The 71,167-nt window shown below is 49.4% G+C and overlaps 1 long non-coding RNA gene across 1 annotated transcript; it reads right to left on the bottom strand.

Annotated features, from left to right (window-relative positions):
* Positions 1-44,247: 44,247 nt before the first annotated feature.
* LOC139675225 (uncharacterized) lies at positions 44,248-45,891 on the bottom strand. The gene is made up of 2 exons (XR_011698457.1): positions 45,758-45,891; positions 44,248-44,968 (listed from the first exon to the last, which is right to left on the bottom strand). It is a non-coding gene; the product is annotated as an uncharacterized lncRNA (long non-coding RNA).
* Positions 45,892-71,167: the final 25,276 nt, after the last annotated feature.

Below are 71,167 nucleotides of genomic sequence, written 5' to 3'. Positions count from 1 at the left end.
CAACTGCTGCATTCCCTCAGGAATTGGGAGGGTTGTCCCCCAGCTGGTTTATTCCTCCTGGAATTGTGCGGGTGTCCCGCAACTGCTACATTCCCTCAGGAATTGTGACGGGTGTCCCGCAATTGCTGCACTCCCCCCGGAAGTGTGCGGTGTATCCCCAGTTGCTTTATCCCCCCTGGAATTCTGTGGTGTGTCCCCTGATTGCTTTATTCCCCCCCCGGAATTGTGTAGGGTGTTCCGCAATTGCTGCATTCCCTTTGGAATTGTGCGGGGTGTCTCTGCTGCATTCCCCCTGGAATTCCATGGAGCATCCCCAGTTGCTTTATTCGCCGTGGAATTATGCGGGTTGTCCCACAATTGCTGCATTCCCCTTGAAATTGTGCGGGGCGTCCCCCGGTTGGTTTATTCCTCCTGGAACTGTGCGGGTTACCCCTCAATTGCTTTATTCCCCCTGGAATTCTGCAATGTGTCCCCCAATTGCTTTATTCCCCCAGGAATACTGCCGTGTGTCCCCCCAGTTGCTTTTTTCCTCCTGGAATTCTGTGGTGTGTCCCCCAATTGCTTTATTCCCCTTGGAATTGTGCAGCGTGTCCTGTACTTACTTTATTCTCCTTGAAATTGTGTGGTGTGTCCCCTAATTGCTTTATTCTCCCTGCAGTTGTGCCGTGTGTTCCCCCATTGCTGTGTAATCCCCCAGAATTGCTCCCTCCTGCCTTGGAATATTGTTGCACCCCTCTTGGAATTCCCTCTGCCCACCACTCAATTTTGGTTTTCTCCCTAAAATATTTTGGGGGTTTCCCCCCCTAGAATTTTGGGTGATTTTTTTTCCCTGGGATTCTGTGCGGTTCCTCCACACCTAAGAATTTTGGTTTCTGTCCCTCCTAGAATTTTGTGTTTTCTTCTCTCGAATTTTGAGAGTTTTTTCTCCTCTCAGATTTTGAGATTTCCTCTCACTCTCCCCCCCGCCCCCGAACATTGTGAAGTTTTCACTCTTGAATTTTTGTGTCTCTGCTCTACTTGAATTTTTGTAGGCTTTTTTCTCTCCTTGAAATTTGTGGTATTCTCTCTCCAACTCATTTTTTTGGGGATTTCTCTCAGCTGCCTCGAATTTTTTGGTATTTCCCTCACCAGTTTCGAATTTTTTGGTATTTTCCCACCTGTCTCTAATTTGTGTGACTTTCCCACTTCGAATTTTGGCTTTGCTTTTTTTTCCCCCATGCCTCAAATTTTTTATTTTCCCCTTTGCATCTTGAAGTTCTCCCCGAATTTGTAGTTCCCACTCCCCCAATTTTTGAGTTGTTTTCCCCCTCCCAGAAATTTTGTTTCTCCCCTCTCAGAAATTTCGTGTCTCCCCTCCCAGAAATTTCATGTCTTTCCTGTCTTCACCCCCTGGAATTTTGTCATGCCTCCTTAGAATTTTGTTCCCCCACCCCTCAAATACTTTATGCTTTTCCCTGCTCGAATTTCCTCTATCAGAATTTCTGTTTCTCTCTCCTAGAATTGCTTTTCCCCCCTTTCTGACCCCACATTTGCCCACTGTGCCCCCTCCAGCTGCCAGGCTCGGGCTGCATCGTGCCAGGTGCTCTGGCTCCAGGAACCTGGAGAGATGAAGCTGATTTTGTTTGTGGGTTCTGCTGAAGTAGAAATCTTTTGTTTAGGCTGGAGACTTTCTGTGGCTGAGTCTGGTGCTGCCCAGCTGGGAAGTTTCCCCTTGCAAGTGATTTTTTTACCCCCTCTGTTATGACAGACAGGGCATGCTGACAGTGAGTGAAAATTCCCTGTGATGTGGTTACAGTTTATTTTTGAGAATCTTTGCTTTTTGGGAGCCATTCCATTGTGCTGTAATTGTAATTAACAGGAGCCCACAGGGTGGTATTGAGGTATCCCTGCATTGTCCTGGTGGAGTAGCAGTGCCTCAAAAACGCTTCACGTGGCCACAGAAACACCCCAATGTCTCATTGTAACTCCAAATAACTGAATATATTCAATACCTCCTGTCCCCCCCCTTTTCCATTCTCTTTTACACTGTATTTGAAGGATTGGCAAGCAGGTGAGCTGGCAAAGGAATGGCCAGAGAGAGTTGTTTGCCTTGCAGCATTAGGTCAGTCTGTGGGGCTGTATTGGTGTTGTTTTGTGTGCTGGTTTTGCCTGGAAAGGGTTTGGAATGCTGTCTGTGAGGATGCTCTGCAGCAGAGGGCTGCTGGTCCTGGTGTTTTGAAGGCTCCCACTGCATGTCACTCCAGCTGTGTGCCAGCAGCTTCTCCCAGCCGTGCCTGGTGAGCTGCTCCCCTCTAATCCTCCCCATTCCCCCCTCGGTGCCAGGGCCCAGCAAGCACTGGTGGCTGGGAGAGGAGGGTCCCTGGATCCTCTGCCTCCCTCACCCTCTGGAAACTGGGAGAGAAGAAGCTGCAGAGGGAGCTTTGCTGTGTCTCCCTGCACAGGGATTTGTGAACAGAAAAGGAAGATGCCTCATAGGCACCATGTCATGTGGCTGTCGGGTGCCATCTGTGTTGCTTGGGCCACTTAAACTCCTGGTGGGAGGTCAATTGGCAGATGTCACAACAGGCAAGGGCTCTGTTTGGAGAAGTGTCTCCTGCAGTTTGTTCCTGCAAAGTGCTGGGGAGGTTGTTCAAGCTCTGCCTCCCATCCCACAGCCCTTGCAGTGTGTGAGCACATTCACCTGTCCCTGGGGGCCATTGGGTGTCCCCAGGGGGCCCTGTACGTGGCACAGGTCGCTGTGGCAGTGACATTCAGCAATGGACCTGCAGCCTCCACTTCCTGGGGTTTCTCTGGAGGTTCTCAGCCAAGCCTCAGGTTTATAAACTGTAGAAAGAGAGGTAGGAAAAGGTGGTGCCAGGAGGTGAACCCCCACTGTGAGCTTTGCTGCCAGCCAGCAATGGGCTCCTTCTGCCCTGGAATGGGAATCCTCAGAGGTGCAGATGCACCCCTGCCCATGGGCAGCGTCCTGCCTGCCCTGCTGGCCTTGCCAGCACCCTCTGGGCAGCTCAGAGGCATGGCTGGCTGGGAGGAGAGCAGGAAAACACCTTGGCATGTGCTGTGGCCTGAGGAATGTGTGGCTCCAGGTGGACTGGCACCTGCACAGCCTGTGATGGTGGGACAGATGTACCTGCTGTTCTTGCTGGGAGTGGGTTTGAGCTCTCCATGGGTATGTTTTCTGTGGAAGGTTAAGGTCACATACCCAAAACTTAAGCAGTTTTACTCTCCCATGTATTTTTAAAATATGATGCTGCTGTGGATATTGAGAGCCTGGGGATTTTCCCTGAGTCCTTACAATCTTAGATGGCTGCTGTAGCATTGATGTGCAGCCTCAGGGCTCAGCCTCACACTTGAAAAACTGTGATATGAATCCAGAGCATTATTGCTGGAGCTGTGATGGCCCCAGAAGTACCTGAGCTGCAGTTGGGTCGAACTCGAGAAGTGCTTTTAATTATATCTTTATTATGGACTGTACAACTGAGCCCCTTAAAGCTCTGCTCGGGGGGCAGGGCTTGGGGTGGGATGTGTGGGACTGACGTTGTTCCCTTTGCCTGCTCTCCTTTCTTCTGAGCTGCTCAGCCAAGCACTGCAGGGCTGGAGCAGGGAAGCCTAAGGGGTGGTTTAAGAAAATAAAGCCTGGTCCTGTGATCCCCCTGCTCTCTTAATTGCCTAGGTAATGAACTGGCCTTTGGAGGAGCAATTTAAGCTGGAAAAGTCTTGTGACTTCCCTTAGGTAGGAAGTTTTCCTGCTGTGTGCTTCCCTTGCAAAGTATTTTTCCCTGGCTCTCACCAGAGGAGCTGGTAGGAAGCTGTTGGGGGTCCCCGGGATTCATAGCCATCTCAGTGGCTGCCAGGGGGTCTCTGGGCTCCCTCAAAGGAAAGGGTGGGTGCAGAGCTGGGAATAAGGGTAAGATTTTGGGCTGGGCTTCCTGGTCTAGTGGAAGGTGTCTCTGTCCATGGTGAGGAGGGCTGGAACCAGAGGGTGTGTAAGGTCCTTTCCAACCCAAACCATCTGTGTGGGACACCTAAAGCCCCTGAGGGAGGAGCAGTGGGAGCAGGAGAGTTCAAACTGATGCTGCAGCAAGAAGGGAAAGCCTGGCAGGTCCTCATCATCTTTGTCCTTGTTTAAACTTGTGCAGGTGCCTCTTCCTTGGAGTCCCCAGTGTCTTTGGTGACACAGTGACAGCTGCACTTGGTCAGGGCCTCCTTCCTCCTGAAGGAGCAATTAGCTCTTGCAGGAGGCCATCCATAATTCACTGGGCGTGTTCTCACAGGGTGGTGCCTCCACACCGTTCAGGCAGGGATAAATAATTCAGCTATTTTATGAAACCTCTGTCAACAGGGAGCTGTGGCAGGTACTAAGTTAAGGAAAATTGTAGTATCCATTAAGGAATAAGCAAATGAAAAGCCAAGAAGTGTTTGCCAATTGCTAGAAAATGGGCTTTGTGCTGCTCTGATGAGAAAGCAGCTGATGTGGGGAGGAGACCAGGCTGAGCATGGCAATCAAGGAGGCTTTTGGGCCAAACTTGGATCCTTTTGCATCCCAGAATCATAAAACGGTTTGGGTTGGGAGGTACCTTAAAGCCCACCTCGTTCCACCCCCTGCCATGGGCAGGAACACCTTCCACTAGCCCAGGTTGCTCCAAGCCCTGTCCATTTAAAAAAAAAATCCCTCTGGGGCAAACCCACTTTTAAGTGATTCTTAAACGTGAAACAACCTCAGTTTATTCAAAAGAAACCCAAAGTGTTGGGGTTTGTTTTTGAGTTTTCTATATTTTTGGAGATCTGGAGATACCTCCTGGTAAGGTCTTTAGTCCTCCCATGAGTGAAAGACCAGCTTTTCAGGGATTTGCCACAAATGACAGAGAGATGGATAAAAGGCAATTTATTTAATGAATCAATCCCTCCTTCCCCCAGAGAGTGACTGATACACACTGGGGCTTGCAGGGAGCACTGTTACCAAAATCCCTCTCTTTCCCCTCCCTAAGACCTGCTCCCACTAACAGTGGTCATGCAGATGGGCCAGCCCTCACTGGCAACTCTTGAAGAGCCATGAAGCAGTTTGGTTTCCTGCTCCTGATTCTCCTGCATCAACACCTGGAGCAGGTTTGGGGTCGAGTTGTCTTGTTTGCCTCCTTTGCAGTCAGTGGACGAGGTGAAACTGCTCCCACTGGGAGTTTTCCCCTGTGGAGGGAAGGGGGGCTGGGAGATATCCTCTCAAAAATGTTAATTCCCACTTGGTGGTCCAGAGGTTTCTCAGGTCTACAAAGCCCCGGCAGGTTCAGGAGTTCACTGGCAAATCTGGTAGCAGTGAGGTGTCCCTTCAGCACCACGTGAAACACCTTCCAGGCTGAGGGTGGAGGGAAGCAGCTGGAGGGAGGAAACCCACCCCCCCGCCCCAAAGCCCTCCTGTCCCGGGGGTGGCACACAGGGCCGGGTAGCAGAGACCTGGGGGGCACCCGTGTGGGCACAGCCACGGGGCAGGGAGCATCCTCCTCCTCCTCTGCAGGGGAGCCTGTTCCTCGGAGGTGGGACCGGGCAGGGAGAGATTTTCTTCCCCTCAGCTAAAAGCCTTTTTGTGGCAGAATAGCCTGCGGTGCCTGGCAGAAGCTCCCTTCCTTTTTCTTGGGAGAAATAGCAGGAAAATTGTGCAAGCCTTGGTGCTTTCAGGTGACCCACTTGTCTCTCCTCACCTTTCCCCTCCCGGCCCCGGAGATGATGCTGGTGGCCGGAGAGAGGGAGCCCACGGAAGGCCACCTTCTCTTCTTCTTTAATCTATTTTATTTTTAACCCTGCCAGGTCCAAGACTGCCCCTCCTGCCGCTGGGCGGCCACCTCTGCAGTCCCTCCGCCCGGGCGGGATGCGGGATGCGGGAGGAGGGATGCGGGAGGAGGCGCCGCCGCACCCGCCGCTTGTCAGCCTAATTCGCTGTGACAGTTCTGCTGAGTTGCTGACCCGAGGGGCTGCGAGGGGCTATGGACGGGCAGACAAAGCCGGGCATAAGGGGCAGGAGGCCAGCCTGGGGCGGCCACACCCGGGGGCGGCTCGTCTTTGGCATTCCTTGGGTGACTCGAGTGGCAAGACGCGCCGTTTGGTGAAGTTCACACGGGAGTTGTGGTTTATAGGAGAGCAGCCCCTCCCGCCCCAGCGGTTCGGTCCTGTTTGGTGGCAGGGAGCTGCAGGGAAGACAGAGCCTTCCTCTGCTTTTAGCACGTTTGCTCTGGGCTAGATTCTGACAGCAAAGCCTTGTGTTTAGTGGTTGGCATCGAGATTTCCTTTTGCAGAGGCTAAACCCTGAAAGCAGAGCCCTGAGCAGAGGGCAGCACCCTGTGGCTGCTCTCCTGTCAGCCAGGTTTATTTTTATCTCACACCTCCAGCACAGCAGGCTGGGAGCAGCAGAGGAGCACTGAATAATTCATGGCTCCTGCATTTTGCTCCCAGCGATGGGAAAAGCTGGGAGGGCGCTGGCACAAACCTGCTCCATCCACACCACAGCAAGCCAGTGTCCGCTGGGGGTGTGGAGGGCTCTGGCATGGAAGGGAAGCCCTGGCAGTGGAAGGGGGTCCGTGTGCCTCTGCCGTGTGCGTGTTTTCCCGGCAGAGGAATGTTGTTGGATGGGAGGCTCCACTTTGGAGACTGAGCCCCTCCCTTTCTCCCACCTGCCCTGTGAACGTGGGTGCTGCTGGGTTGGGTTTTAGACCTGGTGGTCCTGGAAGGCTGAGGTGCATCTGGAACATCTGCCTTTTGCAGTGTCTGAGGTCCCTTGGGATCTGCTCCATGGGGATGGAGGAGCTGAGTTTCAGCAGCTGCTTTGGCAAAGCACAGGGTGAGCTGTGTCACAGAGCCTGCTTTTGCTTATGTGCAGGGGGCTGTTGCCTTCCAGTCACTGCTAAGTCTCTGCTTGTGGGTTTGCTCCCTGTGACAGCTTTTTGGGCCATTAAATTTCTTCCAGGTCCACTTGGTGTTCCCATGGCACTTGAGCCTGGCAGCTCCGTGGCACAGGTGGCACAGGAGCTGGGCAAGGTGAATCCAAAAGAGCTCATGCCCTCTCTGAGCAGTGACAGGCTGCTGTGGTGCTGCTGCTGGTGCCTTACACCATTTCTTCCCCATCCCAGTGGGAGCAGCTGGTTCAGCAGCAGCCACGTCCTCTGTCCTCGTGGTACTGGCAAGAGGCTTCTCAGCTTTCCAGCAACCTCCTCTGTCTCCTGGCCAGGCCTGTAATCATCTTCCTCTTTGGATATTATTCACCCTAAAATATCCTCAGGATTTGTTGTCTTGAAGAGTACACAGCAAGATTTCCAGGCACATCTTTTGGTTAAACTGAGTGACAGATTTCCTCATCCATATGGATTGTGCATCGACCACCATTAGCTCCCGGCTGTCTGTGTTTGTATCCATGTGTTTTCCATGTTGTTTTTCTCCCACTGTGAGCTTGGCTTGCCTTAATTTGATTGAAGAAACCCACTGTGTTGCTGAACTGTAACCAGACATCCTTGCCTGGGCTATATCCTTCAAAACGGCACGTTCCTTGTTCTGGAAGAGTCCAGAGCACACTTTGGTCCTGCAGCACTCCAGGCTTGGAGCAGAGTGGCTGGAAAACTGGAAAAGGACCTGGGGGTGCTGGTGACAGCAGCTGGACATGTTTTCAGGGGTGTCCAGGTGGGCAAGAAGGCCAAGGGCACCAGCCACAGTGTGGGCACAGCCCAGGGCAGAGCCCATCCCCTGTGCTGGACACTGGTGAGGCCTCACAACAGGAAAGACATGGAGGGGCTGGAGCATGTCCAGAGAAGGGAATGGAGCTGGGAACGGGCTGAGGGAGCTGGGGCAGCTCAGCTGGAGAGGAGGAGGCTTAGGGGAGACCTACTGGCTCTGCAGTCCCTTCTAGGAGGAGGGAGTTGGGGGCATCGGGCTCTGCTCCAGGGCACAGGGACAGGAGGAGAGGGAACAGCCTCAGGCTGGGCCAGGGAAGGTTTAGGTTTGATATTGGGGAAAAATTATTTGCCAGAAGGGTGGTCAGGCACTGGCACAGCTGTCCAGGACAGTGGTGGAGTCACTGTCTCTGGAAGTGTTCAAAAGATGTGTGGATGTGGCATGTGGGGACATGGTTAGTGGTGGACTTGGCTGTGCTTGGAAAGTGGTTGGACTGGATAGTCTTGGTGGTCTTTTCCAACTTCAACAACTCCATGATTTTATGATTGTGGTGTGGTGCCTACCTGCTCTGAGGATCCTTGGCTTTAACTGCTTCTTATTTGTAGGTTGTTAAAGAGCTTGGAGGAGGGGAGGGAGCAGGGAGATGGGGATGGTGGGGGCAAAAGGAGTGGAAAAGAAACCAAACCCCAAAAGCAAACAGTGGAGGGGACTGAGGACCGTGTGTGTCCCTGCAGCGCTGATGTCCCTTCCCTTCCCTCCATGCAGTAGCTCTGAAGAATCACAGTGCCAAAGAAGTGGAGAGTACTGGGGACTGTGGCAATGGACCAGCTCCAGGGCTGGCAGCAGTACTGGAGGGAGAGCTCCTCCTACAGGTGAGTGCTCCTCACTGGCACCTCTCCCTGGCAAACACCTTCAAGGGATTTTCCTCTTGCTCCTTTTCCAGATCCTTTGAGTTTTGCCCCAAAACCACCTTGTTCTGTTGCTGGTGGCAGGTGTCTTAGTGAAGATGTGACTCCATATGGTGCAGCTCACTGTGCTTCTCACTGAGCAGAGGGGTAAGACCTTCTCAGGTCCCTGGGGAAGAAGCTGTGTTGCTTCTCCCTTGTTTTTCCCATCATTCCCGGAGAAAATTGCCATCTGTAAATTGTCCACGTGTAGGCAATGTCTTGGTAGAAGCAGTGCTGGATTTCTGAGCATGGAAAATCCTCTTCTCTGTTTCTGCATCCTCGTGTGTGTGTGTGCCACAGGTGTTATGTGGGAGCCAAGGTGCTTGAGTGCTGTTTCAACATGGGCACACTGGTCCTGACCCAGTGCAAACACTGGTGAAAACAGGGAAGGAAATGTCACAGGAGGCTTTCCTGATTTGGGGGCACTTGGGACATAGGGAGGTGCTGGTGGGCATGTGCTCAGGGTCACAGTCATAGTACTGGGAGTTCTGTGGGAGCTGCTGGAGACAAGGCTGGTGTGCTGCTGCCATGGTTTATTCAGAGATGCCAGAAGTGACCTCCTGTCCCCAAACTGTGCCCAGGGAACAGGACAAGGTCAGGCTCTGGCAGCGCAGGGTCCTGCAAGGACACAGGTCTCCCCTCCCTGCCTGGCACTCTGGCACAGGCTCCAGCTCTGTGCCCTGCCTGGCTGAGCTCCAGCCTGGGATGAGCATGCTGGGCAGCCCCAACTCCTCTCCAAACGCTCACTCAGCAGGAAATGTAATTGCTGTCCTGGTGGAGAGCTGAGGATCTCTGTGTGGAGGGAGAGCAGTGCTAAAGCCAGGCTGGTTAATAAACAAAAATCGAAGTGTTTTCCCTCAGGATGTTCAAAACTGCTCAGCAGGGCTCACTGGGAGTTCATGTCCTGCTCATCAAGCCCTTTCAGTGCTGGTCCTGTCCTTTTAAAGGTACCAAACCAGGTGTTAAAGGCTCTGGGTGTGGGTTTGGCTCTCCCAGGGGACTGTCTGTGATTCTGGATGTGGCAGGGGCTCAAAATCTGCCTCTGTGCCCCAAGGAAATGCTTCTACATGCTAATAACCCTACTTCCATCCAATCCATCACCTCTGATGTCCAAATGTCCTTTGTCTCTTGGTCCACTCTGATTCTTCTCCTCTGAAGCTGCTCAAAGGGTTAAAGTGCATTTGGCAGCACTAATTAACCTCTGCAGCAGATTCCCACACACTGAGATCAACCCCAGTAAATAGAGCGTTTGTGCCCGGAATAAAGGGAAGGAGAGGGGGGAGAAACAGGACCTGGACAATGAAACAGGAGTTGGCAGCAACAATAGCTGGACTTGGCTGAGCCAGAGCCTAATTAATCCTGATGTCTGTGCATTATGAAGTGCAAGAAGCAGCCGGGGCTGGCTACTGTGGCTTCCCTGCCAGGTCAGTGGCACAGGATGCTTTTGGCTCTGAACAGCCATGGAGATTCTGGGCTCCCACTGCAGGACCCTGCGTGCCAGAGGGCTCCTGCTTTGTGCTGCCAGCGTGTGCCCACGGGCACCTGCTGCCCCTGGAGGGCTGCCCACCTGCTGCCAGCAGGGCAGGGGAAGCTCTTTGGCTCCTGGGGGGATAAACCAGTGCTTTACATGGGCTTTCATGGCCTTTGGCCTTAGGCAGCACCATGGGCTTGGAGGCTTCCAGTGGATGTCTATCAGGATTGTTTCAGAGCTGGGAAAACTGAGCCACAGGGTGATTTCCACCTCTTGGGTTCAGGGAAGGCTCCTGTGGGCCTGCTTTCAGCCCTGGCAGGGGCATGGCAAGGTCTTCAAAGCACTGGGCTCTGTGCCACAGAGACTTGCAAAGGTTGGTGCTTCCCTGGGTCGTGCCAGTGCCAGTGCCAGCAATGCTCCTCTGCCTGTCAGCTCCTGCCTGGTGCCAGAGTGCAGGGATGAAAAGCTGGGGGTCCTGGGACAGAGCTTCACTCCCAAACTGGCAGGGAAGCTCCTCTGCCCCTTGGAGTCTTGTCCAGATGTAAAGGACAAACCAGCATATGAGTTCCTTCTCCTAGTGTCCTGCCCTGCCAGCCTTGGGGCTGCTAGCTCAGGGAAAACACCCAAATTACTTCCCAAATTTATTAAACTGGCAAGAATGAGCCCCTGTTGAGGAAGACAGAGGCTCTATTCAGCTCAGCCCATTCCTGCCAGGAAACCCAGTGCTCCCTGGAACAGTGACTTTGCAATCCTGGAGCTTGAGTAGTGGATGGAAGGGCCAGTGAGCTGTGAAATATGTGAGTGTGTGACATTAAAAATGCATCAGCAGCCTCGGACTGAGGGCTACCTTGGCTCTGCTCTGTGGGGAGGGCTGGGGGCTCCAAGCCTGCAGGGGAGAGGCAGCTCTGGAGTTTGTTTTGTGCAAATAGAGCACAGCACTCAGCCCTTGGGTGTGGGGCTGAGCACGAACACGCTCGTGCTCCAAGGGAAGGGACCTTGGAGGGGTTGGTCTTAGAGGGATTCTCCAGCCTAAATGATCCTGTGATTTCTTTGCTGAAAGGAAAAGGTACTCTGAGGTCACCCAGTAGCTCTCTGGTTTTTCCCCAAGCTCAGGGACCAGACTCAGCTTGTCCTCCTTTCTGCTTAGAAAATAAAACTGGCGTTTCAGAAATCAGGTGGTTTAGCTTTTACCTTTTCCCTTTCTGCTGGCTGAGGCTCTCTCAGCACTGGGTTGGCCACATCAAGGAGGGAGAGGGCAGTGGACATCTTTCTTGGCCTTGCTCTTTGCATACCATGGTCCTTCTCCAGGACACTCCTCTGGCACCTGGGGAGGACAGGAGGGATGCAGACAAGGCCAGGAGCTGGGCATGGTTCTCCCAAACCTGTATCCCCATCCTCCTGGGCCAAGCAGTCAAAGCAGGGACTGCCCAGCCAATACTGGAACCACTGGGGTGGTTTGCTCTCCACTGAACATCCCCCAGCTTTTGCAGCCTCATGCTGTCCTAAGCCACACACATCTGCCAGGACCTTCCTGAGCCATGAGGAGGATGGGAACTATGACAGCAGAGCCATCTGGGTAGACACAGGCCAACATTAAATGCAGCCAACAAGGAGCCCTGAATTTCTAGATTGTCAGAAAGGCTCATTTCCACCAGAATGGACCAGTTCCTGATGGTGTTCCTGCAGGTAGTTCAGAGATCTTTGCTCTTCACACAGAGTGAGTGTAAATGTCCTCCTAAGAGGAGGCTGAGTGCTCCCACATGGAAGCAAAGTTTGCCATCAGTTTGGATTAGGACACGCTCAGGCAGCTGTAGGGAATTGCTGAGTGACCACAGGGAATCCCAGCAGGTGCTGTCTGTGGTGGCTCAACTCCCTGTTGGCAGAGCCTGGGGTGACCAGTGTCCTGCTGGGACAGAGTGATGGGAGCATGGAACATGCCTCTCCTCTCTCCCACAGGCACTCAATGGCTTCGTGCTGGTGGTGACATCAGAAAGGCTGATCTTCTACTCCTCGCACAAGATCCAGGACTGTCTGGGGTTCCATCAGGTTGGTGGCACTCCTGACCTGCTGTGCTGGGTTTGCAGAGCTGGTTTTTCCTTGGGATGGAGAACTCCCCCAACTTCCCTGCAGGGAGGAGGCTCTGCAGGGGTCTCAGGGGACTGTCTGGGGCTTTTCCTTGGTCTCATGAATTTGGACCCCTTATCGCCAGACGTGGTCACTGGTAAGTGACAAAGGACTTCATTAGCCCAGAGACACTTTCCACCAGCCACACTGATGAGCCATGAGGTTCATGGCCATCTGAAGATGTCTGGAGTTCCCTGCCCAGTTTGTCCTGGACACCCACTCCCTCGGTGACTGCTGGTAAAGTCCAAAAGGCCCCAATGCTTTCTAGTTACCTTGGGCACCCAGGTAACTGGGAAGTCACTTACCTGCAGTCCTCCAGCTGCTGAGGTTTGGTGCTGGCTTTCTCCAACATCTGGGGCAGATGAGGGCTGTCCACCTGGGCAAAGGGAGCAAGTCCCAGAGCATTATTCTCTTGGGAATAGTGGAGGGATGAGCTGTTCTGTTCCCAAACCATGGTTTCATCTCATCCCACAAGTCAGCTCCAGGATTTTGAAAGACATCATGTTGCAGGGATGAGAGTGTCACAGGGAAGTTGGATTGGCTCCTTAGGACTGGGGGGGAGGTCAGGCCCAACATGGGAAGTGGTCCTTAAGGCCTGAATGCCCCTTTCCCCTGAATGCCCCACTCAAAATTTGAGGGCCCCTCCCCCAAAATTCAAGTGCCGCTTTCCCGAACTTTTGAATCCCCCTCCCCAACATTCGAGTGCCCCTTTCCCCAACATTTGAGTGCCTCTCCCCAAAATTTCAATGCTCCTTTCCCCAAAAGTCGAGTGCCCCGTAATAATCTGTAATAATCTGTTATGGGTTAGGGTCACTCCAGAAATTAATTAACAAACTAATTTATAACCAAAAAACCTCTGAATTCAAAGGTAGCCTCTGTGTTGCCAAATACTATGCTGCTTCTCAGAGACCAAATAGCTTATTTGAAGCAGCGGAAGGAACTCCTGAGATCCCAAACAAAGAAAGAAAGGGAAAGCTCTTAACCCAGTGAAGCCCAGGAGGTGAATGAGCACGTTGAGTTGTGGCTGGGACTTATATACTCCTGGCCACACCCACTCCCCTTTCCACCATGCACTGGGGCAAGGAAGGAGCCAAATTCCAGTAGGTAGAAAGGCTCAGTAAAGAGCCACACCAACTTTGTTTCTCTGGCTTCAATTTGTCAGGGGTAAAGGGCCTGGCCCTTAACGAGGATGCTGATGGTTCCTTTACTTCAGCTGCTGCATCCACCAAAATGGAGCACTCGAGGTAAGAAGTTAAACTTTTTGTCTAAGGGATAGAGGTAGAATAAGCTCAACAACCTACAAAGCTACATAAAAAAGTAATTCATGGAAGAAGATGGTGGGAATTAATCATAAGAAAGGTAATTAAGAGTGAGTTTTATCTCTATGGCTTTGAAGGGGATACCTAAGGATTTCAGTGTGCATTGTGCAGATCTTTTTATTGAGTTATGAAAGTTAAATAGGTTTTCTTAAGTGTCTCACAGTTTTGGTGGTGTTTAGGAGTTACTAAACCTTTTCTCACACGTTCCTGAACTTTATTGTCATGTGATCAAGGGCACACTGTGTTGAGGAACAGCTGCCAGAACTCCAACTGAGACAATACGATAGTTTGAAGACAAAACAGATGATTAAGTTCTGAGCCCTGGGAGGGGCTCCAAGGGGCAGTTCTGAGAAATTCTGAGGGTGGGTAGCAGGGGAAAATGGTACCATGGGGTAGCTGTAGATGTTGCATATGTTAATTATTTCAAGCTACATAAACTGTAACAATTAACTGCTGCACTGGTGCATAGTTTTGGTATGCACCTGGAAGCTTCTAGTAAAAGGGCTACTTTATCTATCTCTTTATCTCCATTAGTATTATTTGGAGAGTCTTTTGCAGGAATTTAGGCATCAGGAGGTTTTGGTTTTTTTTTTTTTTTGTTTTCCTTCTGAGCATCATTTTACTGACGGGCTGGATACCTACTAGGACTTCATAAGAAGTAGGTCACTTTTATTTAAGAACAAAGACAGTTGGGTTTTTGTTCTGTGCCCACCCAGAACTCCTGCGTCTCTCAGAGCATCTGTCATGCCACTGCTTGGGAAATGTTTTTCCATGGGAGTGCAGTACTGGGAAGCAGGAAAAGGGACAGTACTGTGCCTTCCCCACCCTGAATGCCAATGCTTATTCTGTCCTGACCCAGGCCTGGGCAGTGCGGCAGAGCAGGGACAGGAGAGGAGGAATTCCTGGGGGGAGCTTTGGTGCACCTTCTCTTTTAGAGCAGAACTGAGCACGTGTGCCTGGGGGAATCACCAAATGCTCACAGGGACTGCCTGTAGTGCCAGGAACAGAAAGGACTAATTAAGATAACAAGGCAAGAACCCCAGATGATAATAAGGCTTTTAAGGGACTTTGAGCCTTGAATTCAATGGTTCTGGTTAAGTCTTGATGATCTTGGAGGCATCATCTGTCATTTACAGATTTGGAACCTGCAGTTCTGGTTTTGTCTCTATGGTCTGCAAAGTTTCACCTCTCAGTTCCGGGTAGGGACTCTGTGGTTCTGGTTATCTGTACTGTCTTGGATGTATTGGCTCTCAGCAGGGGGTTCAGGTGTTCTGATTCTGATTTAGTGTCTCTGTGGTAAGAAATATCAGCTCCCCCTTCTGGGCTGGGCCATTAGCAGCTCTGCATCAGTCTCTCTAGTCTTGGAGGTGCAGGCTGTCAGTTCTGGGCTCAGTCTCTACAACTCCACTTTAGTCTCTATGGTCTTGCATGGATCAGCTCAGTTACAGAATGGGACTCTGCTGTTACAGCATTGTCTCTGTGGTCCTGCAGTTCTTATCTCTCAATGCTGTCTTAGGAGTCTTGGAATCTGGTTTAGTCTCTGGTTTTGAATGTCATCCTTGTCATCTTCCCTACCCACACCTCGGGCTGCTCCAACCCCTTGTTATTGTCACTGCTCACACCTGGGGCTGCTCAGCATGTCAGGAGAGGGTGGGTGAAGCCACAGGCAAGGAGCTTGGTACACCTCAGGGATGGTAAGTAAAGGAATTGTTGGAGTTTGGCCTTTGTGCTGCTGAAGTCATTCATTGATTTCCTTTTTTTTTTTTTCTTGCAGTTAAATACAAGAGGAACCTGGAGACCAGAGGAACCTGTGAGCCAGCCCAGACACACTTCCTTTGTGTCCAAAATGGATTCACATCCCCAGCTCTCAGGAAGATAAGTGGAGGGCTGTGACCTGGAGAGGGGATGGGAGTTGGGTCCAAGTTTCTACCTTGCCAGTAGGTATTTTTCAAGTTGGTATAGTGAAGTGTATGTGCCATAACAGGTCCTTAGAACACATCAAGGGAACTTGTTTTGCTTTTTGTCATTGGAGCAGGGTGTGCAGGGCAGAGCAGTTCTGGTGTGTGTCACGTCCTTTGTCTTGTCCGTGTTTTGTGTCACTGGGGTTGATTCTTGTCAGTGAGAGGTTTGTCTCATAATGGTGTCACACGCTTGGTGTTCTCACAGGTAGGAGGTGTCTGTCTGTGCTCGGCCTGGAGCTGCTCTGCCCTGCTCTGTAGGTGGGTGGGGAGGTAGAATATTTCTCAGAGTGTGATGTTAACACGTGGATTACCTTAGCCTGTTGAGGCAATGGCTGTGCAGTCATGGCAGATGGGGCAGCTGTCCTGAACTTGTGTGCAGTCCTTAGAGCTGTGTTTTGTGGAGCTAATGGGACTTGCCTAGCAGAGCCTTGAAGATGGGTTGTCATCTGCCTTATTGCAGGCTGTGGTTGGAGTGTTCATTTCCTAAGTGGAAATGAGAACTTGTAAATTTTTAAGCTCTTAATGAGTGCCTGGATGACCTGACTAATCCGTTGCTTGTTTTTTTCTGCTGGCAACTAGACAAGAAGTACCCCTGAACAAGAGAAGCTGAAGCAGTCTAGGAAGAAGGTGGATCAGTCCTCAGTGTTGGGTGAAAGATGTCAGTTTTGTCTGTAGGAGTCCTTTATCTTGTGACTTTTTCTTCTCTAGTTTCTAGCTGGGATGCAATCTCTGGTGTGGGCTCCCAACAAAGAAGGGAAGACCAGCAGGGTGAGCTTTTACCCCCAGACCCAATTCAATGTTATTTTTAGGGTGTTGCCTTTTTGGTCAACCTATTGACATCTGTTCTAATTTTATTTCACAGGGAGTACAGAACCCTACAAACATCTGCTCAATGTGATGAAGGTCTGCCCAATTAGAGGTCGAGGTAAAGAAGCCTCAGGCACTTATGTGGCAACAATGCAATGCACTATGAGGTGGTAGGTCAGTCTGTGGCTCAGCGTCCATGTTTTCTTTGCAGCTGCAGTCTGTCCACTGGGAGGGGCACAGCCACACATCAGGGAGCGCTCCGATGGGGGTCGGTGGTCTATGTCTCCAGTGAGGAACCCTTAAGTATTAGAGAGCTCAGTAGCATCTGGAACAAGAAGAGCCTTTCAGGTGAGTTGGGAGGTAGCGAGGAAGAGCTGGAATGTGAATGTTCAGAAGTGTCATTGGACTTTGTCTCTCTCTTGCTGAGGTAATCCCCCGAGATGACAGCTGCAGTCTCCAACTCCAGTCAGAGCTGGTGACTGAAGGACCTCAGCATGCTTCAGAGATGGTAAGTTGTGGGATTGTTGGGATTTGGCCTCTGTACTGCTCAAGTCCTTCGCTGATTTCAGTTTTCTTTCTTGTAATTGAGTAAGATGGTAAGGGGGAGAGACCCCAGGAACCTCTGAGCCTGCCTAAATATGCTTCCTTTGTGTCAAAGATGGCTTTGCATCCCCAGCTCCGAGAAGATATAAGTGGAGGGCTCTGACCCAGTGAGGGGATGGGAGTCGGGTCCACGTTTGTGCCTTGCTGGGAGGTATTTTTCAAGGCAGTCCAGTGAAATGGGTATCCCAGAACAGGTCCTTAGGGCACATCAAGGGAACTTGTCTTGCTTTTTGTCATTGGAGTAGGATGTTGTAAGGGGAGAACTTTTAAATTAGATGGTCAGTGGGGCATAGAGGGGTGAGAAAGTATGCGCTGGGAAACGAGAAAGTACGTGCTGGGAAACTAGGCAGAGTAGTATACAGAGTAACTGTATAACACTCGATGTTCTCCAGTATCAAGGTCGTGTTCCTCAGACTTGGCTGCACGCATGGGAACACAATGGTGAAGATCAGTACAGGGGAGGTGAGGAAGGTGATGAGGAGAGGAAGATAATATGAGCAGGGGTTGTACAACCACTATCCAATAGGCAAGCATGTGCAGACTGTTGCCACTTACGTAACTAACAGGCAGTGTTTGGCTGCCTCTCAGGCATCACCTTATTCTGCATCCTGGCCCTACACAGTATAATGGATGGCTGATCAATAAGGACACCAGGAGTGGGGCAGCTGAGCAACACCCACCCTTCCACCAAGCCCGTGTTGGCTCTGTGGGGACGCCCGCTAAGCATGGGGGCTGTCCAGCTGCTGCCCATCCTGGGAGTCCTGGCCTGTCTGCTCCAGGAGCATCAGGGATAGGAAGCAACTGCTGCATCATCAACTATATTTCAACTGTATTGTTTTCTTTTTATCCTCTAATTAAGTTTAAAGTATTTTATTCTTTCTATTCTCTTTTGTATTGAGTATTAAGCATTTTATCCTTCTAATTCTTTTTGCTCGTTGTTATTGTAATAAATGCTGTTTGTGGTATCTTATGACTGTGATGAGCTTTATTCTGGACATGTATCCAAAATGAGCTGTTACATACACAGGATATGTGATGGAACAAAGCAGTATTGTGCAGTTGTGTCCCTATGTGAGTGATTATAAGGGGGTTTCTTCACTGGTAGGATGCCTCATCAGTGCAGTTGTTCCCAGTATGTTTGTGTAAGGGGGCTGTGCTGGTGGAGTATACAGCTGGTGCAGTTGTGCCCAGTATGTTTGTGTGTAAAGGGGCTGTGCTGGTGGAGTATACAGCTGGTGCAGTTGTTCCCAGCATATTTGTGTAAGGGGGCTGTGCTGGTGGAGTACACAGGTAGTGCAGTTGTGCCTGATATTGTGTAGGGAGCAGAGTGAAGCTGCGTCCCTGTTGGTGTTTTCGGTCTAGGGAGAGTCTGTGTTGTTGTGTTAAGGAGAGTTCAGTGTGTATGGTTGGTGGGACACTTGAGTTGTGTTGATCCTCTGTCCCTCCCTGTGAATTAGTAGAATGGGAGCAAAAGCCATGGAATACCTTGTGGGATAAATGGGAAGCATGTACAAAAATTTCCCCTGAACCCTGGGGACAGCAGACCCCAATGGAAGTATTGCAGTGTTGGGAACAATTTACACAAACCCCTCTGACTGCATTCGGTAGCCATCTGGAACATGCTGGACGTATGGGGGGTGTGTTGCTCACTGCAGATAAATTAACTGTAGAAAAATTGCAAAAAGAATTAAAAAAGAATAACAAGTTGCAGGAGCAACAACTTGGTGACCTTCCCAGTCCCTTACATACAGATAAAGCGGTGAACCATGAAAACAGGCAAGATAATAGTGAAAAACAGAGAAAAAGAATAAAAGAAGAACAAACTAAGCTGTTTAAGGATTTACTAAAAAAGGGAGTCCCCAAAAAAGATAACGATGGGCAACTGCTAGAAGCCTTATGGCCCAACAACACCAGATTAGAAGAGCTACAGAACAAAATCAAATATATCCCTGGGTTAAGATGCATGAAACAGTCGATCAATTTTTCAGCACAGACCCTGTATTCCCAGAGTTTGAGCTAGGAGAAGCCAGCTCACCCCTGTTAGAGAGAGATAGTACACAAAACATGATACAAACCCCAGGATGGCTCCCACTCACTCCTGAGCTGTTTGCAGTTACTATCCATGCTGACCCCAGGGGGCTGTTCCATCCTTGGGGTTCAGTGAGCCCAACATGCTTGGGAGCATCCTCAGCATTGAGGAACCTTGAGCAACACTGTCCTTGGTGTCAGCACACACCCTGCTAGAGAGACACCATAAACCTGAATAAGAATGTAGCCAAGCCCCAGTGTAGTTCCTGCTATTGCCATGTTCATAAAGATTAAAAACTCTTTACCACTTGCACAGTAAAGAACAAGCAAACTGTACTAACATGAGTTGGTACCAGAGTGGCCTTGGAGAGCAGGCAGTGAGGGGCCTACTCACAATAATGTGACAAACAGCAAAAGGCTGCCAAGGCTTTATAGAGCAATAATAGAAAAAATATATTTGAATACATAATAAAATTGATGTTCTCAAGAGAATAAATTTATAAATTGATAACACTCTGTAGTCATTTTGTACCACACAGTGGCTAAACTTTTAAGCAGTCATAAGGGATACCTGGTAGAGATCACGTTATCTCACAGGGGGGAGATGTGGCATACTGATTTCATTGGTTCTCTACTCAGATTTCAGTGGTCAATGTGGACAATGCTGCATTTGTGGGGTTGCAGATACCTATTTTAGTCTATGAATTTCTACACCACAGTTAAGGTTGCAGCAAAGGATCCCAAACTCACTAACCCAGAGCTAAAAAGGCCTCTGCTCCTGGGACTGGGGCAACAACAGAGACTATTACAAATAAGAACAAAAATGCATTTAAATTACTTTTCCTGTATGTATTACTTGTATTGCTAGTAGCTATAAATTAAATTCAAAACCAAAAATTTGTCTTATTAAGCTTTAGAGATATATTCAGCAAGCTTTTTTTAGGGTATCTCTCCCTCCCTTCCCTGCTGTTGCCACTTGGAAAAGTCAAAAAAAAGAGTGAGGGAGTGAAACAGTTTTGTTACAACGTTGCTAAGTTGCAAGCTAAATAGAAAAGAAGTTTTACTACCTGTCCTAACAAATACATCTGTTTTAATGATTAATATACATTGAACTAAGTTTTTGTCTGAGTTTTCTTGTTTCCACCTTTGAAGAAGATGACAAGCCCCTTCAGCAGACCAAGGCAGAGACAAGAACACAAAAGTGCCAGACTGGGAGAGAGATCAGCCTGCAGGTTGTACCAGAGTGATGCTTGTGGAAGTCTGAAGTTTGTTTATTAATGCTGTATTAAAAAACTGTACTTATTTGTAAGTCTAGTGTGAGAAGATCACTGCAAATTGAATTGAATCAAAAGTGAATATTAAATAACCTATTCTTTGTGTTTGCAAAATTTTATCTAGATCAGCCATCATCCTAAGCAGAGCCTTGGTTATAATAGCAAATATATCTCCAAACACTGAGAGAAAAATAAAAAAAGCTGTCATAGAAAGAATTATTGTAGAACAAAATCATCAGCCCTCTGAAACACACTGAAAAGTCTGAATAGCTTTAGACTGGCCTGTGGTGTTTACTTAAAGATCAAACTTTGAATTTAAATCCAAATTGGGATAAGAAATTAAAACATTTTAACAGCATGATTAGATTTGGTAACGATCATTGTATATGAACTAAAAAGACTCCAAAAGGATGGATGGCTAATCTGATTTGAATACTAGTAGTTATTATATTTTTTAGTTGTTTCTCATTGTCTTCTGAGTTTTTACTAACTTGATTGTTAAACTATTCTCTTTTAAGCAAGTCTGAATAAGACTGAATGTTTTCCTTTTTACAAATAGTTCATAAGAAAAATGATGTAACAATACAATTTAAAACTCAGTTTTTGTTATATTGATTGTTTTATTTATATTAATGTATCTGTTTTGTTCCAGTAGTTCTGTAGCACTGTGCAAACATCGTGGGAAGTCTCTGTGTCTTCTCTCCAATTGCTGCAACTTGCGAAAGGGATTTCTCTGGATCTGGTTTGAGTCAACACAAGATTTCCTACGATCATCAAATCAAATTTGTTTATCTCTACCACGTTTTGTCATCTACTGGCATTGAACAGTTTGCAAAGTATTAAGTTGCACAGAAGAAGAGTCCGGTATTAGAAAGCAAAAAAGTCCTTAGTTTGCAGCACAGCAGATGGAAAATTGAGTTTGTGAACCCTTCCATGGTCTCTGGCTCGCACCTCGTCTGGAGTCTTTGAGATAAACTGGTAACATTACGGGTTAAATAATTTGTTTGAGTTGTTTTAATGATTTAGTTACATGAATTTTAACTACATCCTAGATATTTTTCTTCATCTTTTTACAATTTTTGGATTTCTTACAGCAGAATGATTTTCTTAGAAAATGTACAGAATAGCTGATAACATATAGAGGTGTCATTAAATAATTTTTGTATGCCCATATACAGTTTGGCATTGATGGAGATGCTTTTACACATGGAGACAAGAGGTACCTGCACTGCCCCTCCATGAGAAGGATAGACTGCAGTCAGGGGCAGACTGTGGCAGGATAACCTGTCCCTGCCTGGGCCAGAAATCTGATCAGAGAATGCGAACTCTCTGTGGGAGCAATTGGTAAAACCAGGATGTTGTTTGGTGTTGCATCCAGAGACTCCCTGCCTTTGATAAGACTCCAATAAGCCCATGAGTTTGTGACTGGCAATCAGCCACTTCACATTATAAAAGCTGAGTCCCTCCTATACAGTAAAATACCAGATTTCTGAGATTTGTTGTTCCTTTACAAAATTGCCTGAGATTTGCACACTCCTTAAAAACTTGAAGCAAATAGTGAAGTATGAATAGTATTGCTAAAACACAAATAAGCAAAAGTTTTTCAAGAGACATCTATGTCATGAGTTCAAGCCTTGCCTATAGCTAAAGCAGAAAAACAACATCAGTTCCAATGAGTCCTTATATTCACATAAGAGAAAAGTAATTTGTAAAAATTGTTTAATAGTTTGGATTGTACTTTGCAGAAACTCCAGAAATTCCCTGTGCTTTCCAGACCCCAACGATTAGACACTGCTGTTCATCTGTTCCAGATTGGGAGCTAAGTTTCTGTTAAATAATGAAACGCTGCCCCCCTGCATCCTTACTGAAAAAGAGCCATCTCAAGTACTGTTGATTACCAACAAAACATTGAGAGAGGAGCCAGCACCTGAGAAAGACCTGGAAGCCAATGGTGACAACAAATGGAACCCCTTCAGTGACTGGAAATGGGGACAGCCCTGGTTACAAAAATGCTGTTAGGCGTGTTCTCAGTTGTTTGTGTACTAATATGTATTTTGTGTGTGCTTCCTTGTGTACTGTTATGGGTTCACCTAGGTGGGCCTAGATTTGGGCTCTGAAGTGTAGACTAGGCTGAAGCTGTCAGCTGACTTGAGCTGGGCTGAGCTAACAGCTGACCTCTTCTAGCCAGTAATTTTGTATTCCATACCACATTATGACATCATCTCCAGGGAAGTAGGAACCAGTGTGGGAGTGGTTAAGGCAGTCGCTTCTCAGCCCTCCTCTTGGGAGGACGCACGATGCTGTCCCAGTGGGGATGGAGAGGACCACGCCCACCACTGGCTCACAGGGTACCTCAGGAAAGTAAAATGTGTTGTTCTGGGTCTTTCCTTTCTGCTTGAGTTTGTCTCCCTGGGGAATAAGTCTTTTCTTAAGTAATGTGTAGTTAAGATAGTAGAATTTGTTCGTTACGAAGTTGAGGTGGGGAACTTGTTGTTGCAGACTTGTGTGAGTGTATATTTGTACTCTCTTCTAATTGTCTCTTTCTTTCTGTGAAAAATATATGTAGATTTAGTATGAATGCGTTTTGAAGTGGTTTTTTTTCTTTCCCCTCTCTTTTCCTCCCTTTCCATGGTGTTAGGAGGGAGGCTTTTCTCTCTGTGCTTGGGGGGGTTGGCAGTTGCTTATCTCAAACCAAGACATTCTAATGGTGCCGAAACCCGGGAGCGATGGAGGACCTTGGCGGGTGTCCCAGAATCTTGGCAGGCTTCCCGGGAGGATTGTTGTAGAAACATAGATTGATAAGTGCCTTGTTTAAGTACATCCAGAACAGAAAATGTAAACAACTCTCCCTTACTGTTGAATGCTCCTTTTCACTGTTTCACTGTCTTTGTGAGTTCAAACAGCTCGACTGGTGCCTGCAGTGAATGTAGCCACTGCAGAAAAGAGAGGCCCATGTAAGCTGTTCGTGTGTGGCAAGACATGGCTGTTTGATTTGAATCCCTGAGGACTCATCATGTGAATGCTGATGTGCCCAGGAGCCAAGCTGATGAGGAGCATCTCACCTGGACTGGCATGGGGAGGAGTTGTTCCTGGCTCAATGGGCCCATGGTGCCTCAGGCCACCTGTAGGTGGATAAAGTCGAGGGGTGGATTTAAACGTGAACACTATTCTTAAGGTTATCCACAGTTGTGAAGCGTGTTTGCCATTGTGAGACCCCAGTGAACGAGGAAAAGAGGAGCTGCGGAACCCCCTGCAGAGAACCCTACAGATGCGGCGCCCAGAACCAGCGCCCGCAGTGCTGAGCGACCCGCAGGAGCCAGAGCTGTCACTGGCGGGGCTGCCGCCAGAGCTGCGAGCAAGCCGGGGGAGGCTGTGAGCCGTGAGAGGCTGTGAGCCGTGAGAGGCTGTGAGCCGTGAGAGGCCGCGAGCCGTGAGAGGCTGCAAGCCAAGCCAGGGCTGCGAGTGAGCCAGGGCTGCGAGCCGCCGGGGCTGCTTCTGCCTCTGCTGCTTGCTTGTGCTGCTGTCGGGGCTGCTTCCGAGGCTGCCAAAGCTGTTAGGACTGCTGCTAAGGGGGATGGGTCACATGGTGAACTGTAGTACTTCTGTGTGACCGAGAAGAAAGACATGAAGAGAAGCCTGCGTAAGCTGTTGATGTGTGGTGGGACACTGCCGTTTGAATTGACTCTTTGAAAATCCGTCATGTGAGTGCTGATGTGCCCAAGAGCCGAGCCGATGAAGAACATCACACCCTGGACTGGCTGGGGGAGGGTTGTTCCTGGCTCAATGGGCCTATGATGCCTCAGACCACCTGTGGGTGGATGAGGCCAAGGGGTGGATCTGACTGTGAACACTATTTTAACCCCAGCGGGAAACTAGAGACTCCTGAAGGGAGGATGGTAACGCTACTGAAAGACATGAACCATCAGATAAGATGACCTGAGTTGACCTGCTTTTTTCCCATCTGAAATATCTACCCTATCCTAATGGACTCTTAGCCACATTATGGAGGGGTGGAAAACAGCCCTGGAAAAGCAAAGAGTGTTTAAGCATGAGAACCTAAGATATGAGTGACATAATATGGTATGGAATAAGGGGTGGAGAATGTTACGGGTTCACCTAGGTGGGCCTAGATTTGGGCTCAGAAGTGTGGACTAGGCTGAAGCTGTCAGCTGACTTGAGCTGGGCTGAGCTAACAGCTGACCTCTTCTAGCCAGTAATTTTGTATTCCATACCACATTATGACATCATCTCCAGGGAAGTAGGAACCAGTGTGGGAGTGGTTAAGGCAGTCGCTTCTCAGCCCTCCTCTTGGGAGGACACACGATGCTGTCCCAGTGGGGATGGAGAGGACCAGGCCCACCACTGGCTCGCAGGGTACCTCAGGAAAGTAAAATGTGTTGTTCTGGGTCTTTCCTTTCTGCTTGAGTTTGTCTCCCTGGGGAATAAGTCTTTTCTTAAGTAATGTGTAGTTAAGATAGTAGAATTTGTGTGGTCGTTATGAAGTTGAGGTGGGGAACTTGTTGTTGCAGACTTGTGTGAGTCTATATTTGTACTCTCTTCTAATTGTCTCTTTCTTTCTGTGAAAAATATATGTAGATTTAGTATGAATGCGTTTTGAAGTGTTTTTTTTTCTTTCCCCTCTCTTTTCCTCCCTTTCCGTGGTGTTAGGAGGGAGGCTTTTCTCTCTGTGCTTGGGGGGGTTGGCAGTTGCTTATCTCAAACCAAGACATGTACTAACCCATGTATGCCATATGTTGAACACTGCGATACGTGCACTGCAAGCTCGAGTAGTACAGAATCTCTCTCCTGCTACCATTGATCACATGGTGGCATTTACGAAGGGTACTTTTAATTTAGATGGTCAGTGGAGCACAGAGGGGTGAGAAGGTGGGTGCTGGGAGACACTGGAAGGTGGGTGCTGGGAGAAAGTGGAACGTGGGCGCTGGGAGACACTTGGAAGGGGGGCGCTAGGAGACACGGGAAGGGGGGCGCTGGGAGACACGAGAAAGTGGGCGCTGGGAAACACGAGAAAGTGGGCGCTGGGAAACTACACAGAGTAGTATACAGAGTAACTGTATAACACCAGATATTCTCCATTATCAAGGCAGTGTTCCTCTCTGACTGGCTGCACGCATCGGAGGACAATGGTGAAGGTCGGTGCAGGGGGGTGAGGAAGGTGATGATGAGAGGAAGATCATGTGGGCAGGGGTTGTACAACCACTACCCAACAGGTGCCATGCACAGACTGTTGCCACTTATGTAACTAACAGGCAGGGTTTGGCTGCCCCCTGGGCATCACCTTCTACTGCGTCCTGGCCCTACGCAGTATAATGGATGGCTAATCAATAAGGGCACCGGGAGTGGGGCAGCTGAGCCACACCCACCCTTCCACCAAGCCCGTGTTGGCTCTGTGGGGACGCCTGCTAAGCATGGGGGCCATCCAGCTGCTGCCCATCCTGGGAGTCCTGGCCTGTCTGCTCCAGCAGCATCAGGTATAGGAAGCAACTGCTGCACCATCAACTGTATTTCAACTATATTGTATCCTTTAATTAAGTTTAAAGTATTTTATTCTTTCTATTCTCCTTTGTATTGAGTATTAAGCATTTTATCCTTTTAATTCTTTTTGCTCGTTGTTATTGCAATAAATGCTGTTTGTGGTATCTCATGACTGTGATTAACTTTATTCTGGACATGTAACCCAAATGAACTGTTACAGATGTGCAGGGCAGAGCAGTTCCTCTCTGTGTCACGTCCTTTGTCATGTCTGTGTTTTGTGTCACTGGGGTCAATTCTTGTCGGTGACAGGTTTGTCTCATAATGGTGTCACACACTTGGTGTTCTCACAGGTAGGAGGTGTCTGTCTGTGCTCGGCCTGGAGCTGCTCTGCCCTGCTCTGTCAATGGGTGGGGAGGTAGAATATTTCTCAGAGTGTGATGTTAACACGTGGATTACCTTAGCCTGTTGAGGCAATGGCTGTACAGCCACACCAGATGGGGCAGCTGTCCCTTTTCCCTGGGAGGAATCTTGGTCCATCTTTAATTCTCTGCTGAAAACTGGCAATTTCCCAGACCCACTGGTGCCCAGGAATGCTTGAGCTTTGTGCCAAGATAAAGGGGCACTGAAAAACTGGGGGAGGAGCCCTCAAATTCTGGGGGAGCTGTGCTCAAAAATTGTGGAGGGGCATGGCACTCAAATTTTTGGGAAAGTGGCACTCAAATTTTGGGGAGGGGTCCCCAAATTTTGGGCAGGGCCACTCAAAAATTGGGGAAAGGGGCAGTCAAAAATTACGGGAGGGGCACTCCAATTTTGGGGAAAGGGGCACTCAAAATTTGAGGTAAAAATTCTGAGGAAAGGGGCACTCAAATTTTGAGGAAAAAGTCACTCAAATTTCTGGAAGGGGCACTCAAATTTTGGAGAAAAGGGCACCCAAATTTTTGGGAGAGGGGCACTGAAAATTTGAGGTAAAAATTGGAGAAAAGCTCACTCAAATATTTGTGAGGAGCACTCAATTTTAAGAAAAAGTGAACTCAAATTTTGGGAAGGGGCACTCAAATATTGGGAAAGGGGCACTGAAAATTTGAGGTAAAAATTGGAGAAAAGCTCATTCAATTATTTGTGAGGAGCACTCAAATTTTAAGAAAAAGTGAACTCAAATTTTTGGGAAAGAGGCACTCAAGTTTTGGGGAAAAGGGCACTGAAATTTTGGAAGGGGACACTCAAATTTTATTTTAAAGAGGCTCTCAAATTTTGGGGTAAAAAGGGTTACTCAAATTTGGGGAAAAAAGGGGCACTCAAATTTTAGGAAAAGGGGCACTCAAATTTCTGGAATGGGCACTTAAATTTTGGTGAAAGGGGAACTCAAATTTTGGGGAAAGGGGACTCAAGGAGGAGGACTCAAGTTTTAGGGAGGGGCAATCAAATTTTGGGCAGGGGAACTCAAATTATGGGGAAGGGACACCCAAAAAATGGGGAAAAGGGGTACTCAAAATTTGGGGGAGGGGAACTCACATATTGGGGAAAGGAGCACTCAAAAATTGGAGAAAGGGGAAGTCCAATTTTGGGGAAAGGGACCTTCAAAATTTGTGGGAGGGGCACTCAAATTTTGGGAAAGGGCATTGAAAAATTGCAGAAATTCCCCAAATACCTTAATTACCGGTATTAGCATAATTACCCTTATTACTGTAATTGCCCCTTTTACTATAACTACTTATTACTGTAATTACTCATCACCTTAATTACACTAATTACCGTAATTACCCTTGCTACCATAATTACCCTTATTACCGTAATTATTGTTTTTACCGTAATTCCTTGTTATCAAATTTACTGTAATTACCCCATTACCGTAATTACCCCAATTACTGTAAATAGCACATCACAGTAATTACTTTGATTACCGTAATTACCCATACACCGTTATGACTTGATTTACCATAGCTACCCCATTACCATAATTACACCTATTACCGTAGTTACCTCTATTACCATAATTACTTCCATTACCATAATTACCCCTATTACCAAAAAGGTGCCAGGACACAAAGGAATTGCTTCATTTAAAGTGTTAATCGAGCCACATCATTGGCACCTGAGAGCCCAAGGCTGCCACCTTTTCTCTTGGCACAAAGCTCAATCATACCTTGGCACCAGTGGGTCTAGGAAATTGCCATTTTTCAGCCAAGAATTGAAGTTGGATGGAGGCACTGGCTGTGCCTGGCACTGACACAAGTGCCAGGGAGCCAGGGCAGGGGGGCACTGTCACTGTCACAGGGGCCAGGCAGCCAGGGCAGCTTTCCCATCTCTTTAGGCAGCTCTGAAGTGGTTCAAGAACACTCTGTCCAGGTGCAGGTTTGGGTCCAGCTGCAGATGTGCTCTGGCATCTCTTTCTCAGCTCTGACTCTGCAGGGAAAAGGGAAGGGAGTCCATTAGAAACTAACCCAGATGGCAAAAAATGCCAGCTGTGGAAAGGCCCAGCCCAAGGAGAGCCTGGGAATACAAGGACATGGCTCAACAAAGGACCAAAAGCTCTGGAGTAGGAATTTTCCAACCCACATCACCACTGAGGCTTAAGGTGCTGCTTTGAGTGCTTCAGAGCTCTGTCCTGGTGCCACCTGCCCCACACTGGGACACAGAGAAGCAGCTGAGTTCCTGGGCAGTGTAGAATGGGGCTGGGATCCAGGGAAATCAGTTCTCCAGACACCTGCAGCCTGGAGGACTGCATGGAATTCGGTAGCAGACAGACTCAGGGTGCCCCTGTTGTGCTGCAGGATGTGCAGGGACCGATGGCTCCCCCTCCAAAATGTCACACAGCTCTGCAGGCTGAGTGCCGAGGGCAAGTTCCACAGGAACTGCAGGCACAGTGCCCCCAGACATTCCCAAGGGCAAATTAAGCCTGGCATTACAGGCACAGTGCCCCAAATACCTCCCCCTGGTGAAAGAAACGGGGCGGTGAAGGCACAGCACCCCAAAACAGCGCCATCTGGCGAGTAAATGCAGGAACTGCAGCTCGCGTGACTGAAAACAGCGCCATCTCGCGAGTAAATGCAGGAACCGCAACTTGAGTGACAACAGCTCTGGAACTGCAGTTGGAGTGAATAAAAGCTTCTTTTTTTAATTATTTTTGTTTCAGGAATGTCAGAGTCTTCACCGTCCCAAGGCAAACTCTGTGTCCCTGAGGTTATTATTGGTTATTTCCCCTTTCACCCTACGTGTGCAGCTCTGGTGCAGATCTCTGCACATCCATCCACCTGCAGCAATTGGTGGGGAGAAGTTCCAGTGGAATCTTCCTACTGAGCACACAGAGGAGCCACTGATCTCTTTTGTATTAGAAAAACCTCATTTACAGCTTTGGAAAAGTGAACTGGCACAGGTAATCCACAGAGAACTCTTTGTGATTATTGCTATTATGATACTGTGAGGATGTGCTTTTGCTTGGTCTGAACCTTCGCTCCTACAAGTGTTGGAATATTTGCAGCAGTTGTGTTTCCATACAGGGTAGCTGATATGAACCCCTTTCCTGGTTAGAATTGGGAAGATGCAGACTTGAATAAAGCCAACTGTGCTCTGAAATATGTTGTGGATGGTTGTACTGAAGGATTTATTTTTGCTATAAATATTTCACTACAGTAAAACAGTCAGGCCCAAGGAAGGCCTTGGTTATTGTTGCATGCTCTGCATGGATTTCTGTTTCCTCTCAGCTTTGCTTTCTGGTTCCCCAAGGCAGCTGAAAGTGGGCTCTGAAAGCCTGAGGAACCAGGTGCCTTCACTTTAGCATTTCCCCAGCTGGAACAGTGGCACAGCCTGAGGTTTACAGAGGAAGGAGGAACAGCAGAGGAAGGAGCAGCTCCTGACACTGGGGTAGGTGTTGCTGCTGGTTTTTGTCTTTAAAGATGTGCTTGTGTAGCGTGTGGGGAAGCCCAGCAAAGTTAGGAGGAAAGGTGTATTGCCCATGTGCTTGCAGTTTCTCTGGAAGGTCAGACCAGCTTTTTCAACAAGTCTCACACTCTCACTTACCTGCCCATGTTGTAAACTTTGTGACATTTGGTGCTGAGGCACTTGGAACAGATTTTACTGTGGAATTCAGGGAAATCTGGAGGGTTTCCTGGTGTGGCTGAGAAAACAACTTCCACCTGCATGAGAAATTGTCCTGGGTTGAGCTGGCAAAATGCCAGCTGTCCAAGACAGAGTGAAAAGGGTTCCTCCTCCCCTCAACCAGCTAGGGGGAAAAGAAGAGGGAGAGAGGAAAAAAAAACTTCCAAAGTCAAGTTTATGCTGAAACTAACTACATGTATTTATACAGAGAAGAGAAAATTAAGAGGATACTACAATATAACACACACACAAGTTATGTATAACAAGAAATAACTTCCCACTTCCCAGTAATACAAAGCCCATTACTCTAAATTCATAAGCACTCCAAAAGACACTCAGCAAGAAAGAGAAAGTATAACAACAAAATATTTCTACTTCCCTGAATGCAAACAAAATGCAAGCACAGGCAACAGGAGCAGGGCCTAGCATAGTAGAGGAGCTGCTAGATGTCCTCCTCTTAGTGCAGCCATGATGGAACTAACTAAGCCACTCCCACACACTGGATTTTACACCCTTTGAGATGATGTAGTATGGTATGGAATACAATATTATTGGCTGGAAGAAGTCAGCTGTTAGCTAGCTCAGTTCAGCTCAAGTCAGCTGACAATTCCCAGGCCTAGCTGAACTTTTAAAACCTAAATTTAGGCCCATCTGGCCAAACCCATAACAGAAATGTAGTGAACTAAAAAAGCCCCTGATATTCAACAGAAAGAAGAGACTGACAGTTCTGTCCTGAAGGTCTTCCTAAGGCTCCTTAATAATTTGCCTGGTTTCAAACAATGCCAAGTGCTTGGCAGGTGGTGAGGAATGACATGACATCCAAACATCAACCTTGGTGCACAGGAATGGCAAGAGGTGTCCTGAGTGTCCCCTGAGCTGGTGAGGGCACAGCAGGTCAGTGTGAAACTGGTTGTGAGGCCTGGCAGGAGCTTTGAGGGTTTGCCAGGGAAGCTGCAGGAGTGGTGGCACTGCCTGCAAGACAGGGCAGGAATGCAGAGCAGGCTCTGAAGACCTGGCAGGAGTGGTGGCACTGCCTGCAGGACAGGGCAGGAATGCAGAGCAGGCTTTGGACAGACCTGGCAGGCAATGTTTGTTCTGAAAGAGCTGTCGCTGGTTTGGTCATGTTTGCTGGGAGAGGGTTTGGATCCAGGCTGTGTAAGCTGGAAAATGAGAGGGAGAAATTGGGGGTCATAAAAGGGATTTATGAGAGTGACAAAAACTGTGGAATGTTTCAGTTTGGTTTTTGGTTTGTTTTGTCCATGAGGAAGAACTGCTTGGCTTCTGGAGAGAAACCAGCGTGTGCTTTGTGGGTGCTGCTGAGCACACTCTGACAACAATAACAGCCCCACATCATCCCCATGTGTTTGCCAATCTCAGGGGGCTTTTGCCACTGTGTCCCTGATTTAAAGCCACCAGAGACACTGAGAGAGGCAGAGCAGGGACCCTGCTGGTGGCAGCTCCCCTGCAGCCTGGGGCCCTCAGGCAGCGCCCCCTGCAGGGATGCCAACCCCTCTGTGGGGTGTGAGAGCCTTCCTGTGGCAATGGGGCAGAGCTGGCAGCACTCCTGGGGCCTGCAGGGACTGGGAGGAGTTGGCCACAGGTGTTTGTTCTTGTGCTCTATAAGGAATTATTGCAGTGCATTGAAGTGTCTCTTGCCCTGAGTGTGGTTTAGTGACTGAACCCCCTGACAGCTCCATGTGGACATGTCAGAAAGGGGCAGGAACACACATTGCACCAACAGTCTGACTGTGGGGGAGAGAATTCCCAAAGGGCACAGACAATCTGAGTGTCACTCCTCATAGTAAACTTTGTGTTAAGACTTCTCAGGTGTTACAAATCTCCTGAAGTTAAAGTGTGATGCTCAAGTTGCACTACAGTGAGAGGTGTAGGAGGAGTTAAAAGCTCAGCAAGTGGAATATCTGTTGCTGAATTCACAGCTAATACACTGCCCTGCAGAGGGAGGTGGGGAAAGGGGATTTGTGAAGCCAAAGATTTCCTGGGTGATGTTTTTCTGTAAGTCAACATGAAATCAAAATACTTGGTCAGGACACACCAAATCTGCTATTCAGGGTGAAGATGTGATGCTTTTGGTCTGTGTGCTGGTTTGGGCTGGGAAAGAGTTCATTTCCCTCATAGCAGCTGGCACAGGGATGTGCTTTGGATTTGTGCTGGACCCTGTTGGTAAATCAGGGGGGTTTTGTTACTGCTGAGCAGTGCTGATTCTTTCCCCCATCCCACGAGGGCAAAGAATGAGTGGCTGGGGGAGGTTTAGTTGCTGGCTGGGGTTAAACCATGACATATGTTTAAGGTCTATCTCTTTGTGCACTTCTGGGAGGTTTATTTATGATGTTGTGCTTTTTGAAGAGCTCTCTGTCCTCACTGCAGCAATAATGCCACGTTCACCTGATAAAGTGCTCTGACAAAGCCCCTTTGCTCTCTCTGTGCACCATTCGAAGGCTCCTGGGCCTCCTCCCTCCTTCCCAGCCCCTCAGTGGGTCCAGAGGGGCCCTGAGCAGGGACAGAGGGCAGGTGGCACCATGGAAAGCTCCTGTGCAGTTTGGAGGCCTCAGCAACAGGGTGGGAAATGAAAAATTATAATGATCTCTAGAGCACAAAACTACCTGAAATGTCAGTGAAGATGAGCAGTATTTTCCTGACAGGTTGGCCTCATTTCTAATCCCTTTTCCTCAATGCTGGTTCAGCAAATGCCCCCTTTGGAACCTGGTCAGGGTCATCACTGAATCCAGCTCCATTTATTCATTTCACATAATTACCACTGTGGATTGTGATGAGTTCAGAGTTCAAAGCTGCTTCTATTCTCTCTGATTTGCCTTCAGCATCACTGAGGGATGTTTTGGCAAGGATTGAGGTTTTCTAGCAGGGTCACTGATGGTGTCAAGCTGCACTTGGCAACACAGTAAAGTACTCTTTGGGTTTTGTGTTTCTTCTTTGCAAATATTTTGGGATTGGTGGTCCCCACACTGTGCTGGCACAATGGAGGAACCAGGAAAGCAGGAGCAGAGCCCAGCTGAGCACTCTCAGTGCTGGTGAGACCCTGAGTCTCTCTGGGTGTCAGTAACTTGGTTGATGTGTTGCCTCCTGCTGCTGCTTTGGCTGAGTAATGCACTGTGGGCATCCTGGAGATGTGGTTAGTGAAGTATTTGTGTATCTGTGAAAGTCCCCCTGGGCACAGCACAGGCTGTCCAGAGCAGAAACAGCATCAGTGGCTGCAGGGAGGGCACCAAGTCCCCCTGAGCACAGCACAGGGTGGGTACCGAGGCTCCCTGGGCACAGCACAGGGTGGGCACAGAGTCCCCCTGAGCACAGCATAGGGTGGGTACCAAGTCCCCCTGAGCACAGCAGAGTCTGCCCAGAGCACACACAGCATCAGTGACTGCAAGGAGGGCACCGAGTCCCCCTGAGCACAGCACAGGGTGGGCACTGAGTCTCCCTGGGCACAGCACAGGGTGGACACCGAGTTCCCCTGGGCACAGCAGGGTCTGCCCAGAGCAGACACAGTATCAGTGACTGCAGGGAGGGCACAGAGTCCCTCTGAGCACAGCACAGGGTGGGCACAGAGTCCCCCTGGGCACAGCAGATTCTGCCCAGAGCAGACACAGCATCAGTGGCTGCAGTGGCTCTTATTCTTTCTGTTCAACAATTCAATCTTTGGAGCTTTAATATTTTTAGAGAGACATCCATGTCCAGAGGATGTCTTGGGGTGTTTGTTCTGTCAGGTTGGCTTTGATATTCCTATTAAATATATATATATATATATGGCTCATTGATGATAAAATCTTCTGCAGAGAGAAGGACTTGTCTCCAGCTTAAAATCTGTATATAAAATTGAGTAGAAAAAAGTGAAGAGGCAAGTTTTGAAGCAAGGGAGAGAAAAGAAAAATGACTGTGAACTTGTTCTACTGACACTATTTGGATTTATTGGGAAGAGGCCAAATCCTTTGCTAGTGAGCTAATTAGAATTGTTCATTATGTTGAGGGGTTTTGTGGGAAATCTGAAGAAATAACTTGAGGAAGGAAACTCCCTTTGAAAGCTGCAATTAGAAATGTTTGTCTTCTTTGGCTGAGTGGGATGACTTTGGGTCTTGTATTTTACCAGAGCAGATTATGCTTTGGCTTGTGAAAAGGAAACATCAAAGCACTGGTTTGAATTTGTGAATAATTAACATTTTCTTGTGAATAGGGGAGGAGTGCAGGGAAAAGGGAATGGGCAGGTTCCCCTCCAGCTCCTGGGCACTCTGGTGCCAGGTTTGGAGCCAATCCAAGCGGTGCTGGGACTGCAGCAGTTTGGGTGGGCACAGTTACCTGTCCCCAAACAAATGCCAGGCTGCTGCATCAGCCCCTTCACTCCTCACTGTGGGACATGAGGCTGCAGAGCCCTCCTGTGCCTGAGGGACTGGTCCTGGCCAGAGAACTCCCTGCCCCATGGCCCGGGCTGGGCACAGCTCTGGGGCAGTGGCAGCAGCAGGGAATGGGCAGTGCTCGTGTCCTCTGGGGGTACAGCATTCCCTGAGCACCAGAACCAGTGCAGGAATTGCTGAATTGTTGGAGTTCTTTGGCAGTGGCTCAGGTCTTCAGCAGAGCAGTGAATTTGGGCACAGGTGGCAATCCCTCCTTGGGCCCTTTGTGCCCATTGCAGGAGTTCAGAGCCAGGCCCAGGGGCTGCCCCTACCCAGCACTGGGGATGTTCCATTCCTGGGGGCAGGATTGTCCCTGGGAAAGGTTTGGTTGGATGAGGAGCTGTGGGATGGGTGCTTGGAGACAGGGCTTCCATTTTCAGCCCTGCCACTGAATTCCAGTGTGATTCTGAACCAGTTCTGTGTGAGCTTTACCAATAAATTCCTGATCAGCCAAAGCAGGAAACTGCAAATGGTCATTCAGAAAATTGGGAAGATGAGGGTAATTACTGAGATAAGACAAGGCCAGGCCTTACATTGTTCCACTGGATCATGATGGATGTTGGGAGGAGATGAAAGCTCAGCACTGGGATTTCCATCTCTCACAGATTCTTTTCTAGAAATACTCTGTAAGACCATTTCAAAAACCCTGCACTTACCAAGTCCCACATAATGAGGTAATAATTAGTGCTGTATCAGGTGTGAAAAAGAGCAGCTCAATCCTTCAATTCCAGGAGAAACAGGTTATATCCACAGAAACCCGAGGGTGTATTGAAGTCAGTAACACTCACAGTCAGCAGAGCTTTGCCATGGCAGCTCCTGCCACTCCCTTTGCACACTCACTGACCAAGGGACACAGCTGTGCCATGGCAGCTCCTGCCACTCCCTTTGCACACTCACTGACCAAGGGGCACAGCTGTGCCATGGCAGCTCCTGGCACTTCCTTTGCACACTCACTGACCAAGGGGCACAGCTGTGTCACGGCAGCTCCTGCCACTCCCTTTGCACACTCACTGACCAAGGTGTTGCCGACCATGCTCTAGTGAGATCGCACACACCAATATGATGTTCAAGCAGATCCCAAGGTTATTCAAAAACACAGGTATATATCACCTGAAGTGACCCCGCCCCAGGTAGAATTGTTATAGATACCGAGGCGTTGGCTAGATAAATCAACGTTTATTTTATTTTATAAGGAAAAAAAAGGTTAATAGCATTTATTAAATAAAAAAGGTAGTGATTTTATTAAGTGATTTCAGCATCCAGCTCTGTAGGCCTTAGCCTCAGTGATTGCAGCGTCCAGCTCTGTAGGCCTTAGCCTCAGTGATTACAGCTCTTTGTGAAGGCAAGGAGAGGAGCAACACAGTGCTTGCAGGATAGCAGAGCACCAGGTGACCCAGGAGACCAGCTCCCAAAGGTTCACATTTGGCTCTCGTCCAGGGCTCTGCTTATATTCACTTTTTCTGGCGTAGGCCACGCCCCCTTTGCGCAGGCGCAGTTTCCATGTGTTACGTAACAGTTTCGCAATCGCTTCTCGTTTGCGCAGGCTCAGTTCTGTGCGTTGTAACAGTTGCAGTCCTCAACCAGGTCCGGCCGTGTTTCGCAATACCTTTTGCCTCATGGTGCCCAGGAGTGGGGGGGTTTCCATGTGGCTGTACAGTCCGGGGTACTTGGCAAGGGACAAACTGCAGGCTTTGGCATGATGTCCTGTTCGGTCGTACACAGCAGGAAGGGTTGCAATGCTGTACGTTCAGACAGGGGTCGGCTCGTGCCGAGCCGGCGCCCGCTGGCATGCTTGGTCGCAGGCTCCCCACGCTGGTTCAGCTTTTAGCATGGGCGGCGGGACTTCCCCGGTGGGGCTGCTTTTGTCCGGCTGCGTGGCTAGCTGGAGAAGCTCTCCAGGGTGGCGGCTATCTCTGCTGGTCCATCTCCACTGTGCTCCTGCCTTGGCATGGGGTAGCTGGGGCCAGGTGTGGGGGCTGCACAGCCTTCCTTTGGGGGGGGGACTGGCGGGGAGCTTGGCAGGGCTTGCGCTGTGGGTGACCGTGGTACTGGGACTTTTGGGGGTGCTCTGTGGGACCTGGTTTCCAGCGACACGGCTGGCAGGCACCTTGGCAGAATATGGAGACAGCCAGGGCTTTCTAGCACGGCTGGCGTGGGAGTCGGGATTGACCGGGGCCGTAGGGGAAAAGAGAAAAACTGGTGGCTCTGAGTTTTGGGTGTTTTGGGAGTGAAACCGGGCATGTATGGCCAGGAAAGGCTTGTACCGGGAAAGATGGAGAGGCTGAGAGGAAGTGGGGGTTTTTCCCGGGTGCTGGCTTAGGAGGGGAACGGGATGAACCGGGGGGGTTTGCAGGGCACGGGTCTTCCCCGGAGATTCAGTGGGGGGGGTTTTGGCTAGCAGGGTCTCGGTGTGACAATGTGGCTGAGGAGAAGAAGGGAATTCTTAGGGCTAGAAACGGTAAAAAAAAAGGCAGGGAGGTATTTTTCTTAGCAGGGCGAAACTGTTTGGGGCTAGAAAAACCTGTAGGGCAAGGAGGGGGGAAGTCACCGGGCTGAGAGGTATCGAAACTGGGGAATCTTTCCTTTTCTCTAGAGTGAGTACTCTACATTCCTTGTTAAGCACCGAGCCATTCTCCGATAAGGCATTGTTCTTTCTGCTGGGAAGCTGTCTTTCTGGTTTTTACAATCCTCCAAATTTTCAGGCATATTTAATTTTACATTTAAAACAAAATTAAAAATACTATTTGATTTGGTTTCTAGCAAATTAATTAATTCATCTATTACAGAATGGTCTGACTCCAATTGGTTGAGGCTGGAAACATGTCCTTTTAAGGTGAAAATGAAACTTGTAAGGTGGTCATTCAGACCCACCAAAATCAGGGCTGCAACACCAAGGGGCACAGCTGTGCCATGGCAGCTCCTGCCACTCCCTTTGCACACTCACAATGCCCAGCCCCACACTCTGCCAGGGCAAAGGGACCACAGCTGCAGGTCCCCACTGTGCCCCTGCAGAGAGCTTGGGCTGCCCCAGCCCATGTTTATTGTTCACCCCTCCCTTGCAGCCTGGTAAAATTCCCTCCAGTATGTTGCAGGGGGGGCAGGGGTTTGGTGGGTCTGGCCCTGCTGTGTCCAAGGGGCTCCTCTGGGCAGGCACAGGGAGGGAACTCTCACTCCAGGCTGGGCAATGCTGATCACCCCTCCTGGATTTGAGGTTCTGGTTCATTTTGGCATCATCTTACACATTCCTGCCTTAAAGGTCAAACTGCTTCTTGCCAGGGACAGCTGACAAAGGAGAATAGCAGTGCTTGAGGAAAACGCCCTCCCTAATGGGTTCATCTCCCTTTTCTCACCCTTCTGCATGGGAAAGGGATTGGGGATGTTCCCTATGAGCATTTCTGAGGCTGTGGAAGGCTCAGCCTGAGCTGCCCCCCACAACAGGCTGTAAAATTGATGGGTGTCAGATCTGAGCAATATTGGGGGCCAAGGCAGGGGCCAAGTTTTCCAGCCCCTCAGGGTTGCTCCATCAGTGCCCTTGGCCATAGAGCTGAATCTGCACAGGTGCCCTCAGACAGAGCAGTTCTAAAGGACCTCACTGGCAAAGGAGCCCAAAGGAAAGTACATTGTATTTTTGTAGTATGTGTTTGGGGAGCTGAATAATAGAAAAAGGGATTTTAAAGTATTTTTTAAAACCCTGAACCAACTCAGTGTGTTCCTTGCATGCCCACAGTGGCACTGCAGGTTTAGCTGGGGGTTGGCACATAAAATTAATAAGGATACAAAGGCTGAGAACAGGGTTGAGTGGGATAAGGAACAGAAAAACCAAAGGGCCCAGAACTCTCACTGAGGAACATCCCCAGGAACACAACAATCCAACTTGAAAACTTTTCTTAGCATAAAACGACCTTCTCATAACTGGCTCTGCAGACCATGGGCTGAAACTGAAAACCTTTATTCAAACAAACCCCTTTTCTGGGCAGGGAACTTTAATGAACAGGTAACTTTAATTCAGGGTCTCTGTGTTCCTGCAACTTTTATCTGATGCTGAATGTGCAATCAAGGGAGATTGTGGCAGACCTTTATTTGAGGGTGGGTTCAATCCTAAAAACCTTTATTCAAGCTCTCTCTGCAAATGAGTAACTTGAATCAATGCAGGGTTTGTGTGTCTTTTATCTGAGGGTGCCCCAGTGGGCACATTCTCCCATGTTCACACACTCACACACACTGACATGTCTCACACTCTGCTGAAATAGTGCAGAAAGAACTCGGGTTCAAAATATTTTCCCCAACAAAATTCAAACTCAAACAAGTTATCTGTTAATTCTAAGAACTGATTTATTCTTTATTAATCAACTAATTGCTAAAGAGTGCAGAGGGAGAGAGAGAGGAAAATAAGAACAGTTGGGAAAACGTTAAGATTGCTTTTTAGAAGCAAAGAAAAAGAGAAATTATCATCATTATCACCTCTAAATAAGCAATTTTAACCACCTGTTTGTTTGGTCCTTGAATGCTGCTCTGAGGAAAACCTGTAAAAACACAAACACATTCCTTTCCCAAGTTCAGTTGAAAAGATTCAAACACAGACTTTGTTCACAAGTGTTCCTGTGGCCCAGAAGTAGCCTCAGACTCCCCTTCCCCTTGGTTTTTGCTGGACTGGTGTCACCTGGTGTTTGCTGATCTTGGGCCCACAGAGAGCTCAGCAGGGCTCTGAGTGATTTTAAAGCAGATTTCAAACAGAAACTGTTTAAACTCATGGCCAGGCTCTGTCAGAATGCTCATGTTTGCCTGTGCCTGTTGGAAAGCTCTGACTAATTGCCCAAACCAGTTAATGTACAGACCTGCTCCTAAGCAAAGGTGCTGCATTTCAAAGTGGAATTGAAGCCTAATTTCAAAGGAGTGAGCCTGGGGTGGCCCAGCAGCTCCTGCAGGTGCCTCTGAGCTTTAGAAGGGCAAATGGGGGTGGGCCAAGTCACCCTCCCATAAGTGGGCAGGACTGACAGTCTGAAGGGAATTGCTGCCCTTGTCTAAGGCCATTCCAATGGATCTGGAGGGGAATGAATTCCCCCTCCAAGTTCTGTTCTGTGCAGTCTCTACCAGTCTGTGTTTCACATTGCTCAGGGAAGGGCCAGGGCCAAACCTTGGGGAGCAGCAGGAACAGACTTTACTCAGACTATTGAAACAACTTTGGGAATCTCATCCAAAAGGATTTTTCAGAGGAAATCCTAATTGCCTTTGGGTTTACATAATGACAGTCCAAACTGTGTCTCCTGAGGCCACTTTCTGGCCTTGCACAGATCAGAACACACTTTGGTTTTTGCTTTAATCCTTCTCCTTCCTGGCAAAGAAATGAGAGAGATTGTGAGTGGAGCTAAGTGAAGGCCAATTGCAAAGTTCCTGTCTATCACTTGGGAAATAATGAGGGGGAACAGAGCCCAACAGGCAGGATGGAGCTGATGAGGATGCCTTGTGATGTTGAAGGAATTATCTATAGAAACCAAGTGAGTGTTGATGGTGTAATTAAGGAATTATCTATAGAAGCCAAGTGAGTGTTGAGGGTGTAACTTGGAGATTCACTATGGACACTTTCCCCCAAAGTGGAAGAGGCATTTTCTAATATTACTGAAGAATATTAGTGTTGCTATTCCTGCTGTTACCATTTTAACTTTCACCCCAGGGCTCAGGTCAGCAACAACAGGTTATCAGGTTTGCTGAGTGTTTCCTTTGCTGCTCAGGGATGCTCAAGTCCTATTTCTGATCAAACTAATTTCAGTGGGAACTGTGAAGCCTAAAAATAATTAGATCAGTTTTCCTAAAGACATCTTTTCCTGGTGAATGCCAAGTGCAATCCCAGCAGGGCAGGGGCAGCAAAGCACTGTCTGTGCTTTCTCTCAGGGCACCTCACTGAGCCTCAGCTTTAGCAGGAAAGGGGTTCCAATACCCTGTGTGTGCTTTCTCCCTTATTGGATTCCCACTTCAGCAATGAGGTGAAATAATTGTTTAAAATTACTGAAAATGTATCTTGGTCACAGCCTCAAAACTGAGACTCAGGATCATTCTATTTGGCTTCTCATGAATGTAACTGAAGTTGTTGTGTAGCAGAGGATGTATTGGTGTATTAATTTTATCCAGTTTCAAGTTTGTGGTATCTCAGAGAGCAGGAACTGTGGGCACTTGATTGCTCCTCTTCCCACTCACTGGGCTCAATATCCAGGACTGATTTTGTACTAAGCATGCGCATGAGCAGAGATCACCAGGACAGGATTCCAGCTCCCAAATGCTGCCCTGCAAGTGATCTGGGAGCTCTGGGAACACCAAGGGTTAGAGAACACCAGCTGGCACTTGCAATGCAGGCACAGGGGATGCTGCTCCAGGGCAGGGCAAGAAACCCCTGCCTGTCCACAGGTGGGATTCACCTTCCTGCAGCACTTGGGAATGAGGAGCAGTGGAAAGGGACACCGTCTAAAGTTAAAAAGAGATAAAACTAACCGGTGTCAGGTGAGCTGCACCAGAGGCAGCCTGGAAAAGGCAGAGGATGAAAATAGTGGAAGTTACATGTGCCAAGACTGGCAAAATCAAAGAGCAGAAATCCAAGCAAGGAAAAGAAAACGTAAAACATAAACCAGGAAGTTAGATTATTTGATTTGTTCTGTAGTAATGAAATAGGTATTTTGTCTTCCAAGAGACCTTTGTTTATCCCTGAGCTTATGTGTCCTCATCCTGCAATGTTTGGAAGGTTTGGGGCCCAATCAGAACCCAGTTTGAGCTGACAGGAGCAGCATCCTGGCTTGGATGAGCTGCTGGAGCTGGGAAGTGTCACAGCCCTCACTCTGGAGGGGCCACAGCACTCTGTGACTCACAGCCTCTTCTGTCACACTGAAAGCCTTCCTTAAATCACAGCTGTCTGTTCTTGTGAGCTCAGGTTATTGCAGTGCCTGGTGAAAGAGTCCCCCAATGTTCCTGTTCTCCTGCTCCTTATTCCCCAGAACTGCAGTGCTTGGGATGGCAGTAATTGCCTAAAGGTGGGGACAATCTGATTGCTAAGTGTGGCCATGCAGGGGTTACTCAGGATATCTACTGCAATGGTTGTCAGACTTAGGCATGGAGGAAGCTCTAAAAATTTAACAAATTTTCAATAACCAATTGACCTTTACTTGGACAAAGAGGTTTTTGTTACTCATTCCCCTGCTGAAATGTGACTTCCCCTTAACCAGAGCAGTCCATAGAATGAGCAGCAGAGAGAGCAACCAAACATGTGCTCTGTTTTTTTGTCCCTCACTAACTATAGTTTTGGCTCACAAAAATAGAAGGACTGGTAAGATATATTTTCTTAGAGAATACAGCCATTTCCTAACCATAAATTCTGCAAACTCACGAGTTTGGAGCCTTAACTTGCCTCTGATTTCATGTTCAGCACCCTGAAAGCTTCTCATGAGTTGTGTCACTTCATTTCACAGCCTCAGCTCCCCCGATTATGCTATTTATTGCAGAAAGAACTAAATGCAATTTGGTTTGTCATTATCTATTTGGTAAAAATGTGTCCCATGCTGCTGTCAGGAGGAGACAGGACAGAAGTCTCCAGCACAAAGGGCAGGACAAGTTAGACTGAGGGTGTTGGAATGAGATCAGAGTGAGAAAAAACAGAAGAGAACACAAGCAGGAGAGCATGTGGATCAATACAGGGATTTTTGGAATGGAAAGCTGAATATGCAAACAGGGGGCACTGGGTTTCATTTATCACTTTCACCTCTTTCTGCTTTGAAATCTAGTTAGTAGCACAATAGTGGCTTAGAGATTTAAGGAAGAAAACATCCTCAGGCATTCTTAATCTTACTTATATATAATTGCATAGAAGTAAAGGAAAACCACCTGTTTATTTTTGTTTTGAAGCCTGCAGATATTGGGGGTATTTGGCAGGATGCATATTGGTGTCAGTTGATGTGGGATTTTTGGTGGCAGTTGATGTGGAGGGTTTTTAAACCTAAAATGAGTATTGAATGTTTATGCTCAGGAACACAGGGTGAGTTCTCCCCCTCCCTCCAGCTGCCCCTGTGGTTCTGCTGAACAACCAGTGCCAGGCCCCCCTTGGGCACCCACATCTTCCTCCTGGCTCCTGGCAAAGCCCCCTGTGCCTGAGAACAAAGCCCCTGACCCCGAGTCCCTGTGCAGGATGTGACTGACAGGCCCAGGTGGCACTCCTGGGGTACCATCCTGTGTACTGGGGTCTGTCCCAGCCCTTGAGTGCTCCGGTTTTATTCTTTCCAAATATACACTTACCCTGAAGAGCGAGGCAGCCCCTTGGAATGTGAATGCAGCAATTCTGGGGGAGACCACAGGGGAGGCATGGCCTGGGAGAGCCCTACGGGGGTGGGCACGGCCCAAGGGGAGCCCCATACGGGGCACACATATCCTTGGGCAGCAGGTTCTCCCTGGCAGCAGCAGGCAGAGCTCCCTCGCCCTGAGCTGCGGGACACGGTGAGGAACACCCTGGCCCATTCCCTGCTGGGCACTGCTCAGCGCTGGCACCTTCCAGCCCTTTCGTTGGGATCACCCCGAGCCACCCCGGGAGTGTTCCCGGTGCCTCCACTGTGCCCGCAGCGCTGACTGGCACCGCACGAGGCAGCCCAGCAAACCTGTATATTTGGGGAAAATATTTCATTATTAGGATCAGTCTAGGCTGCATTGCATGGCTTCGATTCAGGGGAGGCTGGGAATTGGTCAGTTCCCACCTGCAATCTGTTGGTGTCTGTGGTACAGTGAGATCCAAGGACCTGGGCCAGCACAACAAACCTGCCCGTTTTGGGCAGAGGATTCCCCAAACACACCTCACCTGTGCTTAACCAACAAACCTTTTTCAGATGTGAGCTTGAGCGGCAGGAGTCAAACAGGGTCTGCAGTGAGAAACCAGTGGAGTAACATCTGCACCTGTTTAGGGAGACAAAACGAGGCCCATCCAGGCAGTTGCAGACCTGGAACAGAAAGCCCAAACCCTGCAGTTTGGGGGTCTGGAACAGACCCCCAGCCCTGTCCGTACAGGGGGGGGGCACGGGGGGGGAGGAAGGGGGGGAAAGGGGGGGGGGTACAGGAGAAGGGAAGGGGGGAAAAGGGGGGAGAAGGTTCCAAACTTTTATACGGGGGGGCAGAAGGGGCGGGGTACGGGGGGCATACGGGGGGGGGGAAAGGGGGGAGAAGGCTCCAAACTTTTATACGGGGTGGGGGAAGGGGGGGGAAAGGACGGGGGGGTACAGGGGGAAGGGGGGGGAAGGGGGAAAGGGAGGGGGTACGGGGGGGGAAGGGGGGGAAAGGAGAGTACGGGGGGGGGAAGGGGGGGAGAAGGTTCCAAACTTTTATACGGGGGGGGAAAGGGGGGGCAGTACGGGGTGGGGGGGAAGGGGGGGGAGAAGGTTCCAAACTTTTATACGGGGGGGAAAGGGGGGGGAAGGGGGTGAGAAGGTTCCAAACTTTTATATGGGGGGGGAAAGAGGGGGGGTACGGGTGGGGGGGAAGGGGGGGAAAGGGGGGGGTACAGGGGAAGGGAAGGGGGGATACGGGGGGTGGAAGAAGAGGGAAAAGAGAGGGGAAGGGGAGGGGAAGGGGGTGGAAAGGGAGGGGGTACGGGGGGTGGAAGGGGGGGAAAGGGGGGGAGAAGGTTCCAAACTTTTATATGGTGGGGGGAAAATGGGGGGGTACGGGAGGGGGAAGGGGGGGGAAGGTGGGGGGGAAGGGGAGGGGAAGCGGGGGAAAGGGAGGGGGTACGGGGGAGGAAGGGGGGGGGAAAGGGGGGGAGAAGGTTCCAAACTTTTATATGGGGGGGAAAAGGGGGGTGCGGGGGGGGGGAAGGGGGGGAGAAGGTTGCAAACTTTTATATGGGGGGGAAAGGGAGGGGGGAGAAGGTTCCAAACTTTTATACGGGGTGAAAGGGGGAGGGGTACAAGGCAGGGGGAGGGGGGGTTGGGGGGGGAGAAGGTTCCAAACTTTTATACGGTGGGAGAAAAGGGGGGGGTACGGGGGGGGAAGGGGGGGGAATGGGGCGAAGGGATGTTATAGGCAGCTAGGCGTTGGCTAGAATATCAGCATTTATTTTATTTAATAAGGATAGAATAAGTAATATTATTTATTAAAAAAAAAGAACAAACAGAAATTGATTTTAATAAGTGATATCAGTGTCCAGCTCAGTTAGCCCCAGCCTCAGTGATTTCAGCTCTTTGAGAAGGCAAGAGAGGAGCAATACAGTGCTTGTAGCGTGGCAGAGCACTGGAGGACCCAGTAGACCAGCTCCCAAAAGGTTCGTCCTGGACCTGGACCAAAACCTCGTTTATATTCACTTTTCTGGCGTAGGCCACGCCCCCTTGCGCAGACGCAGTTCATGCATTTCGCAAGAGTTGTGCAACCTATTGCTCTTTTGCGCATGCCCAGTTCCTGTATTTCGTAAGAGGTACGCAAACTGTGTCCCTTCCGCACATGCTCAGTTCTGTGGTGCAACATTCTGCGTTGTGTAAGCTTGAGGTATTGCGTAATAGTTGCTGTTCAGCGGCCGCTGGGCTGGTCTCGTGACCCTCCATGCGGCAAGCTGAAGATGGCGGTAATGGAGTTTCCAAGATGACTGGGCTACTCCAAGTAGGGGTCTGGTCACAGCACTGCGGTGGTGGTTCACCCTGATGCGGCCGCGGGGCTGAGGTGGCTCTGGGAGCGACGTGGGTGGTGGCAGCAGACGTCTTGATGCAGCGTGGAGGGATCTGCAGACACGGCGGCCACTCCAGGCGATGGCTGACCTGTTTCATATGCTGAACCAGAGGCGGGGTTGGCAGGAGACCGGAATTTTATTTCTTAAAAAAACCCAGTGAACTGGAGTGTGGATAACCGGGATGGGGAGAGTGGACGCGGCGCCAGTTCCAAGGGAGAAGGGCGGTTGGGGGGGAGACCCGAGATGGACCGAGGTGGGGAGGGCGGTGGGGACCGGGAGCTCAACAGAAGTTTTCTGGCTTGTGGAGCTTTGGTGCAGCACGGAGCTGCGCCGGGGCTGTGCAGGGCCGGGGAGGAACAGCACGGCTTGGCAGCCATGGGCAGAGCCGGGCAGGCACAAGCCGGTGGCTGACACGAGCAGCCTTGGGGCTGGGGTCGGCAGCGGCGCCGGCTGGGTGAAGAAACCGGGATGGACTGGGGGAGAAAGGGGAGGACGGGGACCAGCAGGGCTAGCAAAACCGGGCTGGGGTTACAGGATTTGGTTCCCAGCGAGGCAGCTGGCGAGCGTCTGTCAGACAAGACTCCGGCACTGTGGTGGGAACGGGGTTATGAGGTGTGGAAGGGTGCTTTAGCTGGCGTGGGGCTGCACAGATCTGGTGCGGGGACCGTTTGGGGAGACGGTGGGCAGCATGGGTTTGGAGAAGGGCTTTGCCAGATTTGGGGAGACCAGCGGGACTGAGTCAGAGCACAGGGTCAGGGAGATTGTCCGGGTGCTGGCTTGGGAAGAGGGGGAAAGGGCACTATAGCGAAACTCGCGTCGGAGGGTGGGGGAGGCTCGATAAGGGAAAAACTGGGGGGGAGAAGGGGGTAGGTGCCAGGCTAAGAAGTACCGAAACCAGGATGGACCGAGGCGGAAGGGGGGCACAGGAATGCAGACTCCAGGGATCTGAGCCAGAGGTAGGCTTCTCCCATCCCCCTGCGGTGGGGCTCTGGCAAGTTGTGGTTTCGGTTCTTCTGTTCCTTAATCAAGGTTTCTTATCTTTGGGGCTCCTGCGCTGGGTTTCAACAGATTTTTAAACATATATATACTTCTACATTCAAATAAAAATCATCAAATACAATTTCAATTTGAGTTTAGCAAATTAATAAATTTCATCTATCACAGGGGGATACGGGGGGAGGGGAAGGGGGGGAGAAGGTTCCAGACTTTTATATGGGGGGGGAAAGGGGGGGTACGGGCGGGGGGAGAAGGGAGAGAAGGGGGGGAGAAGGGAGGGAGAAGGGAGAGAAGGGGGGGAGAAGGTTCTAAACTTTTATACGGGGGGGAAAGCGGGGGTACGGGGTGGGGGGAAGCGGGGGAGAAGGTTCCAAACTTTTATACGGTGGTGGAAAAGGGGAGAGAAGGGGGGGAAAGAGGGGGTATGGGGGGAGGGGAAAGGGGGGAGAAGGTTCCAAACTTTTATAAGGGTGCGGGAAGAGGGCCAGAAGTTTCCAAACTTTTATACGGCGGGGCAAAAGGGGGGGGAAGGGGGGGTATGGGGGAAGGGAGAGAGGGAGGATACGGGGGGGAGAGAGGGGGATTTTGGGGGGGGGGGAGAGAGGGGGATTTTGGGGGAGGGGAGAGAGGGGGGTTATGGAGGGGGAGAGGGGGAGGTATGGGTGGGTATGGTGGGTGGAGAGAGGGGGGTATGGGGGAGAGAGAGGGGGGTATAGGGGGGAGAGAGGGAGGGGTATGGGGGGAGGAGGGGTGGGGTATGGGGGGGAGAGGGGGTGTGGCGGGGGGAGAGAGGGGTGTATGGGGGGGAGAGGGGGTGTGGGGGGGGAGAGAGGGCGGTATGGGGGGGGAGGAGAGGGGGGATATGGGGGGAGGGGGGTTATGGGGGGGAGGCGAGGGTATGGGGGCAGGCGGGGGTATGGGGGGGAGGCGGGGTTATGGGGAGGGGGAGAGGGGGGATATGGGGGGGAAGGGGGGGTAAGGGGGGGAGTAAGGTTCCAAAGTTTATTCGAGCAGGGGAAAGGGGGGAAGGGGGGAGAAAGGGAGGAAAAGGGGGGAGGGTGAGAAAGGGGGAGAGTAAGTTTCCAAACTTTATTCGGGGGGCGGGGAAGGGGGGAGGGGGAAGGCACATGGGGTCACGTGACGCTATGTTTCATTGCAACGCACCTCCCCTCCCCTCCGCCCCCCTCCGGTCCGGGGGAGGAGGAGGTCCCAGGGAGGGGGCCAGGGCAGGTCCCGTCCGGAGGACGGAGCCCGGAAAACGAGGGGACAGGTGGCGACGGAGGGGGAAGTCCCCCCCTCCACCCCACCCTCTCCGGGCCCCCTCCTCCGGAGGGGACCTACCACACCCCTACCCTGGACCTCCCCGTCTGGAGGCGGCCCTCCGTCCCTCCCACCCCCCTGAGCCCGCTCCCACGGAGGGGACCCTCATCCCGTCCCCACCCGCCCCCGGCCCGCTCCCTCCCGCGGAGCCCCCTGTGTGATGTCGGGACGGGCCGGAGCCCCGGCGGTGTCGGGCGGTGCTTGGCAACTGTAAGGGGGGACCCGCCGAGCGGGATCGACCCCGTGGGGAGTGCTCTAGGGTGCGATGGGGGGCGGGTCCGGCCCTCGGGGCTTTATTAAACCGGCGCCCCCAGCCCGCGACTGCGGGGACACAGAGACGGGGACAGGGGACACAGGGGATGGGGAGACAAGGGTGTAGGCGGGACAGGGGTGTAGGCGGGAGCGATGTATAGGGCAGAGAATGGTATAGGGGAGAAAAGGCTATAGGGGACAGAAGGGTGTAGGGGTCGGAGTGGTACAGTGGAGACAAGGGTACTGAAGAGAAGAGTATAGAAGAGAGAAGGCTACGAGGCACAGAAGTGTAGAGGGCAGAGAAGGCTATAGGAGAAGGGATATAGGAGAGATAAGGGTATAGGGCAGAGAAAGCTATAGGGGAGAGCCATGTATAGGGCAGAGAAGGGTACAGGGCAGAGAGGGCTATAGGAGAGAGAAGGCTATGGGGCAGACAGAGGTATAGGGCAGACAGAGCTATGGGGAACAGAAGGGTACGGAGGGTTCGCGGTGTGCAGGGGAGCTGGGCGGGTGTAGGGGGAGGCCGAGTGAGGAGGGGCACTGGGGTGAAGGAAGGAAGGGCAGAGGGGAATACAGGGGAGGTTGGGTTGGTGAGTGGGGAAGGAGCGAGGGGGAAGCAGAGGCAGAATGGGGGGTTGGGGTGCGTAGGGGGGACAGGGAGGGGAGAGAAGGAGAGGCTGGGGGGAAAGGAGAGGGGGTAGCGGAGTGAAGGAAGGAGAAATAAAGGGCATAGAGAAGGGGAACCCGAAGAGTCCGAACTGCTGCTGCCGCCCCGGTCGCTCACTGAGCCATCAAACGGCTTCAGCGGCGCTTCCCGGGACCTAAATCATCCTCGGCCCCGCCTCCCGCAGCCGCCCCGGGGCCCCGCTCACCTGGGCGGCCCCGCCTCGCTCACCTGCGTGGCCCCGCCCGCCCCGCGGCCGCTCCTCCCGCGGGCGGCACCTTCGTGCGGGGCCGGGGCGGGGCCGGGGGGCGGGCCGAGGTCGGGGTGGGGACCCGGGCGGGACTGCTTCTGCCCCCCGCGGGTGAGGTGGGGATTGGGGCCGGCCCGGCCCTGCCGCTCCGGCTGCGGGGTCGGGGACAAGCAGGGGCTCGCTGACCAAATGAGCCTGGTTGGAGCACCAAAACACGGGATCTGGGGGTTACTTCAAGCCCCCCAAAACGCAGAATGTTCTCTCACTGGGAGTCCAAATGTCTGATTGACCCTGGTTCCAAGTCCCCAAAACACATGACTTCATTAATCTCCATTTCTCTACTTGACCAAATTGGTTTTGAGCACCCAAAATGCAGCATTTGGTCTTTCTTTGGGAGCCCCAAAACTGACCAAGGCAGTCTGGTTCGGAGCCCCCCAAAGGCAGCGCTGGGTCTGGATTTGAAGGGCTCGGGGGGAGTTCGGAGCCCCCCAAAGGCAGCGCTGGGGGTGTCTCTGGGAGCTCAGAATTGCAGGGCTCGGGGGGAGTTCGGAGCCCCCCAAAGGTAGCGCTGGGGGTGTCTCTGGGAGCCCCAAACCCGCCCCGGGCGGGGCTGACCCCGGGGCAGCTCCGCTCCAGCCACTCGCCCCAGCCTGTCAGGGGACGGGAAGGGGAACGGGAGACCAAACACAGCCCGCGGGGTGGGACCGGAACGGTTCAATGATGGCCACCTGGAGGAGTGTGACAATGTGATGTTAATGCCAACACGCAATGCTGACGGCAGAGACAGGAGCAGCGATCGCTGCCCGAGCCCCGCGCTCGGAGCCCCCGCCCCGCTCGTCCCCGCCCCGCCCGGCCCCGCACATTCTTTTCCCCCGTTAAGCGCTATCCTTAAACTCAGCCTTAATTGGTGATGTGCACTCCAAAGCAGGATGAAGGCAGGACTCCTGAGGGTGAGGGATGACTGGGTCTTCAGGCCTGGCTGCCCCAAACCCATGGCACTTGCATAGAAAAATCTGGGTTTCCATTTATTGAGCACTTTTTAGTTTCCTTTGAAGTTATTTTAAGCATGTGGCATGTGACCTTTCAAACTCAGTATCATGATGCCATAAGGATGTGCTTTGCCTCTTTGCTCTGGAAAAAAAACCAAAACCTGGAGCCACATGCACAAGAGGCCCCAAACCTGAAGAAAGTACTAATATTGGTGCCTGGGTTCTGTGTGGTGACTGATGACAAATCCATCACTGCAGAATTAAAAATGCCCAGGCAAACAGACCAGGCAGGCCCAGAGTGTTGTCCACCAGTGCAGTGGGTGGAGAGAGAAAAACCCCAACCTAACAGTGTGTGCTGGTGCTTTTGTGAGTCCATGACTGAGTTATGCCTGTTCCTGCTCTTCAGTGGGACCAGGCAAGGCCAAAGCAAACCTCAGTCAAAAGGTAAAAGGATTAAATAAATCAGTGCAGAGTCACTTGTGCTGCTTCAGGACAGTGTTTGTAATAAACTGGATCAATAAAGGCTTTCACAATTTTGGGAGCTGTTGGCTGTGGGGAGCTGCACTGGCTGGACTGAGCTGGACTGGGCTGCTCTGGGGAGCTGCAGTGGGCTGCACTGGGCTGGACTGGGCTCCCCTGGGGAGCTGCACTGGGCTGCACTGGGCTGGACTGGGCTCCCCTGGGGAGCTGCACTGGGCTGGACTGGGCTCCCCTGGGGAGCTGCACAGCCAGATCAAGCACTGGGGACCAGAACAAGCCCCTCCCTCAAGGAGTCTGCACTGTGGGCACTGGGTTTGTACTCCAAGGGCTGTGCAATGGCACCTGACCAGCACTGGGCTCCACTTGGCATAAACGTTATTGAATATTTCTTCAGTCACATGTCCTTATCCTTCCCCCAGGACTCTGAGTCAGGCACAGCTCAGCAGTGGCTGCTCAGGAACTCAGGGACCTGCAAGTTTTCTTAGAGGAAAAAAAAGAGAGGTCAAATATTGTGGTTTTCTTTCCTCTCTTTCTTAGACTTCACCTTAGCCTAAAAATAGTTTTGCCATTCTTACCTTTCTAGAAAGTCACAAAACTCCATGTAAAATACTATTTTGAAAAAAAACCTCTTTGCTTAGTAGTGACTGCTGTGTCAATTTTGTGAGGGCACCTTTGCCCTCAGGACACAACAGAAAAACTCAGGTTATAAACTGTGGCAAAGAATATTTCACAGGCATGTCTATACCCTCCTTGAGACATCATAGGGATTCACTTTTTTATTATTATTACTTTGAGAGAGTTACGAGTCTCAGCCAAAATACTTAAGTCAAAACCTTAAATATCAGTTAGAGAAAAACTGCTTTTTTGTTCCAACATCAATTTCTGCAAGAGTTTTGTAAGGCAAGTAGATGGATTATGTCACTGAATTCCTTTAGGTTTGGATTCTAATCCACCTACAGTCATGTGTTACTCACTGCAAAACACATTGAACACGAACACAGATTAGACTTGAGGAATACACACTTTTAAATTGACCTTCCATGAGCAACTTAAAGCCAGCCTGAAAATATGCTCCCATCTGACTCAACAGAACAGTGATCAAATCATCAGCACAGAGGAAAAGGAGTGTCTGAATTCAACAAACACACAGGCTGGAACTGTCAGCAATGAGCACCAGCAGGAAATCAGGCAGGGGAGTCTGGGTAGTGCTCAGGACACTCCAATGCAGCCCTTGGGAAGGGAAAAGTGCTGTTAGAACTGTCAGCTACAAACCAGGAGGAGACACGCGTGCTTGGAATGTCTGTCCAATAAAGATCCCACCAAAGGCTCAGACTGTTTACTACAGATTTTGGGATGGGAGCATGAGAGAAAGCTGGAGAGACAGAACAGAGGCAGATGGACTGTTTGCTGCATGTCCCTGGGTATCAGTCAGTGACAAGCATTTATTAACAGAATTGCTGCTTTAATGCATGGAACGAGCCTGAAAACACTCTGCACACTACAAGGGAGGTGGTAATTAAAATGCAAGCCATAAGGCTTCAAAAAGGGTAATGGTCTCCTGAAAATACCTAGTACAATTTATTTATTAAAAAATTAAATAAAAACAGACCACATTTAGGTTACGTATTTTGGGCAGTTTGGGTGCCTTTAGCTCAAGGAAATGCTTTGGTTGAAATGATGTGACATTTCTCAGTATTCCATATGGAATGCCATACCCCAGTTTGGCTACAAATTTTCACCAAACTGAATGGACAAAAAGAAGAAAAAGAAGTCTGATGTTCTGAGCAAAAATAATACTCTGTGTGATACCAGTTTTAAACATCTGCATGCAGTGGAATATGGAACAGCTGAGCAAATCCAAGATATCTGTACCCAAAGGGACAGAGCAGAGGCTGAGCCAGGGGAAAGGCTTGTTGCTCGTTCACAGAAACACAAACCGACAGAGTATCAGTTTATGCGGTGCTTTATTTGCTGGGCCCGGGAAACCTGGGGACTATTGTCCTAAGCCAGGATTCCAACAAGCCATTCTTGAAGACAGCTTTTATACTTTTTCTACAGCGTTGTACGTGCACAAAGACACACGGTCTCGTTCATAAATCAGTTACATAGGTTATATGTATACAATTGATGTCCGTCTCCAAGGGTTAAAAATCTACCACGCTCGTCTAACACAGGATTCTGGTTAATTAGGCCCCCAGCACCAAACCTTTTACATATGTTGATTCTAATCTTATCTTTAAGCAACAGTTTGTTTTCTTCCTCAGGTTCTATTTACTTCACTAGTCGTTTTAATTATTGTCCTGCTGTTCCTAGCAAGTTCCCAATACTTTCTGGGCCCCCACTACTGTTTCAAGTTACCTCACCACAGGCCCAGTTAAACCCCGTAAACCTTAGCATAACTACTTCCACAGTTAGATTTACAAATATATTTGTAACAGGCTCACAATTCCAATTTAAAATCATACCTGTGCTGGGAGTGTCAGGAGCCTCCAGATTTCTTCTTTTTGCTTGACTTTAGAACAAAAAAGAGCTTCCCTGAGAAGAGCAGGCTCATTCAGGAGTCAGCTCCCCCAGCAGGGACTCAGCAGAACCAGGTCGTGCCCTGCAGCTGGTGGGGCCACACAGGTGGAACAGCACAGGGAGCAGGGCCCTTGGGCACAAACAGCACATCTGCCTCCACTGGGGGGGCCAAAAAAGGAATATTTCATGTGCAGACCCCCCTAGAGTGATGCTGGTATCATACCACTTGGCTTTGAAACCAGTCTCTTACTCAGCTCCTAATTTTACATGTAAATTGAAACTAATTCTTGCTGCAAAACCCACATGCCCTACTTTTTCTCTTTACAGACTTGCCTACAAACAATAAAAATGTGAGTAATAGATCTATACAGAATAGATCAAAATAAGCCTCCCTGTATTCCTCCAAACTGACTGGAAAAAGTTACAAGAACTGGACTCAGAGAGTCTGAACAAGATTCAGTGATGAAAAAGAAATGTTAGCTGTTGTGCATGCTGTTATTCCTAAACTGTGATTATCACTGCTCAGGTACAATTTAAGAATGAAAGGACCAGATCACAGTAAGGGCAGCAGTCTGAACATGCAGAGTAATGCTCAGTAGAATCACACCCTGCAATGAAATGAAGCTGCTCAGGGAGGTACCTGTTGCCCCTTGGTGATCCTTTGGGCACGAGAGCCAGGCTGTGGTTCCACTTTCCATTCAGAAACACTGAATTAACCATTTACCAAGGTACGTGACAATGACTATATGTGTTACTCAGTCGGTGATGACATTTACCTACAGGATTGTACAAAATACCCCCAAAGACATCGCCACAACACACATTTCAAGGGCCACCCCAGCAGTAAATCACTCCCATAGCAAACTTAATTAACAGATTACTAAACAGAAACACAACAGTTCAATGCCACCAGTAAACACACTCAATAACCCAAAAGAAAAGCAACAGGAAAAATAGAGCTGCTTCCCATTAACACACACACATAGTGAGATATAGCAAATTATAATTAATAAGGTATAAGAAAATAAAGTAAGAATTCAGTTGCTTACCCCTGCAATGTTGATGGAATGGGGGAGACAGAGTAGCTCTTAGGCTGCCCTCCCAGAGGTAAAAGTTTTTCTCCCCAAGTTGCAGTTAAACTACACCTCTTTTATATCTTTTTTTTTTTTCTTCCTCAGGTGGTTGTGTGGCTAATAGTCAATCTGTTGGGGGGGTGATGGTGATGCAGATGCCTGAGGCCAGGTGGGCCCTTGAGCAGTCATAGAAGATATCACAAAGGAAGGCCGGGCTATTTTTAACTCTCCATCCTTTGTTCATCTTTTCAGTTTGCCTTGCTTTTGTCTTCTTCGGGGAGCACCCCTTCAGGGCGTCTCCCTCAACCCATCAGGCCTTATCAGCTCATCACCCCACACTGGCTGTGGAAGCAAATTCCATCGCTGCCTGGAGGAGAGAAGGATTTTAGTAAGAAATTAGGCAGCAAATAGGTGGGACTTGTGTCACATCCAGCAGGAAAATAGTTGGCCCCTCTGAGCACCGAATTGTGTTGGTACCCTGGCCATAATTTGTGACCCACTGACTGGGTGACCTCTGCTTGATTTCGGTCATACACCAAAGCCCACCTTTTGTTGCCCCAGTGATCTTATCAGTGACTAACAAGAGTAGGAACCAAAGAGCCTTCCAGCTCTGGGGTTTTGCTGAGCCTCCTTTGGCATCTGGTATTGTTTCACCCTTACCGGCTGCGCTCCCTCCTTCAATTTCACGACCACCGGTTCAGCCGCTTTAGATTTACCCGGGGTCCCTGTCTCCCATACCCAAGGAACCACAGCCCGTTCAATCACCTCTGGTATTGTCTCCGGCTCTACCTCCTTAATCATAAAAATTTTGCCAAGTTCTCCGGTATTTCCAATTTTACCCTATCCTTGTCAAATATTATTCTCGCTTGCAAAACCGAAAGCAGGTCCCTTCCAAGCAGCGACTCCGGGCTATTTGGCATATACAAAAATTGGTGATCAAATTCTTTTCCCCCAAATTTGATATCAAGTGGCCGCAGGAATGTCCTTTCCTCTACTTCCCCAGATACCCCAACAACCAATACTTTTGATTCACTTAATGCTCCCCGCAATTCATTCACTGCCGAATAACTAGCCCCAGTATCTACCCTGAATTCCATCGGCTCACCCTCTATTTCCATAACCACCTTAAGATCCTGGTCTAGTCAGCTCTGATTCTGAGTATTTCCCATCATTAGCGCCTGAGCAACACCTTGTGGATTATTCACAAAGGGATTCATTCCATTTACTGCACTAACCAAATTAGCTGGCGGCATGGGACCACCGCCCATCTGCATGCCTTGACTAAGCAGGCATTCATTTTTCCAATGTCCAAACCCTTTACAAAAGGCACATTGATTAGGTCCCAATATCCCGCGCATATTCATCCCCTGATTCCCAAAACCATCCCTTCCAAATCCGCCTCGCCCTCTGCCACGGCCTCGATGTTATAGGCACCGAGGCGTTGGCTAGATAAATTAACGTTTATTTTATTTTATAAGGAAAAAAAAGGTTAATAGCATTTATTAAATAAAAAAAGGTAGTGATTTTATTAAGTGATTTCAGTATCCAGCTCTGTAGGCCTTAGCCTCAGTGATTGCAGCGTCCAGCTCTGTAGGCCTTAGCCTCAGTGATTACAGCTTTTTGTGAAGGCAAGGAGAGGAGCAACACAGTGCTTGCAGGATAGCAGAGCACCGGGTGACCCAGGAGACCAGCTCCCAAAGGTTCACATCTGGCTCTCGTCCAGGGCTCTGCTTATATTCACTTTTTCTGGCGTAGGCCACGCCCCCTTTGCGCAGGCGCAGTTTCCATGTGTTACATAACAGTTTTGCAATCGCTTCTCGTTTGCGCAGGCTCAGTTCTGTGCGTTGTAACAGTTGCAGTCCTCAACCAGGTCCGGCCGTGTTTCGCAATACCTTTTGCCTCATGGTGCCCAGGAGTGGGGGGGTTTCCATGTGGCTGTACAGTCCGGGGTACTTGGCAAGGGACAAACTGCAGGCTTTGGCATGATGTCTTGTTCGGTCGTACACAGCAGGAAGGGTTGCAATGCTGTACGTTCAGACGGGGGTCGGCTCGTGCCGAGCCGGCGCCCGCTGGCATGCTTGGTCGCAGGCTCCCCACGCTGGTTCAGCTTTTAGCATGGGCGGCAGGACTTCCCCGGTGGGGCTGCTTTGTCCGGCAGCGTGGCTAGCTGGAGAAACTCCCCAGGGCGGCGGCTATCTCTGCTGGTCCACCTCCACTGCGCTCCTGCCTTGGCATGGGGTAGCTGGGGCCAGGTGTGGGGGCTGCACAGCCTTCCTTTGGGGGGGGACTGGCGGGGAGCTTGGCAGGGCTTGCGCTGTGGGTGACCGTGGTACTGGGACTTTTGGGGGTGCTCTGTGGGACCTGGTTTCCAGCGACACGGCTGGCAGGCACCTTGGCAGAATATGGAGACAGCCAGGGCTTTCCAGCACGGCTGGCGTGAGGGTCGGGACTGACTGGGGCCGTAGGGGAAAAGAGAAAAACTGGTGGCTCTGAGTTTTGGGTGTTTTGGGAGTGAAACCGGGCATGTATGGCCAGGAAAGGCTTGTACCGGGAAAGATGGAGAGGCTGAGAGGAAGTGGGGGTTTTTCCCGGGTGCTGGCTTAGGAGGGGAACGGGACGAACCGGGGGGGGTTTGCAGGGCACGGGTCTTCCCCGGAGATTCAGTGGGGGGGTTTTGGCTAGCAGGGTCCCGGTGTGACAATGTGGCTGAGGAGAAGAAGGGAATTCTCAGGGCTAGAAACGGTAAAAAAAAAAGGCAGGGAGGTATTTTTCTTAGCGGGGCGAAACTGTTTGGGGCTAGAAAAACCTGTAGGGGAAGGAGGGGGGAAGGCACCGGGCTGAGAGGTATCGAAACTGGGGAATCTTTCCTTTTCTCCACAGTGAGTACCCTACATTCCTTGTTAAGCACCGAGCCATTCTCCGATAAGGCATTGTTCTTTCTGCCGGGAAGCTGTCTTTCTGGTTTTTACAATCCTCTAAGTTTTCAGGCATATTTAATTTTACATTTAAAACAAAATTAAAAATACTATTTGATTTGGTTTCTAGCAAATTAATTAATTCATCTATTACATCGACCCCTAAAATTTCCAGCATTTCCAACCGTGGCTTGCTTCAATACTGCTAACATACCCGCCTGTTGTCTCTTCGTTGTCTCCTTCTCCCTGTTATTATATGTCTTCCATGCCACCTCTAACAACTTCTCCAAGTTCCGCATCTCCTCCCCTTCCAGCTTCTGCAACTTCTTCCTAATATCCTCCTGTGACTGTCCCATAAAAATCAAAGCCAACTGCAATTTACCAGGTTCTGATTCTACATCCAAATTAGTATATTTTCGTGCTGTGTCTTTCAACCTTTCTAAAAATGCGGATGGAGATTCTCCCTTCTCCTGCTGAACCAAATACAATTTTGACCAATTCATCGTTTTTGGAATACCATCACGAATCCCGTCTACCAACAACTCCTGATATTCTTTCAATGCCTCATATCCCCTAGCCGTGTTAGGATTCCACCCCGGATCATCTCTCGGCACCAACTCATTAACTGTCCTATGAGTTACCTGAGCCCTTATCATGTCTCTAGCCCGGTCAGTCATGACCTTCATTATCATCTCCTTTTCAGTAGAGTCCATAAGTGTGTCTAATAAAACTTGCAAATCATTCCAGTCCAGGTTTTGCGCCTTAATAACCATTTTTACAACCCGAGCCACCTTCTCCGGATTCTCTCTATAAGCGCCTGCTGACTGTTTCCAAATCATTAAATCACTAGGCGAAAACGGAACCTTAACTATAACCCTTCCACCATCCGCCCCTACCGCCTCTCGCAACGGTGCCATTAGCTTTGGCTGTAAATCTACCTCCTCTTCCCTTTGTCTACCACACCGAGTACGCCCCGCTAATGGTGTCCTTTGTGTTGATTCCCTATCATCCCTCTCCAGCTCCTCATCTGATGACGAGGGAGCCGGAGTTTTATTTTCTCGTATCCTAAGATTATCAAGGAGAGGACACGGGGGAGGCAGTCCAGCGTCACTGGCATCAGTGACTTAGCAAAAAACTCTCAGAAACATCTGGTCCTGCTGGGTTTGGAAGGGCCACACAGAAAACCTACAGAACTTTCACCTTTAAAGTCCCCTTTTCACTGAGCACAAACAACTCTGCATTAGCCAAAAAGGGAGTAAGGACTTGCTCAAGTCTTTCTATGTTTTCTGTTGCTGTAGTATGAGATAACACAATGTTTACTCACCAGGAGGAGCTCAGGGCAGTGACCAGGGCTTTCCCAACACCTTTCTCCAGTCCACCTTCTCCTCTTCACTCCAAACCCCTGCAGGAGCACAATGCAAGCTGAGGCACTTACTCCTTAGGAAATAAAACAAATAAAACTTTTAAGAAAAGAAAATCCAAACAAGCTAAAAGGCATTAGTCTCTCCCTTTCCACCCTCCTCTTAATTTCCCCTGCCCCACAACTTCCCTTCTATAGCCTTCTTCCAGGTGGATTTTCTCAGGCATCACTTGCTTCTCTCTCTGCCCACCTTCCCAGCTGGAGCTGATAGATGATCAAAAAGAAACTGCTCATCCCAGCACCACCATATCCCACAGCCCCTTTCCCTAAAAGCCATGGTTCCCTCTTCTATATTCTCTGTAATTACTTCCAGAAGGGCACGAGCATCCTTGGGCTTTCTGAGACACCCCCAAATGATGGAGGGGTGCTTGGCAGTGGCACTTGTGTTTCTGCTGGCTGTGGTGCTTCCTTCTCCCTGCAGCCCAGCCTGTGTTCTCCCCCTCCTTCCAGTCTGGGCTCCTCTTTCTTCAGTGGGAATGGCACTGGTCTCTGTCACCTCCTCACTGCCACAGGCTGCACTTTGACCTCCACCATCAATAAAGTGCCTTGAGCACTTACAGGCTGTGATTTTTGGCTCACTTTAGTATCTCAAAGACAAGAATTGGTGTTGGAGTTGCATCTTTTCTGGTAGTTCCAAATTCAAGAGTACTGGCACAGCAGGAGGCTGAGCTCAACAACTGCATCTCTCCAGCAAGAACAGCTGCTTTCAGCTGGAATTCCTGGACATCCTGGGCCACGGCCCCAGGCAGGGCAGAGGGATCAGCCAGTGCAAAGCTGTGGGTGGCACAGGGTGAGCAAAGCTTTCTGTGCCGCTGCTGTGTGCAGAGTCAGGGAAGATTCCAGTGGATACCTGGATTTCCAGCTCAGGGTTCTGCAGTGCTCCCCTGGATGCCCCTGTACCCATCCTACACCCCCACAGAGCTGAATTCAAGCAAGAGCTCAGTTTAGCTCGTTGGCATTATCCAAGTGATGTGAAAGTGGCACTGCCCAGGGTGAGGAGGGGGAAGGATGGACAAACAGATGAGTGGTGGGGAAAATCTCCAGGAGAAAAGGAGACACTTGAAACTTAAATTATTTTGCAATAATTAACTGGGCATTCTCTGTCCATGTCTTTGTCATAATGTAGTATGAAAACAAATATTTTACTATGTCTGGCTTGAAATCCTGAGACATATCCGTCTGTCCATCCATCCATCCATCCATCCATCCATCCATCCATCCATCCATCCATCCATCCCTATGTACATATACACTCACACAAATCTTAGGATCTTTGTCTTTTCTATGAATATGGCCAGAGATCCCTTCAATTACTGCTTTTACTTCTAATGTTTTCCATCTCCACCTGCCTCATTTCCATACAGGCAGAATAATTTAAGGGCTTTTAGGGCCAAGTTACCAAATTGCAGCTTACACAGAGGGCAGAGTATAGCAGGAGCTGCTCCTCAAACACTGGGCTCAGTGTCCCTCCAAACTGCAAAATTCCCCTCTAGCAGATGGACAGTCTCTGTCCATTATCCCTCCTGAAGAGAAATAGCAGTGCCAGCACATGGCACTCCAGCCCTGCCAGCACCTCAGCGGGGCCCAAGGCAGCTGACAGGATAACCTTCCACCAGAGCTCTGCTCTGAACAAACTGCCCTGGGATGTGCCCGTTGCTGCCAGGGAGCTGGGCTTCCATCTGCAGGGACACTCAGCCTTGCCCAAAGGGCTGCACAACCTTCAGCAGTGCTTCCTTCTCCTCTGGACATCCAGAGTCCAAACACTGTTACAGAGACACAGGAATAAATGACCCTCTGCCTGCATTGATTCATTTGCAGTTGTGAGGGTTTGAGACAGTAATTTCAACAATGGCAATTCCCCACCCTCTCCCTCCAGCTCCATACGCTAGGTGTGACTCCACCTGGCCTGGCACATCCCTTGGGGCAGTGGGGATTGGGTGTCCCAGCTGTGTCCCCTCCCAGCTCCCTGTGCATCCTGGCTGGGGGGTGAGAGTTCAGAGCACCCAGGGCACTGTTTAGGAGACTCAGCCTCAAAGCACCTCGGAGGAAAAGTGACTTTTTGTTCATTAAAATAATGTATTTTTCACGTTCTTGTCTTTACTAGTGAATAGAACATCACAAAAACCACTCGTTAGTCCTACACCACTTAGGTCAAAATGATTTTTAATTGCTATTAATTCATTTCTCAAAAAAGAAGTTTTTTACCTCATGAGCAATTATAGTATTATTATATGACACTATTTACTGATTTGAATATATTGCCACTCCGTGTATGTTTCCCCACTCCATACTGGAATTCCCGGAGTTGATCCCACAGTGCCGCTCTCGCCCAACCAGGAGGTGCTGCCGTTCCGTGTATGTTTCTCCATTCCATGCTGGAATTCCCGGAGCTGATCCCGCAGTGCCACTCCCTCCCAAACAGGAGGTGCTGCTGCTCCGTGTATGTTTTCTCAATCCTGGTTGGAATTCCCGGAGCTGATCCCGCAGGTTCAAACCGGTCAAGACCAGTCCAAACCAGTTCAAAACAGTCCAAACCGGTCAAGACCAATTCAAACCAGTCCAGACCAGTCCAAACCATTCCAGACCAGTTGAAGCCAGTCTCAGACTGATCTCCATAGTCCCTAGGCCAGCTTTACCCTCCTCATCTGCAGGCCTAGTCCCTACATGAGCCCCTCAGTGATTTCAGCTCCAGAACCACAAGTTTTATTTCACTGCCAGATCTTCTCTCTCAGCTCCAGCTCTTCCGTTTGCAGACAGGGGAAGCTGCTCCAGGTTTCCATGGCAGGATCTTCCTTTTTTTTCCACCTCTGTGACCTTTTACATCCAACCCCACACTCCCAATCCCAGACCTGCATTTATTAGTCCAGCCCCACAATCCCTATTACAAACCGGCCAGTGCCAAAAGTCGCTCCCCCACGTCAAGTCCCTGGCCCAGCTGCACAGATGATTTCCCAGATCTGTAGATGCAATCCCTGTGCCACAGTGATTTCTGCCCCAACCCCACAGTCCCAAACTCATCTCCATAATCCCAATGTGTTATGGGTTTAGCCAGGTAGGCCTAAATTTAAGCTTTTGGATTTCAGGATAAGCCTGGGACTGGAAGCTGATAGCTAGCTCAGCCCAGTTTTACCCTCCTCATCTGTGGCCCAAGTCCCTACATGAGCCCCTCAGTGCTTTCAGCTCCAGACCCACAAGCTTTATTGCACTGCCAGATCTTCTCTCTCAGCTCCAGCTCTTCCCTTCGCTGACAGGTGAAGCTGCTCCAGATTCTGGGAAAATGGGCACGGCTGCGACAGAGCAGACCCGGCCCACACACACCGCATCCCGCTGGGATCTCCTGTGGCCTCTCGGTCACCATCAAGGGCACCTGTGACACACAGGTCAATCAGGTTCTGAAACCCAAGTGTTCAATGCCCATTAGCAATTCTGAGTTATTTATAGCTAGAAATTTAAACTGGAAGGAAAACCACAAAGCACTGAGCCTTCAGCATGTTGGTCTCTTCACTCCCAAGCATCACCCTGCTGATCAGAATGACTGAATATATTTTGGAACTTTAAGGGGTCTCCACTGCAAACATACTTTGACATATCTACTTCCTCCATAGAAACATCCTTTGAAGAACAGCTGGTTTGAATGCAGGGAAGAGACACATTTTTTAGGGGCATAAGTTATTTAGGAATACTTCAGTACAACACTGGAGCAAATAGAGACCTTGTTGAAAATGAAAATGTTCATAGGGAAGAGTGATTCCATATGAATTTTAAGTTTCAAATTTCACAAAATGTTTTGCTTTAATATTTTTCAAGGGAAAAGTTCCAAGTTTAGAGCCTGAAATGGTTTCATTTAAAACAATGTTTCTTTCTTCTACAGATTTTCTTTCCCAAGCTCGGCTGTTGAAGCTGAACTGAAATGTCAGACATCTTTTGTGTCCTCAACAGGTCCAGAAACATACTGTTCTCATTTTTTTATTAAAGGTGTGATTCCAAATGGAAAAAGAGTTACAGCTAATTTTTTTTCATTCATATTAAAAAACCCCTCTTCCCCACCCTGACACAGTGAAGAGAAAAAAAGATAAAATGGTTTGTGCTAGGTGTGCCTCTGCCTCCCAGATAAAAAACCCCAGAGACTTCCTAATGCAAGTGTACGACTTTGCCTGGAGCAGTGGAGCAAGTTCAGCTTGGGGAGCAGAGATTTAAGGCTAATAAGCAGCTGGTTTTGTTTAGACAAAAGCCACATCATTTCCCCATGGCTCTGTTGATTTCTCTGCTACCAGGAAACCTCCAGCAATCATTGGAAGACAGTCTCAAAGACTTTCCTGCAATGTTCATAAGAAATGTCTTTAATCCCACACCCAACATAAGAACTTGCTGTATGTTCCAGGCTGCTACCAAGGCTGTGACTCTCTTTCCTGCATCTTTAATGCCTGGGCAGAACTACATTTCTAATCTGTACATCATGTTCAGCTTCATCTCTCCCAGTTGATAAACTTGAACACAAAGGCAATTCTCATTGCCACTGGAAGGAGTGAATCTCCCCTCATTCCCTGGAAAAGGAAAACCAGCATTTGCCAAGGCAGACACTCCAGTCTAACCTTCTTTTCATATAACACAAGGAAAAAGCACCCCTATAACTCCCTTACAGTGATGACAACAAAGCCCCTGGAGACATGGGTTTTATTTCTAGCTCTGACACAGACACCTGATGTGAACTTGCAGAGTATTGAAGACCTGTCTCTGGCTGAACCAGCTCTTTAAAACCTGAGTAACTCATCACATTGAATAAATCTGTGAGGAATATAAAATGCTACTCTATGCTTGAGAAAAAGTCAGAACGAGATTGTCTGCAGCTCAGTGCTCAACAAAATAAGCATCTTGACTCTTTGTTTTCTAATGACAAATTTCTTTCCTAAATAAATTTTCCTAATCCTCAGTGCCTGCCTAACTTTTGAGTGGTTTATTGCTGAGTCAGAGGACCTGCCTCTCACCATGGCCATGATTTAGCCCAGCTAACAGCAGGCACTGAGCTCCTTGAGTCTGCTCAAGGGCTTTATGTGCTTAATGAAGAGACAGACAATGGTGTAATGAACGGAGGGAGGCGGGTTTGTGACCTGCAGAGACGACTTCACAGAAGTTACTGCAACAGGCCACTTTATTCATCCGCTCACAAAACTCTTATACACTTCAAAAGCTGAATCCCTCCGCAGCTCTGCCACCTTGGCACTGATAACTGGTTAACAATGCTGTTTACATGACAATGCCCGCTCTAATTGGCCAATTACACACATCTGTTGAGAGGGTGGCAGGAGCCACTGACCTCATTAATTAGTTCTTGAAGCTACAACACGCTAAGTACAGAAACAAGTTCAATACACAACTCACACTTTAGATCTAAGAGCATATAAAATCCCAACAATTCCCCCGTTTATTTTTTTTTTGAACTATCTGTGTTTGATTAATTGTCTGCAGACTAGCTTACTTAACATACCTAACTTAACATCCTAAGAGCATAATATAAACACACACAGCAATAAAATCATTAAGACTTAACCGAATTACAATGCTAACTTATTAATCTTAAGAAGGTAAGCTAAAAACTTAAAAGAGAAACCTTATCCACACTAGTCACTAAAACAGATAAATGCCGGCATAGTAAGAGTTGTAAGGCACTGATTAGAGTTGAGAAGACTTAAAATACTACTTAACCATGTAATAAAAGGATTTCTTACTTGAGATTAGCTAATACAAGTCTCTTGCAGTCTGGTTACGTTGGCAAAGACAAACCAAATACCCTGAGTTGGCAGCAGAGTAAGGCTAACTTCATTCATAACAGCAGAATTACCAAACATACACAGTTCTATCATTATTACAGGTGACAACTTATATGACCTAAGCAGACCCAAACAACTGGCAGAGTCCAACAGGTTGATCTCGAAAGGTAATATCGTCGCCACGCTGATTGTCGTCGTCTGGTGTGTCTTTATCTTGTTGTTTGGTCCACTTTGCCAGAATCCACTGAGGTCCTGTTGGTGTCAAAACACAATTATAGCCTCTCCCAAAGAATATTACTTCAGCAAGGCCTTTCCATTCACCTGTTGTAGGATCCCTATAAGTAACCTTGACAGTACAGTTGGGCTGTATTTTGGGCAGAGCTCTACCATGTAATAGAGCTGCAGGTTCTGCATTATCCCCAAAAATACATAAACGATTCATTACAAAGAGTGCCTTGTTTAGCTTCTCCTGAATATCTAATTCATCCTTAAATTTATCCAAGTATTCCTTTAAGGTTTTATTGGTTCGTTCAACTACAGCTTGTCCGGTAGGGGAGTGCGGAATCCCTGTTACATGTTTAATTCCCCAGTGTTGAAACCCCTTTTTCACACTTTGACTGACATATGCAGGCCCATTATCTGTTTTGATGGTTTCTGGAACCCCCATGACTGCCGCACACTGCGTCAGGTGCCGTTTAACATGCAAAGCCCTTTCTCCTGTTTGTGCAGTGGCCCATACAAACTGCGAGTAAGTGTCAACTGTGACATGGACGTACTTAAGCCTCCCAAAACTAGGTACGTGTGTGACGTCCATTTGCCATATTTCTAGGGCTTTTAACCCGCGTGGATTTACTCCCATGCCAATTCCAGGCCCATGGTGGCTGCATTGAGGGCAAGTTCTCACAATTCCAGAGGCCTCTGCCTGAGAGAGCTCAAAGTCCCTCATCAGACCTTTAGCATTTTGGTGAAATTGATTATGCGCCATCCTGGCAGACTCGAATTTGTTAAGTGGACAGTGGATCGTTATTGCTGCAGAGACTAGTGCATCTGCCTTTGCATTGCCCTGTCCCAGACCCAAACTCCACCGATGGCTCCGTATGTGAATTACACAATACGGCAAGCTGCGCTGCCGAATAGCTTGCTGGAGCTGTTGGAACAATCGTACTAATCGTGGCCTACCAGTTTCTCTTATTGCTGCATCCTCAATGCACTGGGCCACACCTGCAACGTACAATGAATCTGTTCCTACATTCAGTGAACTCATCATCCAGTGATTAAATGCCCAACATACCGCGGTCAGTTCTAGTGTCTGCAATGTATCCTCAGCAGTTCCCTTTAGCACTTTCTTTTGCCACTGATTATCTGTTTTCCACACAATGGCAGCAGTTTTCGATAACTTCCCTGCATCAGTAAACACAGTGACAGCATCCACCAGCGGTGTTCTAGAGCACAAGGATATGCCTGACCATCTCTGCGTGGTTAACAAGGTCCCAAGTTTCCCTGTCGGAAATTCTGTGGTTATGGAACCTGACCATCCTAGCAAGCTTCGTTGGAGCGCCTCTGAGTTATTCAAGGCCCATTCAAGTTCTGTTGGTGTCATGGGCAGATGAACATATTCTGGTTCTGCCCCTGAAATGGCAACTGTTCTCGTTCTAGCCTTCATGATGAGGTTTGCCATGCTCTCAATGAGTGGTACAATGCTTTTCTTGGGCATAACTGGACCAAATACCCACTCTATCAAACACACTCTCTCCTTCTGTTTTCCCCCCTTTTTCTTTTGCCATTGAGCAATCACTGCATTCACAAATGGGGCCGACAGGAGAACAAAAACCGAAAATGGAAAATTGAGAATTCTGCGGTGTGCCCATCTATTATTAACTTTGTCTACAATGTTTTGGAGGGCCATACGTTGTGCATCAGAGACACAGACAGGCTGGGTAGGGTCTGTACCCTTCAGCAGTGGCAACAGAGGTGCAAGGTCTTCATTCCGTAAGCCTACCACTGGCCGTACCCATTGCAGATCCCCTAATAGTTTCTGAGCATCATGCAGGGTAACAACCTCTGTTGATATGGTCAATTTTTGGGGACGGATCACTGAATCTGAGATAGCCCACCCTAAATACTTCCAAGGCTGGCTAATCTGGAGCTTTTCCTGTGCTTTTTGAAGTCCAAAGGCAGAGAGGGTATCAAGGATTTGCTGAGTTTGTTCAGAAGTAAAGGACTGTTGTTGACAGAAAACCACATCGTCTAGGTACTGGTAAATTAGTACATGTGGCCATGTTTGCCTTAGTGGAGCTAGCGCAGCCGCTACATAGAGCTGACATAAGGTGGGGCTGTTCTTCATGCCTTGGGGCAGGACGGTCCATTCAAACCGTTTCGCCGGTTCTGCCCTATTAAGCGAAGGCAGGGTGAATGCAAACCTCTGAGTATCATTAGGGTGTAAACGGATTGTGAAGAAGCAATCCTTAAGATCAATAATCAGCAGCGGCCAATTTTCAGGCAGCATCGCTGGGTTTGGTAGACCTGACTGCACTGCCCCCATAGGCTGCATCTGCTCATTAACCTTTCGCAAGTCGTGAAGCAAACGCCACTTCCCTGACTTCTTTGGCACGACAAATATCGGGGCGTTCCATGGACTAACAGACTCCTTTAAATGGCCTTGTTCAACTTGTTCTGATACGAGTTGATGAGCAGTTTCTAGCCGCTCTTTTGTCAACGGCCATTGCTCCACCCAGACAGCCTCATTGGTCAGCCAGACGAGTGGCCGGGGTGGTGGCGGCTTTCCAATGGCCGCTGTGAAAAAACCGTTCCTACGGTAGACAGCGTTACTCCCATTTGCGCCATCGCATCTCTGCCAAGAAGGCCTGGGAGTCCGGGGGGAAGGGGACAGACATAGACAGACGGAAGCCACCGATTCCTCAGTACCAACCTGTACAGGACCGAGGGATGTCCTTGCCGTGGCTATGCCCCCGAGGCCAGTAACCCCTTCCGTGGCCACCTGTAACGGCCAATGCGGCGGCCACAAGGTTTGGCTAACCATTGTGACATCTGCCCCCGTGTCTAGCAGCAGCTGAATAGGGTACCGCTCTCCATTATAGGAGAGAATGACTTTCAAAATGGGTTGCGATTTTAGCTGCAGCGACAAACACGCCACTGGCCCTGAAGAACCGAAACCACGATCTCCCCGAATGTTATTCACAGTCTTGCCTAAGGACATTGTTTGTAACAGGTTGGTCAGCGGCACGACTTGGGCTATGCGGCTTCCCGCTGGGATGACCATGGGGGGTTGCAAGGTGTGTGCTACTATTTTAACCTCCCCCGTGTAATCAGCATCAATCAAGCCTGGCAGCACCACTAACCCTTTAAGCCCTGCCGACGATCGACCTAATAACAATGCTCCAAAGGAGTCTCTCGGTTTCTGCCACCCCGTAGGAATAATTTGGGGAGACATGTCAGTCAAGACAACATCTACTGTTGTTGCCAGGTCAATCCCGAGGCTCCCGGCAGTGGCGGGAGCGCCCCATTCACAACATTGGGAGTTACTGTTGTCCCCGCATGACCCCCATTTGCGCTCGCTATCCCGTTTCCCAACCTTCTACATGCTTCGCCGGCATGACTCTTACTTTGACACAGGGTGCACCACACTGGTCCAGCCATGCATTGTTTACAAACATGCCCTGGCTTGCCGCAACGAAAACACACCCGGTTGCCATTGTGACGCCCATCCCCCTTTCTGGGATGCGGCCGTGTTACAACTGCCATGAGCATGGGGAGCTGTTGAAGCATATTTGTGATAGACTTATTCTGCTCCTTCACAGCCTCCCCCACAGCCTCAGCTAAAAATACATTTTGTTGTTGTGCCTGAGCTCTGGAAACACGGTCCAGCATATCCACCAGCGAGGCCTCCTTAGGCAAAGTGCTTAAGAGCAATCTAGTTTTGCCATTTGCATGTTCAAAGGCGAAGGTCTTAAGGAGATTCTCCCTCATACCTTCCCGCAAATCCGCGTCAGATTCTAAGGCACTGACTAAGCGATTGATAAAGGTCTCATAAGTCTCTCGCTCACCCTGACGCACATTCGCCCAGTTTGGCTCCTTTTTCTCTGTTGGGATACGCAACAACGCCTTATGAGCTGCCTCTGCAGACGCTCTATGGAACTCAGCAGGAAACTGGAGCTGTCTGGGAGTCGCTGCGTACGGGCCTTGCCCCATTAGCATATCGAGCTGTAACCCATGCAATGCATGCCCCTGCAGCACTGGTGTATTCACAACCTTTCTGCATTCCTCCTCCCATAACCTTTCCCACTGCACATATTGAGATGGTGTGCATAGCAATTTTGCCAAGGCCATGCAGTCATTTGGACACAAAAGCTCTGCGCTAAAGACATACCCCAGCATTTGCTTTACCGGTTCACTATGCAGCTGGTATTGAGTAACCGTAGCTCGTAGCTGCTGTAACAACTTCCATTCATAAGGCTTGTGAGTTCCTACGGCCTGGCCCTGCGGGTTGGTGGTTTGCAGTACGGGAAACCCACAATGAGACCCCAAAGCCCCTACCGCCGCCCAATCACCCTCGAGCAAGGCATCCCGTATTATCCCGGACCAATTTCCCCCATTCCTAGGACGCAGTAGTAACCCCCCACCCGACTCTATCATTACGTCATTCCCGAAGTCAAGAGCCCTCAGGTTATCCGTGATGCCGGCGGGGGGAGGGGGTGGTGGAGGCCACGGCGGCAGCCGATAGCACGGAGCGGAGGGGATCTGAGAGCCCCGATCTCGGCGCTTGCGGGCGATGTCATCATCGGAATCAGACTCGCTGAAGCCGCTGGGTGGGAGCGTGGTCGACCTCGGCGTTTTCAGACGGCAGCCAGAGTCCCTAGCATCGGCAGTTGACGTAGAGGAATTTGAGGCTTCAGCAGCTGCGGCGGCCTCTTGCACCTCACCAGCGTTTTGAAGGACTGGTACTTCCACGCCAGGGGCTACAGGAACCGTCTTGAAAAGTCCCGACTGGCCACGCTGGTCCTCATTGTCATCTAGCATATGTTGAGCTGCTATAGCCACTTTTTTCTCAGCCTGGTACTGCTTAAGGTGGCTCATAACTTCTCGCCAGGCTGGTCCTAGTTCTTTCGCCTCTTTGCCTCCATCTATTGCTTTTTCACGGAGCTTATTACCTACTTCTTCCCATTCCAGCACATCAAAAAGTTGCGATGACAGTTTAAAGAGTCCTGCTTTCTTAGCCCACGCGAGCAAACATAACAGCTTTTTCGTGGACACAGCAACGCCTCGCACAGCGAGAAACTCTAAGAACAATTGCTGGGCTGCATCCTTCTCCATTTTTCACTCGTTTACAGCCCTTCACGCCCGGGGTGTCGACAAAACCTTTGACGTGTTTGACCTGTCCTCCCACTACTTCCTCTTGCGATGGGCACTCACATGTCCAGACGAGCTGGATCTTGCGGGCAACGTCCTGCACGTCCAGGTACCGGATTCTGCAGGACCGGGTCCACACGTCTGAATTCTTCAGATTCTGGGGACTAAAATCGCATGTCTGGTCCAGCCAGATTTTGCGAACGCTAGCAACCTGTTTCGGGCGCCAGATGAACGGAGGGAGGCGGGTTTGTGACCTGGAGAGACGACTTCACAGAAGTTACTGCAACAGGCCACTTTATTCATCCGCTCACAAAACTCTTATACACTTCAAAAGCTGAATCCCTCCGCAGCTCTGCCACCTTGGCACTGATAATTGGTTAACAATGCTGTTTACATGACAATGCCCGCTCTAATTGGCCGATTACACACATCTGTTGAGAGGGTGGCAGGAGCCGCTGGCCTCATTAATTAGTTCTTGAAGCTACAACACGCTAAGTACAGAAACAAGTTCAATACACAACTCACACTTTAGATCTAAGAGCATATAAAATCCCAACAGTGTAAGGCAGTTCAGATGTGGTGACGGAGCTGACTCGCTCCCTCTCTGTAACCTGAACATCCTAGACATGATTATAAAGAAAATAGTAACCACTATTTTGGGAGCCAAGGCCAATTTTCACATCCATCGGTCACTGAAAGGCCACACTAGCCAGACTGTAACCTCACTGCTGTGCTATATTAAAGACCAGAAAGCAGTAGGAATGCAAGAATGTTTCTATGCCTGAAGCCTCAACTAGAGGCAAACTAGCTAAATTTTCCATGGAAAGCTTTAGCTTGAGGGAGGAGAGCAGGGTGGAGGTAACAGTATCAGTCACTTAGTGACAAAATCCTGCCTGTCACTGTCTCCTCAAGGAATGAGCCAGCTGCAGTCACTTCTGCCAGCCTTCAACATCATCAACTGACTGAAGGGGCCCTATTCATATCTGGCAATACTTATTTTAGCCAGCAGGTTCAGCCCTGGGAATCACTTTGAGGACAAGATAAGCCTAATGGGATTTGGCCAGTTAACAGTTAACTGTATCACTGGGTATCCAAACACTAACACAAAGTACAGGACAAATATCCTTCCATTACACCTAGTAAGAAGAACATGCAGGAGATCATCCTTATTTCATAGGTATGGGAAAAGAAAGAGAAGGACTGTGGCAAGAATAGCACTCTTACCACTCTGGCATATGGTAGAAAGGCCAATCAATACCTGTACCTTCATGATTAGTGTTCCAGTAATAGGGTGGTTTGCTTTCACCACTTCACACCAGCAAGAAAATGCCCATCTTTTCCTTCCCAGGCACTGCTAATATCCTAAAATCACAAGAGCTCACACCCTGGTCCTTTAAATGCTCCAAGCCTAAAATGACAGCATGACCTGACTCTTCCCTACACAGTGAGCTCATAAGTATTTACAGAGAGAAAAGAAGAACTGTCTTGATGCTCCCTGTTTTCTGAAGTTGAGCTTCCAGGCCATGAAACATCATGGCTCAGACTGGTGCCATGTCCTGACATTGCCAGAACACTTTTTGTGTCTGCCCCAGCGAAAGGGTTCAGATCTACCTTTGTAGTTTCAGGCTCGGTGTTTTCAGGTTGTGGTTTCCACACGCTACCTGCGCCCTGGATCTTGTACTGCTCCCTCAAAATTCAAGCAGTACCCACAACATCCACCTCATTCACCTTGCTTCCTCAGCAGCCACGGAAGCGGCTTTGCTGTACAGCTCTCACTTCTGAGAGCCAGTTCTGTGCAGGCCAAGGAGACTTTCCTCTCGGAGCTGCCCTACCTTTAGGCAGTCCAGATTTAAACCACTCACACAAAGTAGCACAAACACAACACAATCTGTTTAACTCAGTTTAGTTTTCCTACTGTCCAAAAGTTCAGACAAATGATTGCACAAGTCCTGGTTGTAAACAACACACACAAAACCTAAACCCAAGCCGTTTCAGAATGTCTTATACCAGTCAGCACGTGCTTTTACGTGCTTAAAATAGGCCACACTGCAACAAACCCCTGCCACTAGCTAAAGACCCAAAGGAATTATCCTTCGTGCTTACTATCAAATACACATCCAATGACAAATGAGCACAGTCCCATGGGAAGCTTTCAGAGCTGAGGAAGCTCCTCAAGGTACCCACTTGAAAAATTGATATGACTTCTTTCCAAGCTGCAAGATACTACTACAGGCAAATTGATGGGTAACTCTGACATCTGTCAGCTGTCACCCCTGTCTTGGTGT

The sequence above is a fragment of the Pithys albifrons genome, chromosome 8, assembly GCF_047495875.1.
Source record: "Pithys albifrons albifrons isolate INPA30051 chromosome 8, PitAlb_v1, whole genome shotgun sequence".
Lineage (NCBI taxonomy): Eukaryota > Metazoa > Chordata > Aves > Passeriformes > Thamnophilidae > Pithys > Pithys albifrons.
The sequence above is the reverse complement of the archived record's forward strand: the minus strand, read 5'-3'. Positions and strand labels throughout refer to the sequence as shown.